This window comes from Akebia trifoliata, chromosome 5, assembly GCF_017979445.1.
Source record: "Akebia trifoliata isolate Shusen 1 chromosome 5, ASM1797944v1, whole genome shotgun sequence".
NCBI classification, from domain to species: Eukaryota; Viridiplantae; Streptophyta; class Magnoliopsida; order Ranunculales; family Lardizabalaceae; genus Akebia; species Akebia trifoliata.
The window spans coordinates 7,523,728-7,595,816 of NC_141379.1; the positions used below are offsets into that span (position 1 = coordinate 7,523,728).

General features: G+C 34.1%; 4 protein-coding genes across 12 annotated transcripts in view; 2 read left to right on the forward strand and 2 right to left on the reverse strand.

Annotated features, from left to right (window-relative positions):
• LOC147401356 (phosphoserine phosphatase, chloroplastic-like) overlaps positions 1 to 5,165 on the reverse strand; it is a 17,317-nt gene extending 12,152 nt beyond the window's left edge. Inside the window, exons 1-2 of one of the 2 annotated variants that reach the window (XM_086442621.1) lie at positions 5,011 to 5,029; positions 4,382 to 4,468 (exon numbers count right to left, since the gene is read on the reverse strand). The gene's annotated coding sequence lies outside the window, so the exon portion shown is untranslated. Of the gene's footprint in view, positions 1 to 4,381; positions 4,469 to 5,010 lie in introns of both variants that reach the window. The other variant, XM_086442623.1, reaches the window with a different exon arrangement.
• A 19,737-nt stretch (positions 5,166 to 24,902) lies between these two features.
• On the forward strand, positions 24,903 to 34,955 carry RIK (RS2-interacting KH protein). 2 transcript variants are annotated; one of them, XM_086442624.1, is made up of 12 exons: positions 24,905 to 25,095; positions 27,797 to 28,037; positions 28,411 to 28,509; positions 28,634 to 28,668; positions 28,754 to 28,829; positions 29,774 to 29,905; positions 29,994 to 30,080; positions 30,521 to 30,614; positions 30,717 to 30,834; positions 31,373 to 31,847; positions 33,419 to 33,659; positions 34,424 to 34,955. In XM_086442624.1, the coding sequence occupies exons 1-12, from the start codon at positions 25,025 to 25,027 to the stop codon at positions 34,561 to 34,563; spliced, it is 1,809 nt and encodes a 602-aa protein (XP_086298750.1). In that variant the 5' UTR covers positions 24,905 to 25,024; the 3' UTR covers positions 34,564 to 34,955. The 2 variants fall into 2 exon arrangements, with proteins under 2 accessions (XP_086298751.1, XP_086298750.1); XM_086442625.1 differs by lacking the exon at positions 34,424 to 34,955 and having other exon boundaries at positions 24,903 to 25,095; positions 32,765 to 33,524.
• Positions 34,956 to 44,968: 10,013 nt separating this feature from the next.
• Positions 44,969 to 54,815, forward strand: LOC147401358 (putative inactive purple acid phosphatase 1). Of its 6 annotated transcripts, none has more exons than XM_086442626.1 (13): positions 44,969 to 45,130; positions 45,691 to 45,873; positions 46,195 to 46,286; positions 46,465 to 46,531; positions 46,665 to 46,787; positions 48,029 to 48,121; positions 48,637 to 48,766; positions 48,930 to 49,011; positions 51,201 to 51,333; positions 52,680 to 52,885; positions 52,983 to 53,108; positions 53,758 to 54,067; positions 54,330 to 54,815. In XM_086442626.1, the coding sequence occupies exons 2-13, from the start codon at positions 45,700 to 45,702 to the stop codon at positions 54,633 to 54,635; spliced, it is 1,842 nt and encodes a 613-aa protein (XP_086298752.1). In that variant the 5' UTR covers positions 44,969 to 45,130; positions 45,691 to 45,699; the 3' UTR covers positions 54,636 to 54,815. The 6 variants fall into 6 exon arrangements, with proteins under 6 accessions (XP_086298752.1, XP_086298757.1, XP_086298754.1 ...); XM_086442631.1 differs by lacking the exon at positions 44,969 to 45,130 and adding an exon at positions 45,256 to 45,274; XM_086442628.1 differs by lacking the exon at positions 44,969 to 45,130 and adding an exon at positions 45,401 to 45,553.
• Positions 54,816 to 62,701: 7,886 nt separating this feature from the next.
• LOC147401359 (uncharacterized) lies at positions 62,702 to 67,215 on the reverse strand. 2 transcript variants are annotated; one of them, XM_086442633.1, is made up of 5 exons: positions 67,059 to 67,215; positions 65,272 to 65,416; positions 65,119 to 65,187; positions 64,157 to 64,263; positions 62,702 to 63,464 (listed from the first exon to the last, which is right to left on the reverse strand). In XM_086442633.1, the coding sequence occupies exons 2-5, from the start codon at positions 65,405 to 65,407 to the stop codon at positions 62,904 to 62,906; spliced, it is 873 nt and encodes a 290-aa protein (XP_086298759.1). In that variant the 5' UTR covers positions 65,408 to 65,416; positions 67,059 to 67,215; the 3' UTR covers positions 62,702 to 62,903. The 2 variants fall into 2 exon arrangements, with proteins under 2 accessions (XP_086298759.1, XP_086298760.1); XM_086442634.1 differs by having other exon boundaries at positions 66,980 to 67,116.
• Positions 67,216 to 72,089: the final 4,874 nt, after the last annotated feature.

A 72,089-nucleotide genomic window follows, 5' to 3' on the forward strand; every position in this document is an offset into this window, starting at 1 on the left:
AACACAAATTATTCGTCTTGTCTTTACCATTGCTCTTACAAAGCATTGGGCGCTTAAGCAATTGGATGTAATGAATACTTTTCTTCACGGCTTCTTACAGGAACATGTGTTTATGGAACAACCACACGGATTTTTTTTTTTAAGTTCACAATCTGGCCTATTTGATGCCTATAAAAATCCTTGAGAAGAATCTCAAGTAATGCTCTGCCATCTAGACCTACCTTTCTTTTTTTTGCTTTCGTTACCAATCTTCTTCACTTCCCAGACAATTTTTTTATGCGTAATCGATATGAGTCTTATAAGGTGGTATGAAGTTGACCTAGTCTAGATCCTTGAGAGCTCATATAAGCTAATTAGAATGTTATGTACATGGCCTTTGATATATGTTAAACTAGCCATATGGCCTAACAACGTTAGCATAAGACTTTTAATTTTCTTTAACTAGAATAAGTAGAAATACTCCATATTTACTCTGACATTGAAGCATATTTTTTTAGGTATTTTTCATACAATTTCTTGATATAGCTAGATGTGGATTCTTCTTGTGTTCTCATTCTATTCTTATTGATCAAGTAGTTATTATAATTTGGCATTACTAAAACAACTAAGTGCTTCTATCAATCTTTGAGATTAATTTTCATCTCACCACTCTCTCAAGATCTGCAATCAGGGAAACAAGAGAGAGCAGATGCCCACATTGATGCATAGAGCTTAACTTTATATTATGTTCAGATATCATACCACTTACTATCAGAAGTAATAAAACAAAATAGAATCTACAAAACCATTTGGATCACAGGCATTACAATAGAATTCCAAGCTATATTTGTTGTACAAACTGGCCAACTTTGGTGCACATCCCAAAGACATTCCTGTTTACAAACCCCACCAATCATTCAAGTCCATAAACCACATATTATTAACTGGAGAAAGTATCTACAACATATCAGTGATAACTAGTAGGAGCTTAGGTATCACTCTTCTATTTGCAACTCCTTCAGAAATCCTAACAAAAACTCAGATCAGTCTATAATTATAGATCTAAAACAGAACTGTAAATTGTTTGATTACTTACACCATTTCAACCTACAATTTTTCACATATAATCCATATAAATTCTTCTCTAAGGTAAACCTAAACCATGATTAACAAAGATGCATAGATGTGCTTTTGGGCATGCACTTGTTAAATGATCTAATATGTATCATTTCAAGACCAGCCCATGCTGTGTTGTACACACATCATGTGAATATACTTCCTTAAATTCTTGTAAAAAGATTCACTTAGGCTTATTTTGAACTATTTACAATGTGAATGCATAAACAACTAATGTGAATGGTTAGGATGTTACTCATCACATCTACAAACAAGATATTAAAATTATATATAACTAAAGGAGGAAATGAAGTGCGAAACCCTCTTCATGGAAATTCAGTTTTTATTTGTAATATTAATCGCTTGCTATACACGTACACATGTTGGATGATCCAACCACACAGTGATCATCAAATAACCATCTTTTTACTATGTCAATGTATATCCTTGTCAATCTCATACTTAGAATCTTTAACCATGCAACAAATTTATCTTTACCAGTGCTATTGTTGACATCCGATTGACATTGCCCATGTAATCTCAATCAACTATTTTATTGGAGCTAGGCCTAAATTTAAGGATTTAGACATTCCCAATGTTTTCCTTACCAGTCTTTCCAAACATCCATCCTTGCAACAACCACTCTTGGAAAATATTATTTCTTGTCTACCGAACAAAAACATATTAGGCTTACTATTTCCTTGTTAAAAATTTTCATTTTGTGCGATTGGCATGTGCTATCCATGTAGCCATTTTGAGGCACATATCCACTTTAGCCACCAAACTTTGGTCTTAATTTCTCCACATTATGGACAATAAAAATAATATGAATTCAATCATCTCAACAAATACATCACCAACAGTGGAGTTGGCTAATCGTATCCTATATTTCATCATTCTAACCAATCTGGAACTATCTCATGTTAAGGCATGTGTATATAGATATTTTTCTTACCATCTCAATACACAGTGTTTCCCATCTTGCATTAATTGCTCTTTTCATCAATATCTTACATAGTCTTCAATTCATTATAAATATATGAACCATCTCAATCAGTTTTCAGTTATTTTTTCCAGAGGGGGAGCGAGGATTTTGCCCACGTGGGGGCAAGCAACTAAGTAGGGAAAAAAAATTTGTGGAGACAACCAAGAGGGAAATTTTTTAGGGGACAATAACTCATAAATCGTTAAAGAGTTTGAAAATTCTGGTGGGGGCAAGTGCCCCCATTGCTCCCATTGTAAATCCACCCCTGATTTTGTCACATATTGGTGTTATTACTAAAACTCCTTGATTGTACTTGTTTCTAAGTTTTTATTTCTAAGTCTTCCACGCAACCAACTCAACGTTAGCATCTCTCGATTTAAGAATGTATGTCTCTTGACTACCAAACAGGGATGGATTTACAGTGGTGGTACTTGCCCCCACAAGAATTTTCAAAAAAAATCACTCTTAGTGCCCCCCAAGAACTTTTCCACTCTTAGTTTCTTCTACGCGGGCAAAATCCTGGCTCTGCCCCTGCTGCCCAACATTCAACAAACTGGTCTTATTGTCTTCTTGTAATGTTTACATGCAGCTTGATTAGTACTCGTTAGCTATGTAATACTCCAAAAGTGCTCCTCGACTTCACCTAACACTGATTCTATGAGTCACATCCTCACCGATCTTTATAGATAACTAAATAGAAATGAGAAAAGAGATATCTTCCAAATGAATGCCCTTAAAACCTTAGTTTCTAAAATATCCCTCTATAGCAGTAATTTTCCGTTGTCAACCAACCCTATATCATCAGCAAATAACATATATCAAAGGACCTTTCATCCAATATAAGTAGCTAATCCATCCATAACATATATAAAATAAAATAAAAAAGACACATATTTAAGATTGATCACTCATCAAACAATTGTATTTGAAAGCTCCCTTGTCACCCCACATACTATTCTCACTAGTTACATTACTAGACTGCCAGCATAAATGTCCTTAATAATTTCATACTACTGAGATTTGGGATTAACACTAACACCCACCAAAGACATTTGGGTTTGTACCCCATATTCAGATATGATCTCTCTAACACCCAAAACCCTATACAAGTATGATCTTTCTCTCTCTCACTCACACAATCGCTTTCTCTCGGTCAACAACACTAATTAATGGGATGGGTTTAGTGGGGAGTCATACCACAAGCATGAAAACAAGATCACATGAAATGCTACCATTATGAATCTATGAAAAAAAAAAAGTAACACATGGCCAAGCAACAACTTATGGATAAAAAAACTTGAATTATCTCAAGTTCAGTGAAATTGTTCTAAATAGTAAGATTGCAAAAGGGGTGGAATGAAGTAGCTATAAAATTTTCAAGGTTTTGTGCAAATTTTCCTAAGCTAAGTAATCAAATTACTGAATTGTAGGATGACTCAAAATAGCAGGAATTCAAATATTATGTGGAACTAGAGACCTTATCTACCTTATTAGCTCAGGTTTCTTCACTTGTACATTGTGAGCAATTCTAAGTCCTATCATCAAATGAAGACTGGGTTTTAGCTTATTCAATGAATTTTGAATGATTTAATGGATTCTTATGTGAAGCAAGCACAACTCTCCAAACCCTATTGATACAGCAAATCCATGATTTTAATTTGTTGATAAGGGACTTTTCTTGCATGATTTCACAGCCTTGGTTACCAAACCTTATTATAGGTGAACAATTACAATCACCAAAATTTGCTATTTTCACTCAAGGCGATCTCCTATCCTAAAGACATGATTAGGACAATACAACTCTGATTTTTATCCCACATCTTTCCAAATCCCTTCCAGAAATGTAGTAAAGTAAAATTCTCACAAAATGTTCAAGATAATCTAACAATAAAATGTATTATTATTAATGAAGCCTCGTTCCAAAGCTTATGTACTCGTTAATGAAGCCTCTTTCAACAGCCCTATTTTCTACAAATTGAACTACACAGAATTTTGTGCAAATCTTCAAATCGATCTACACAGAACCCATGAATCAATCATTAGAAACCCATGTCATTTGATCGTTAGAAACCCATGTCTAAAACAGAACTGTAAACTGTTTGATGACTTACACCATCTCATCCTACAATTTTTCACAAATAATCCATAAAAATACAATTTAAAAAAAACGATCATGGTTAATAAGAATAAATCTACCCTAAAAACTGAACCCATTTCACAATTTCAACATATTTACTCAATTTCAAATGATACTCTTCTGGTTTTTTGAAAAAAAAAAAAACAGAAGAATGAGAGAGAGACCTCAGGTCGTCTCCTACTCGAGTTCGCCTCCTTCGTTCCACATCTCTGGGGTTTGTTCTCCTCCTTCGTTCCACATATTTGGGGTTTCTGAAATTAGATTAAATGTGTTTGTTTACTTAGGGTATAACTAGTAATAGTTGGCCTGCTAATATTACTTATTTTTGGAAATTTTGAAAATAGTGAGGGACAAACTTGAAATGTAAAAGTTCTTTCTTTTGTCTTCCCTCCTCGTCTCTCCACTTTTAGAGAGAACCAAATTTGCCATTTTTTCCTTCTAGTTCTCTTCTCTTCTCTCCCCACTTAACAATCCAAACAGGAGAAATGGAGAGAAAATTGCATATTTTCTCTTCTCTTCTCTCAATCCAAACATACTATTATCATAAAATTCTTTAAATCAAAAGAAATTAAAACAAAAAAAATCACAATTAGCATACAACTTTAATATCCCATATTTTTAGACGAAATACGATAATCAGTTTTAAAGTAATGGTGGTGAATGTCGATGAAGCAATGGGTCTAGATATATTATGCAATAAAGGATTCAGACACAAGTAACAGACATGAATTCGCCTAAAAATGAAGATAAAAACATGTAAATTTTTGCAAAAAATATTGGAGAGAGAGGTTACCTGAAGATGCAGAGAGAGAATGAACTATGAAGACGGTTGTTGGGAAATGTTAGATGTGAAGTTTGTACTCCAGATGTTAGGTAAAGGTACCCAACAACATGTTTGGTAAAGGTACCCAACAAGTTTTTATTGCCTGACTGACTACCAGCCTTAATGGTGGACCCAACTCCAACATCACCATGATTCAAATGGCCCACACTTTGGGGGTGATTCTTTAATTCCAATTGTCATATTGGATGGTTATGGGTTATAATTTATATTACCATATATAGCATTTCTTTATTGTACCTCTAAACTAGGCTGGCAATGGATCGGTTTGGTACCAAATTTATACCAATCCAATATCTATCCGAAAATTTTTATCATACAATAGTAGGGTTTTCTAAAAAAGGCATGCTTTCATAGTTAATGCGCTTGAGAAAGAGAACTCAAAGAAAAATGATGGAAGCCCAACAACATCAACAACAAAATCATCACTACTTATTTGAATAAAATCAATTGAGAGAGTGCGTTGATTCTTGGGTTAAGTTGGAAGCGGATTCTCTTTTGTAGAGTTCCTTAACAAGATTTTCAACGATTTCTCAATGGATCCATGATTGGATCCCAGTCTCAATCAAGCTCTAACAGAGTGTTAATGGCGAATGTGTTGTATTTTAAGGAAGAGCTGCAATGAAACCCTCAAATCTCAATCATGAAAGAAGAGAGAGAGAGAAGAAGAATAATAAACCAGGAGGGGGGAGGTAGAGGATGATGGGTCTGGAGGAAAAAAGAAAAAAAAGTTTTAGGTGAACAATTTAAAAACAACAGCTTAAGGAAACACATGAGGGTTTTTTATAATGTCTTTGGATCAGCTTTTTATAGGATTGGATTAGGGCTTATCCGAATCCAATCCGAAAAATATTGGATCTAGTATTTCTAATCCAAATTTGATCCGAAAATCCTAGATTTGGATCCAAACTCGATTTTTCGGATTGAATCAGATATCGGATAAATATCAAATTATTGTCATCCTAATCTAAACTCTAAATTTGAATAGTATTTAAGAACGTGGGAATAATTATTTTATTTTCAATTTTTGTATTGGGTGTATGCAACTATACATTGAAATTTTTAGAAGGTCCTCGTAAATTTCATAAATCATTTGAAAACCCTTAAAATTCATTAACGAACTATTACATCCAAATTGGGATCATTAGTTGGGATAGGTCTTCTAAAACTTGGATGTTAGGTTTCGTAAATAAAACTCATAGTCCAATAGGTCTAAGTGATCCACATTAAGTATTGGGCCCATACACCAAACAAACGGGTTAGTTTATTAAGTCCAAAATTCATTGAAATAGGTCGGACCAATAACCAAATATCATTTAAACTAATATATAATATCCATTTTAGAAGCATAATTGGAAAATTTCCTCCTACCCATAGTCTATAAATATCAAAACTTATGTCATTTAGGAGGGATCTTGGATCATTTCTCTCTATATGACTTGGACTCTAACCTCTAAAGAAGATCAACCTCATACTCCCTTCAGAGACAAAACAACTTTAGAGAAAATTATATCAGAAGGCCTTTCTCCAAAAACCAATGATCAAGCACTTTCCCAATGAGAAAAAAATATATAACAAACCTCCATAGAAGATCAAGCCTAAAAGTCAAATCATTCTTAATGAATCCTATGTGAAGCCCATGAAAACAAATTAACAAAATGTCTATGTTGAAAATCAAACATCATGAGTAATAGTCTACAAATAATAAAAAAAGTACTTTCTTAGTCGATCAAGCGCGAAGCCCGAAGAGAAGAAACTACATTTTGTCATTTTATTGTATTTGATTGTTAATCATAGGAGAACACTTTGTTGATCAAGTGTACTGAAAATGTATCTCCATTTCATCATCAAAATAATACAATCTTTTGTCTTTATATTTTGCACATATCAATGCAAATTGTGAAATTTGTTGTCAACAATGACGCCTCATTTTTTTGTTTTTTGCTCCAATGAGAGACATAAGAAAAAAAAATAAATAAATAAAAAGATGAGAAAAGGTAAAGAGATAAAGGAGAAAAGGAAAGGTAACATGTAGAAGTAAAAAATGGAGTAAAAAATACCAAAAACAAGAAGAAGATAACATAATAAGAAGAAAGTTAAGGAGGAGGAAATAGGGGAACGAAAGGAAGACAAAGAAAAGAAGAAAAAGAATAGAAGGTGAAAGAGAGTACAACCAATACACACCAGTTAAAACCTTTATTGCAATGATTGTGGGATGAGGGAAGGTAAAGAGGTAGGGAAAGAATAAAAAAATGGCAAAAACATGCAGAAATAAGAATGGGGAGAAAAATACCAAGAACGAAAAAGGAATAAAGGAATAAAAAAGCGATATTGAGTTTTCAAACTAATGAAATAATAAAGATTTTCATTTTTATCCAATATAATTGTTTTCGTATGTATGAATTATAGGTGATTTTAATATGCCCTCTACCGATCAATGATTTTTAGAGATATGGTATTGAGTTTTCAAACTAATAACGACATACCTCTTGCCGTCCGTCTATTATAGGAGACTAAAAGAGAATGACCTAATCCTCATCTTTAACCCATGGCCAAAAAACCCTTGATTTTTCTCTTTAAGTAGGGTTGAGTGATCCATCTAACATAATGACCCTATCTCCAATTAGATGATGGCATAGTACTAAAGGGCCTTCAGAAACCCATTTAATGAAGTGTTTAGAGGTGGGCCCTATATCTCTCCTAGAATCCTATAATCCATAGATAAATTTCGAGATCTTTCTAAACAATCACCTATATTTTTTAAATTAGGTTTCATTATGCTCATAGTCTCCAATATTAAGCTCTATGATTTTGATTATCCTACAATTAAGAGAATTATCGTATAATGAGCTTGAAATAAATAATGTTTGGACTATTAACATGTGAAATCGCCTCGATTCTTTTTCACTAAATAGTTTAAAGGAATCCGATTGAGAAATGGGAGTCGCCACCTAGTTTAGGTCTAAGAATAAAAAATAACTCCAAATGGATCTAAATCGATCCACGAATAAAAGAAATGGGTAAGGGGTTAAATTATGGGTTTCGGGAGGTATTAGGCACCGAAGCCGCCCAATGAAGATGATCGGTCTCTGTTACGATCCAAAATTATCTTATGTTTAACATACAAAAATTTAAGTCAAATTAAGGTCCAATCATCATCAATCTATATCAGATTTGTTAAACGAATCTTATGGTTAAAATCCTCCAATTATTTAGAGTAGTTCTCAAATTTCACACAAAAATTGAGGATTTAGGAAAAAGCCTCCTATATCATATGATCTAAAGTCAATTATAAATTCACATGTAAATATTTTTCAAATCAATAACAATGGAAGTTTTCAAAAATTTTCTAAATTAAAAAATTAGAAATATGAAATTTCTAAATTTGTAACTTATGGGATTTCTAAATTAGAAATTTACAAATATAATTAGTTCTCAAATTAGAAATTTACAAAATAATTTTATTACATTGAAAATTGTGAAACTTCCACATTAGAAAGTTCTAAATACGAAATTTCCCAAAATAACAAATTTATGAATGGGAGTTTCCAAATTAGGAAATCATGAATTTATAACGAATCACCAAATTGAAAATTAACAAAATAGCAAGGAAAAATTCTGCATTATCACATTTACCAAATTGGATATTGACAAATACCAATGCATATACAATTTTCAAGTTTAAACAATAAAAACTCCATATTCATCCAATTATTAAATTAACCAAACGAGCATGTAAACATAACTTTCAATTTTCCAAAACAGTCATCATTTAACAACATACATACTTGTCAAGTTAATAAATGCATTATCACATGGAATAATCTTTAAATCATCACAAATTCATTATAGAAATCATATGAGACAATTACTCCTAACCACAAAAATCAAGTCATCACAAACTCACTACATAGATCAAATTAAACACGAGATTATGAAATCATCGTAAAAAAAAAAAAAAAAAACAGAAATACTTTCCAACTGTAATACAAAGAGCTTGAACTTCTATCATTACAAGTCATACAAATCTAATTCGAGCACAATGATTGTAAAGTCTATAAAAAAAAACTACTCCTCTTAACCTTGTTAATACGAAAAGAAGAAAGATAATGAAAGAATGAACCTCTCCGATCATAAATTAGTTCAAACGTGACAATCATGAGATCATCGTAAAAAATAACATGATACATATTTCGGCTAGTTGGAAAAGCATGAGAACAATAAAAATATAAAAAAATCACTATGATATATTGATAAAGGATGGAGACAACGTGAAAATGAAAAAAGAATTCGTCGCAAAAAAAATAACAAGAAAGAGAACAAAGAAAATACTAAAATTACATAAAACATGACTTACATATCGAACGAAGAAGTGTCTATTTTATTCCTTCAGAGGTGAGTTAAGAACTTGTGAGCACCATAGTAAACGAAGGAAGATGACAACGTTACTATTGCTACGAGTATATCGCTACTGTTGTGGTTGTAACTAAGAAGTGGATTGTTGAGTTAGTGGCTGGCCACTATTGTGGGTCGATTAAGAGAAGAAAAGCTTGATGAAGTTGTTCTTGAGGAAGGCGTTAGGGAAAAGAGAAAAAAAAAAAAAAAAAAAACACACAGTGGGGAGTTCAATTACAAAAAAATAAAGACCACAGAAAAGGAGTTACCAAGGCGTATTAATAGAAAAAAGAAATAGTTGCAAACGAGGCTGCTGGGTTTAGGACTTTTTGAGATAGAGAAAGGACTGTAACGACTGTTATGTTCAAGAAAAAAAAATATGTTTTTAGAGAGATAAAGCTGCGGTTGTTGTTAGAAGTTAAAAAAAAGATGGAATTGTTGGGCTGCTATTGAAAGCGCCCTCGATCCGCGGGGTACGCGGATCCGCTTTTAACCCTTGAGGTTTGGGAGTCGCCACCTAGTTATTACGGTCTATGAACCGATCAATGACTCTAATAGATAAAGAACTAATCTAAAACAGAAAAAACTGAATTCGGGGATCATGTTACGGGGTTGGAAGGTGTTAGGCACCAACCCCGCCCGACCAAAATCGGTCTCTACTAATTTTTCAAATAAGTTACATTGCTAACAAAAACCTAAATAATAAACAAAAAGTAAGAAGTTATACCTTTCCGATAGCAAAGACCTTGTTCCCTCAGATCCGACAAAAATTGTTCCTTTTACCGTACTCCTTGCTTCGTTTGTTTCCGGATTTGATTTCCGATCTTCGAGGCAAGATATCTCTTCTTTCTTCGATCTGAATTCTTCAAATTTGTTAATGGATTTTGGGGTGTTTTTAGAGGGCTTTTAGGTGTTTTTTAGGCAAAGATCGAAAAAGGGATGTTAGGTAAGGAGTTGGGGCTCCAAAACTAGGGTTTATGGGAGGCTAAGGGGGATTTTAAACCTACTTCTCTTAGGATTTATGATTTTTATGAAAATAGGGTGTGAGCACACCTATTTATAGATTTTTTAGGGGTTGATTTTGATAGAGTTAGTGTTTAATTAGAGTTCTTTTAATTAGAGTTGTGTTTTAGTTAGAATTGTTTTTAGGTAGATTGTGTTTTAATTAGAATTGTTTTAGGTGGAATTGTATTTTAATTAGAACTCTATTAGATAAAGTTATTATTTAATTAGAACTCTATTATGATTTTTGACTTTTGGTCTTATTTGTTTGACTTTTAATATTTTGACTTTAGTCTTAATTGATTGACTTTTAATATCTTGACTTTAATCTTGCTTAATTGACTTTAATTTTGACTTTAGTCTCACTTGATTGACTTTTAATATACGTTGACCTTAGTCTTGCTTGATTGACTTTAAATTTTTGGAGAACCCCCCTCTAAAATATCTTTAATTCTTTGGACCCCCAAATGGAGGGGTCCTTAAAGAAATATCTCACGAACCCTCAACAATTTTCATGAGAGTCCGATTGGTCGATTTTTTTAGTTCAAAATTTTAAATTAATTTCATTAATGTTTCACTTTAATTATTTAATATTTTATTTATTAATTTCGAAATTTTTAATTATGAAAATTGTGAAATTACCATTTTACCCCCGGAGAGGACTTTTCACGTTTTAAGTGGGTTTTTAATGTTCTAGGATGTTTTAGAATCAATTTTTCATAAGGAATTCAATGGAAATATTAGTTTGTGTTATCTATGAAATTTTTTATGTGAAATGGTCGTGAACTTTATGAGGGGCATTTTCGTAATTTTGTCAAATTTTGTGAAAATTGGCGAAATGATTTATTTGGTTTCGATTTGTTGTTTTATGTGTTCGAAAGGGTTTTCCTAATCGTAACGTAGGCTCTAAGGTTATTTTGATGTTAGGGGTATTTTGGTAATTTGGTCAATTTTAGTAATTTTTATCGTGAAACTTCTTTTTGGTTTGCAAGATGATGATTTCTATATTTTTGGGGTCGTATTTTCCTAGCGTAGCGTGATTTCTAAGATTTTGTCAATTCGAGATACCTCATCTGGATTTCTGAAACATTTCTGGTAACAAAATAAAGCAATGGAATAAACATCCATCATTGGGAATCATTGCGATCGAGTTGACGAGTTGATTAATCAGGCGAGTGCAAAAATGAGGTGTCTACAGATGCCCCTCTTTGGTAGAGGGTTGAAGCAAACTAGATAGCAAATCTATTTTGGTAGATAGTGCGATATCCGAATGCCAAAGCTAGTGACAGTTCATTTTGCAGCCTGATTTAGCAATTCGTTAAGGCATTCGAATCCTTGAGGGTAAAACTCTCCTCGAACTAAAAGGTTGTTAGGTCCTCGAGCTTGAACTCTCACTAACGATGTCAGATCCTCGAATTTTAGAAAATTCTCCCTGACTAATGCAAAAGTGTACGTGTGTGCAATGGTGTGATGCTTACTGAGTAAAAATGTGTCAGGTCCTTGAGATTTTCTCTCACTGACAATGATGATTCTAAATTGAATTGTGCATATGCAGCGAAAGCGATCATAGCAAGGTTGAACAATGAGGTAATTGGAGTCATAACATTGTAGGAACTTCGTTAAATCCTATTTAAAATTCTTTCTTAGAGTTCAAAAAAGTTTGAGTCTTGTTTATCAGACTCGAGCCTATTATAGCCACCCTTCTCGGGCTAAGGAACTTAAACAATCCTGTTAATTCAATATGATTCAAACAAAGTTGGAGTCTCGTTTTTCGGACTCTGGCTAAGGTTTACAGGAACTTAAACAATCCTATTAAAATTGGAGTCTTATTTCTCAAACTCGAACTAAGATTTATAGGCACTTCAAAAAGACTATTCATTCTATGATTCAAAAAGTTGGAATCTCCCTTCTCGGACTCGAACCTAGGTTTGTAGGCACTTCAAAAAATCTACTCATTCTATGTTTCAAAAAGTTGGAGTCTCGTTTCCTGGACTCGAACTTAGGTTTGTAGACACTTCAAAAAGCCTATTCATTCTATGATTCAAAAAGTTGGAGTCTCGTTTCTCGGACTCGAACTTAGGTTTATAGGCACTTCGAAAAGCCTATTCATTTTATGATTCAAAAAGTTGGAGTCTCGTTTCTCATACTCGAACTTAGGTTTGTAGGCACTTCAAAAAGCATATTCATTCTATGATTCAAAAAGTTGGAGTCTCGTTTCTCGGACTCGAACTTAAGTTTATAGGCACTTCGAAAAGCCTATTCATTCTATGATTCAAAAAGTTGGAGTCTCGTTTCTCGGACTCGAACTTAGGTTTGTAGGCACTTCAAAAAGCCTATTCATTCTATGATTCAAAAAGTTGGAGTCTCGTTTCTCGGACTCGAACTTACTAAGACACGCTTCTCGGACTTAGATTTATAGGAACTCAAACAATCCTATTAATTCTTTTTATGATTCAAAATCGAGCTCAAAGTTTGAAAGATTAGGCCTTTATTGGCTTATCATGCATCTGGATTCATAATCATCATTGGGCTTCGCCGGACTTTTAAGCTTTTATAAGATTTTCTTTTTATCATGTGATTAAGAACAAAAACTTTGGAATTAAATGACTTTCAAAAATGCCCATAGTTTCAAAGTTGGCTTTAACTGGAACTTAACTACGAGACTGATATAATGGATTACGCTTGAAAAATATAGACTGTGATGTATGACAGATAGAAGAACTGACATTCTCTTAAATTTAAGACTCTTAAGATTATCATATGTGCAATAAAGAATTGATCATTATTTTTGAGAAATACTTGAGCTGGACTTAAAAAATCTTGATAAATATTATAATAGAAGATCTTTCTCTTTAAAGTGGTTGATGATTCTACATCTTCCATTAGCGAACACTTGAACAAGTAAACATACTTTTGAAGATCCTACACTGTTCAAGGTGACTTCTAATTTTTTCGACTTGAACATTATCTTCATTGGATGTGAGCTCTTAGCTGAAAAATGAATATTGTGGCTTGAATGGTTCTGCATTTTTTAGTTTCTGCACAAGCTTCCTTCTGAATTTTCCTTCTTGATGAGACATTTCCTCCCATTTGATGATGTCCTAATTTTTGCTTAGATCGCCTCTTCAGGTTTTCAATCTAGCGGACTTTATTTTTCTTTTTCTGATGATGCCTTGATTTTTGCCTAGGTCGTCTTTTCAGGTTTTCAACCTAGCAGGCTTTCTTTTTCATGGTTATGCCCTAAGTTTTGCCTAAGTTACCTTTTCGAATTTTCGACTTAGCGGGCTTCCTTTTTTTTTTTGATCTTGAATAACCAACTCAACAACTTCTTGGTTCCCTGCACCTTAACCGAGTCAATTAACATTCAGGAGGACTTAATAGGTGGGCTTAGGATATGGTTTGGAAAGAAAAGATATAAGGCTCAACTTCCCAAAATGCCCCTAGTTTGATATTCTCTCTTTTCTGTCAATTATTTTGATTTTTTTTAAATGCCCCTAGTTTGGCATTCTTTTCTTTTTATCAATTATTTTGATTCTTTTTTCTAATGCCCTTAGTTTGGCACTCTTTTCTTTTAATCCTTTTAATAGGGGATTTTCCTTTTAGATAACACTTTTCTTAAGAGAATAATTTTTTTGTATGACCAGGCCTGAAGTTACTTCTCAGGTTGCCTACGTACCCCAAATATTTCTTTTTCTTTTAGGATCAAGTCAAAACGTAGTTCATACCAAGATTCCCACCCAAGGTTGGTAGGTGTGATTTAGAAAGAAAAGGCTATTTATTTTTTTTTTAAAAGGTTGCGAGAGGTTAAAGAAAGTTTTTTTCTTTTTTTTTTGGTAAGACAAAGAAATGGTTCGACCAAAGGAAGCCTCCTTTGGTGAATGCTACTTGATTTGGTCAAAGTTTCAAGAATTCGATATCTAGATTACTCTGTCGAGTAAGGTATTCTTTTGAAAATGAATATTCTTCAGTCTTCTTTTGTGAAATCGAGTATGATCGAGTTTTCCAACTATTCAATTTTTCTAAAACTTCGAGAAAATCTTTTATTTTCTTATGAATGAAAACTCTCCTCTTCTGAGTAAAAAATATGGTAGATCCACTTTAGCGTCTTTGTCGATGCTTTCAACTATATCATTTTTGACCGATAATCTTTGACTTTGAGATCACTCTTATCTTTATGTCTTGATCTATATTTTTATGCGATCCATCCATATATCCTTATGAGATCATGCAAGAAACATTGTTGAATTTCTCAAGTAAGTTTACTATTCTCTCATGTTCTCTTGAGGATAATGTATCACCAATTTGCATTTCTTGAGTGTACTCTTTAATTCCCATATTTATTAAGTTCAGTTAGTGAGCTTTAAGTCATTTCTCATGTTAAATCTTATATTCAAATCATTATTGCACACATGATAATCAAAAGCTTCTTTATTTATTGAAATTGAAAAGAACATAAACTGACAAACTCAACTAAAACTTAAAAATAAAAATGACTAACTGAATTCAAAGACTGACGCAACTGTAGCTAAAAAAAAATTAAGAAGATTTAAAAGACGACATCATTCTGAATGGAAGGACACAATTCTGGAGTCTATGCCACTTCAGTTATCTTCGATGGATGACTTGAACTTGCCTACTTTTACTATCTCTTCACATTCTGATTCAAGCCTGTCATATGCGGGACAACCCGTTGCTTCAATGATTTCTCTGTTCTTCAGTTCTGTCACTGACTTAGGATAGTTGAGCTCATTCTAGCATGGAGCGAATGCACTATTAAGACCAATTGGATGAATGAAGGAAACTGGGTCAATTGATTCGGGTTTGGATATGAATATTAGGTTCAGAGTAGGAGGAGGTTGATTTTGAAAAGTAGGCAAAGGGTTAGTCTTAACATTCGGAGTAGTAGGAGTGGGTATGGTAACCTTTCCTTGTTCAATCAAGTCTTGGATAGCATGACGGAGAGTAATACACCTGTCAAGAATATGACCAGGCATCTGATAGAATTCACAGAATTGCCCATTATCCATGTTTGGGGGAAGATGATTAGGCAAAAGCTTAGATTGTAAAGGCATCAGCAATCCTCTTTTCATCAATTTTTTATAAGCAACACTAAGGGACATTCCAAGATTGGCAAACTGTCTCCTAGGCTTAGTTTGTGAAGGCTGAGTAGCTTGAGGAGATAGTGTGAAGGAGGTGTTGGCCACTTATAAGGAATTGACATTAGGTTTGAAATGTTTGGGTTTTGACTCAGACGAGTTACCAAAAAATCCTGAAGAATAGGCATCCTCAACTTGATTTCCAGCCTCAAGAAGGGATTGAAAAGTGGGGAGGTACTGAGGCATCAAGTACTTGGCATAATTTGAAGTGAGATTCCTGAGGATGATCTTGACTTGCTCCTTCTCTTGAGGTCGGTCCCACAATTGAGTGGTTTTAGCTCTCCATTGAGCAATGAACTCAGTGAAAGTTTCCCTGGGTTTCTGTTTAGTAGTTTCTAGATTTCTTCTTGTGAGTTCAATATCCGTGTTGAATGAATATCGACCAATAAACTCTTTTATCAATTCATGCCATGTTCTTACCCGAGACGAGTCCAATGACATTAACCAGCGTAGGACAGGACCTGTAAGGGTTCTTTGAAAAAGTTGAGCCATCTGTTCTTCACTCAGACCCTGAGATTGCATTATGCCGACATAGACTTTTAAGTGAGTCCTAGGGTATCCAATACCGTCAAACTTCTCCATATCTGGCATTGTGAACTTCTCTGACAGACGGACCGTGGGAAACAAGGTCATTGCCCCTAATCCAAGAGTAAGATCATCGGGATCTTTAATATTCTTCAAAGTAGTTTCAACCTGAGTTATTCGATGAGCTAGGACAGGGTCAACGTGTAACTGATCATCTTCTTGGTTTTCAACGAGGTCAAATACATCCTGAGGTTCTATAGCTTTATCTTTTCGCTTTTCAATTTTCAAGGATTCGATTTGTGTTTGGACAGAAGTAATAATCTGTGCTTGAAAAGATTCTAAAATCTGACGGAGTGCAGCTTCATCCATGGTACTCGTTTCTTCTTGTGTCAAAGATTGACTACTTGGCAATGGTGCTCTAGAAAGACGGTTTTTTTCACGGACCTAAAGTGGTACAGGCGAAAGTTTAGAACGTTTGGGACCAATTATCACCTGATTGGAAGTAAACCAAGGTTAACCATTAACTCTAAAGGTTTGACTCTTAACCACATGATTAAAGTTTCGATATAGAATAGCCCAAGTCCAGTGGAAAATATTGAATCCAAATGTACTATAAGTCTATAATGACCAAGAAAGTGAGAAATGTTAGACACGGGTCTACCCTTGATTGGGATTGAACTTTTGATCAGACAAATTAATTTGGTCCTAAGATCGAATCTTTCTATACAACGTAGTCTGGATCTTTACAAGTGAAACCAATTAGTCCAACTGATTGGGTATTGATCAGTTTGATCCAATTGTCAATTGGGCCAACTGGTTTAAGTACTTTAAAATAATCGGTACATTTCACTGATTGGATCGGACCGATATTGCGGGTTTTGTTTGATTATTCTAGATCGGTCCACCCACTAACCTATTGGTTGGATTGAATAAAACAACCCGGGAACACCCATAGTTAGTTCGGGTCGTGACCTATAAGAAGGCTTCTAGACTCTAGGCTTACTACATGCAATGCATTTTATCTGGCCACCCTTGCCCAAATACACCTATATACCGTTCGATACGTTGTGACTTGGTTTGATATACCATATAAGTAATAATCTAAAACCTCAACTCACTTCTCTGAAGTCAAAAACAGCCAGTTCGATCTCCAGTTGAGAGGTGGCGCACAATGCTGAGCAAGGGCCTACTTAAATACCTCTCGTCTAGAATAGACGTAGTCTATCCCCCTCGTACAGTAGGGTACAGCGGGGCAAGATCTTGCTTAGGCACCAGTTTTGACCAAGAAGTGCAATTGATATACTTAGATTATCTTTTACACCTACGGGTACGAGTCAAGAGTTGTAGCTTTCATAAATGGTTTGGCATCCCACGAGGGGACCGACCACGTACTAGTACTACGTTGGCAATCGGAACATGTGACTGTGTGGCTCACAATAAGTAAAAGGCTCAGGTCGCTCCAGCCTGGGTGCATCAATATATCTCTCAGAATCACCTGATAGGACGATATTGATGCCCTAGTTTGATACACCCTAAGGTACGTGACTGGAGTTGTGGTTTTCATGAATGACGTCGCATCTCCGAGGAGACCGGGCCACGCACTAGTGCAACATTGGCTATATGGGACGTGTAAGTGTGCAAAATAATAGACGTGCATGTGGTGTGTGCAATACAGGGTGGGGTGCGCCCGGAACCTTTTTCAATTAAATAGGCCTGTGGGCCAAATCAGATCATATGGATATGGATTCCTCATATTCTAATCAAAATAATGCAAATTCCATCGCATCAAATTAAAATCAAGGTATGCGTATCATATGACAATCAAGATTACGATACATCAAGTAGGCAAACATTATGGTACGCAAAAATTAACAATCATAGGCCAATCGATGATCCAATCAATAAAAAGAATAAACAATCATAGGCAAACATTATGACACACAAAATTAAACAAGGCCCATGTTTTTTTTTTGTTTTGTTTTGTTTTGTTTTTTTTTTTAAATCGAACACATAATAACTCTTTCTCTATGGTCCAATCAAGGATTACTTTGGGCGATCCAAGACAATTCAGGATTTCCAAAAATTGATGGCAGAGTGATAGCTGTTGAGATGGAGAGATTTTTTCTCTTTTTTTTTTTTTAAATATTTCTCGAGGAAGATAGTTTTTATTATTGCCACATCAATTTCCATATTTGCGAATAAATAACAAACACCAATGATGTGTTATAGAGACAAATTGATGCAACCATAAAAAAAAAAATCTCTTTAGAGAAAGAGGGCTAGGTTCTTTACAACAATCGAGGTTAACCAACAATTATTAACACCCCACGTTTATTTACAACATACCAAGAAATAATTATTTAAATACAAACCGGTATATTGCAAATAGAAATTATCGGGTTAAGATTATCCCAAGATGGGATCAACCAAGTCGACCACAAAAATTAATCAAAAATATGTTTATTTAATTGTGATTTCTCATCTAACCTCCTAGTTTCAATCCCCAAAATTTCCAAGAAGAAACTCAGAATATTTTAAATCCCCACATTCAATTATCCATTATTCCACGTAAAAAGAACAGAAAAAACACACGTTTTTTAAGACAAGATTAGAGTCCTGGAATACCGATATGGGGCACTGATCTCTTCATTGAGAAGATGATTAAGAGAAAGAGCCACTAAATTATCTGCCTCATCCATACCAGATTGGACCCAACTCGGATCCTCCACCGCAGAAACTCGAAGCATGTTTCACCAGTGATGATGAAGACAGCAAGCAAGTTCTCTCACCATCAGTGTTTGAGGCGAAGGAGATAGAGTCTGCGGGTTCAAATTGAAAAAAAGAAAAACCACAGACCACATAGCCAAATCCCAACTTATTCTTGAAATTAATGATCATATAAGTTCAAAAATTCCCCAAACAACAAATCAAACCGTAGAAATCAATTTGTATCGGAGTTGAATATATGAAGTCAACCGATTTTGGAAAAGATATAAAGGAAATTTAGATCGATATTTACAATTTTTTAGAGATTCAAACAAATCTTGGAGAAAACGATGGATCTCTGACTCACAGAGGAAAACCTCGATTGCTCTTTCTCTCTCTCTCCCCTCTGAAACTCTCTTGCTATTAATGTGTAGTTGCTGCCTTCTCAGCCCATGTAAGAAGGAGATAGAAGAAGGAAAACAACGTTTTTGTTATCAGCACACCATGCTTAGCAGTGCAGGTTTTTGTTTGTTTTAAAAAAAAAACAACGCACGTTAATATAGCAAAATTCCTTCGATTGAAATCCTACCTTTCCATTTTGAATGAAATATTTTCCACCGATCAGAAACCCAGGAAGTTATTTGACAGACGAAGAACGATTTGCTGAAATCGTCAAACTCGGGTTGGTTTCGAACGGGGCTGATAATTCTAAAATTTATATAAGGAGAGATCGATGCTTTTATCAAAAGTTCCAAATTGATTGGACTGAGATTTTAGCCGATCTAGTCGAGAGATAAATTCGGTCTTCTAGTTGAAGACGATGAAACTGGGTATAAATTGATTTGAGAAGATGATGTGGTGAAAGAAAAACAACTGACTTTATTTATGACACACCAACACCTTGTAGCCATTAAAGGGGTGTGAAAAGATAAAATGGAAACTCTTATTCGTGGCACCCCAAATATATCAGCACACTATTGTCGTTGTCAACAGCAACCGAAATTCTACTTACGTATTTTCTTTAACAATTCCTCTTGTTGTGAATGGGCAGCACAGTCCCTTTATCAAAGTAAAACGATCACAATAATAATTAAAAAAAAAACAGTAAAAAAAAACTATAACACACCTACAAAAATTAATAAAAAGATTTTTTTTTTCTTTAAAAAAAAAAACGTCTAAGAATAACCAACGCATGCCTAATAAAAAAAACAGCGATCACCCCGCCTCAACTACCATTAATCCATTAATAACTTTTTCGGAATTTTGCATTATTTAAGATCACCCTAACACAACCCTCAATTAGATATAGAAATAATATATAATGCTTGATCGAATATGTCAAAATATCAACTATTCAAACTCCAAATGCATACTCAATAATCGAATTAAAATAACAACAAATGGATAAAATAAATAGCTAAACAAACTATAAAAAATAAAAATAAAAATAAAAAAAAAAACATTCTAGGTCACTTTTAACAATGCTCCATACTTGGGGTTTTTCAAGTTTGATCCTCAATGTCCCCAGTGGAGTCGCCACTGAAAGCGCCCTCGATCCGTGGGGTAGGCGGATCTGCTTTTGACCCTTGAGGTTTGGGAGTAGCCACCTAGTTATTACAGTCTATGAACCGATCAATGACTCTAATAGATAAAGAACTAATCTAAAACAGAAAAAACTGAATTCTGGGATCATGTTACAGGGTTGGAAGGTGTTAGGCACCAACCCCGCCCGGCCAAAATCGGTCTCTACTAATATCCCAAATAAGTTACATTGCTAACAAAAACCTAGATAATAAACAAAAAGTAAGAAGTTATACCTTTCCGATAGCAAAGACCTTGTTCCCTCAGATCCGACAAAAATTGTTCCTTGTACTGTACTCCTTGCTTCGTTCTATCTCCAGATTTGATTTTCGATCTTCAAGGCAAGGTATCTCTTCTTTCTTCGATCTGAATTCTTCAAGTTTGTTAATGGATTTTGGGGTGTTTTTGGAGGGCTTTTAGGTGTTTTTTAGGCAAAGATCGAAAAATGGATGTTAGGTAAGGAGTTGGGACTCCAAAACTAGGGTTTATGGGAGGCTAAGGGGGATTTTAGACCTACTTCTCTTAGGATTTATGATTTTATATGAAAATAGGGTGTGAGCACCCCTATTTATAGATTTTTTTAGGGGTTGATTTTAATAGAGTTAGTGTTTAATTAGAGTTCTTTTAATTAGAGTTGTGTTTTAGTTAGAATTGTTTTAGGTAGAATTGTGTTTTAATTAGAATTATTTTAGGTGGAATTGTGTTTTAATTAGAACTCTATTAGATAGAGTTATTATTTAATTAGAACTCTATTATGATTTTGACTTTTGGTCTTATTTGTTTGACTTTTAATATTTTGACTTTAGTCTTAATTGATTGACTTTTAATATCTTGACTTTAATCTTGCTTAATTGACTTTAATTTTGACTTTAGTCTCACTTGATTGACTTTAATACGTTGACCTTAGTCTTGTTTGATTGACTTTAAATTTTTGGAGAACCCCCCTCTAAAATATCTTTAATTCTTTGGACCCCCAAATGGAGGGGTCCTTAAAGAAATATCTCACGAACCCTCAACAATTTTTCATGAGAGCCCGATTGATCGATTTTTTTAGTTCAAAATTTTAAATTAATTTCATTAATGTTTCACTTTAATTATTTAATATTTTATTTATTAATTTCGAAATTTTTAATTATGAAAATTGTGAAATTACCATTTTACCCCCGGAGAGGACTTTTCACGTTTTAAGTGGGTTTTTAATGTTCTAGGATGTTTTAGAATCAATTTTTCGTAAGGAATTCAATGGAAATATTAGTTTGTGTTATTTATGAAATTTTTTATGTGAAATGGTCGTGAACTTTATGAAGGGCATTTTCGTAATTTTGTCAAATTTTGTGAAAATTGGCGAAATGATTTATTTGATTTCGATTTGTTGTTTTATGTGTTCGAAAGGGTTTTCCTAATCGTAACGTAGGCTCTAGGGTTATTTTGATGTTAGGGGTATTTTGGTAATTTGATCAATTTTAGTAATTTTTATCGTGAAGCTTCTTTTTGGTCTGCAAGATGATGATTTCTATGTTTTTTGGGTTGTATTTTCCTAGCGTAGCGTGATTTCTAAGATTTTGTCAGCTTGAGATACCTCATCCTGATTTCTGAAATATTTCTGGTAACAAAATAAAACAATGGAATAAACATCCATAATTGAGAATCATTGCGATCGAGTTGATGAGTTGATTAATCAGGCGAGTGCAAAAATGATGTGTCTACAACTATCAATGTGAGAGTCTAGCTAGAGAGAGAGAGAGAGAGAGAGAGAGAGAGAGAGATAGAGATGTGGATAGGGGGACTGTTGTTAGTAGTTGAAGAGAGGGGGATGAGTGCAGAGACATCTGGAAAATGAGAGGGGGGCTATGTGAAAGAGGAAAAGTTGGGGTCTTCTAAAACGTGGGGAGAGGGAGTTTGTGGAGAGAAGAAGTTGCAGAAGTGAGGGAGTCTGTGAAGTGAGCTGGGCAAAGAGAAGAGGTTAGAGAGAGTTGGAGAGTCTTCTTCTTCTCTCTGGAATGTGCCGCCTTTACTCTTTTATAGAAACCATGTTTCCATTATTGTTTCTCTTTTAATGTTTTTTTTTCTCTTTCTTTTTCTCACATTTCTTTTTAGGAGAATTGGAGTGGCAATCCCACGTTACTTACAACTTAATAATCCTCCCACAATTGATTGGATTTTCAGTTTTAATTTGATGTTAGCTTTAATTTTTATTTTCCTTTGATTGGCCAATTTTTGGTTTTGTCGATTGGATTTTAATTTGATTAATTGATTGAATTTTAAATCGATTGTCGGTTAGAATTTGATTTTAATTCGATTAGATTTGAATTTCAATTTGATTGGTCGATTAGATTTTAATTTTGAATTTATTGGTTGATTAATTTTTAATTTAATCAACTTTTAATTTATTTGTTGATCAACTCTTAATTTGTATTTTTAAGTGAATTTTGATGAAATTTTGATTTAATTTTTTAATTTAATTTTGAAATTTGATTGAATTTAGTTTTGATGATATTTTAATTTAAATTTGAATTTGATGTTTAATATAAATTTGATTTTGATTAGATTGGATTTTGAATTTGAATTTTTTAATTTTTTTATCATGTTTTCTTAAGAATCGGGGTTTCTAAGTCAAAGTCGGACATTGAGGGGCATTTTGGTCATTTTGTGATTTCTAGTAAATTTGTCTATTTTCTTCGATTTGAATCTCATTAGACTCGAAATCATATTTTGAATGCAATAGAAGTACTTTCGAGATTTTCCGGAGGTCAGAAATTCATGAGGGGTATTTTTGTAATTTTATTGATTTTTGCAAAATTTTACGAATTTTGACGTGATGTTTCTTTCAGTTTCAACGTGTTTATTTCTAATTCTCGAGGTCATATTTTCCTAGCATAATGAGGTCTTTAAGTTATCGAACTATGTAGCGAACGTACGTGTTTGTTAAATCAGGTGTAAGGTGTAGCGATCCTAAATGTGCGTAAAATTTTAAGTCAAGTCGTAACGAGTAATAGAGATGAAATGATTAGAAATAAGAGAAATCAAGGACAGTACTCACAAGCCTTCGAATTCTTTGTGCTCATCATTAGGAATTCATAATAACCGAGTGACGAATTATCGAATTAGGCAGATGCAAAAATGGGGTGCACATGATAATATTTATGATAATTATGTGAAAATAAGCAAGATTTGAGCATTATCAGGCTCTCACCATTTTGATGATTTGATCTTCAAACTATTAAGATTAATCCTAATAGTCTTACCAGTTTCTCAAACCTATCTATATAGGTTACCTCCACTATGAACCACTTGATCCGATTCAAAGTATCTCATATGACTGATTGCATTAGACAACACGAAATTAAACAATTAAAAGAATTAGAATAATAATAATAATAATAAAAATAAAAAACTAGTACTATTCGGTTGGTAAATACTAAATCCGTTTCAAAACATTTGGTACTGGGGTACCAAACAAACTCTGACAATATTTATAGTTTTGCTCAATACCCCTGCACCAAACTTTATATGGTGCACTTGGTACGACCCAAGTCTGATAAAGAACATTCGATATATACCTACTGATTGATTATCTAGTATTATTTGAATTTTATCAATCTATTCGACATGTACATACCAAACCTATTATTTTACTTTTGGCTTGAATCTATCGAACGACATCGAAAAAATTTCAAAACGATTATTTCCTTTTAACATTGTTTCAAATGCTAATAATACTTGAAAATGAAACAAATTTCACATGATTATGTTCGTTGATCATTCTATAAGAGTTAACACTATAAAAAAATCAAACAAAGAAAATCTATCGATAAACTTCGAAGATGGGAAAATACCTAAGTGTAATGACCATTATGCTTTTATCTACTCAAATAAATTTGCATTTAATATTTTTGGTAGAAATTTATAGATTTCAATCGGTGAGAGTGAAGGGTTGTTTCCAATCATAGTTTTAAAACTCGATTTCGAGTTTCGTCTTGTCCATGTCAGATATCGAGTCATCTCAGACGAGTTTTCTGATACATTTGAGATGTCTTGTATAAAAAATTTAAAAAATGCACGTGGAGTATTAAATCTCATTTGAAAATTTGATTTGTCCGTCCGTCTCATTCATGTCCGATACCGAGATGACTTGGATGATACGCCTCAGTGTTTGAACGAGTTTTAAAACTATGTTTCCAATTGGTGGGATTTTTGCAGACGGCGTTCACTAAAAGTGAAAGTGTGTACCATAAGCAATAAGGAAAGGGTAAGAATATAATTTTATATAGTGGGTGCAATTAACAAATAATTGGAAATATAGTCAAACAGACGATTTGACTTGTCTGAGTCAACTCAAAATATGTGGCAATGAGACGGAAATATAGTTTTAAAACTTGGTTTTGCGTCTCGTCGTCCATGCTATATACCGAGACGACTCGGGCGATGCGTCTCGGTCTCTTTCGTCACGGAATACCTGGTTTTAAGACAACGTTCCACAAACCACAATACGCAAAAACAACAACAATAAACAGAACTACAGAATTGCAGAAGACCTTTTCTTTCCTTTTATTTATTTATTTATAGCTAAATCTCCGCCTTCCGGAAAGAATCCTAAAAGCATGACAGAGGACAGTTGTTCGAAAGTTTCCGAAGGATCCACGGGGACTGCTGCATCCGCAGCAAGGCAGAGGTACCTATCCCAAACCCTAAATTTTAAAGATAGGATTTCGTACCTCGTAAATTATCGACATCTGTGTTGTAATTCGCTAGATCTAGGGTTTATGGGAATCGATTTTTGACTTGTATTTCGTTACTTCGTTGTTATTTTCTGTTTGCATTTGGGGTTCTTTTACTATGTTATTGATCTTATATGAATCGTGTTAGGTTTGGAGAAAGATATAGTAGTTTGTTAAAATCGAAGGGACGTTAGGGTTTTTATTTTATTTTAGGGTTTTATTGTTATAGGGTTATTTAGATTATATTTAGTTTATAGTTAGGTTCGGAGCAGTAACAATGATTAATTAATGTGTTTTGAGTACTTTAAATGTGGTTTTGGATTGTAGGTTTCAATTGGTTGGGGAGAGGATATTAATTTTGAGCACTTCTTAAAAAAATATATCTAGAGAGTTAATTTGGTGGATATTATAGCACAATTGTTGTAGCCTTGTTCAAAATTTTGGGTTCTGCAGTTAATTTTATAAGCGTGAACATTTAAAATAGGCTACGCATGTAATGCTCGAGCATTGCATGATAATTCGTATCTCATCTGAAATTTGTTGAGGCTTTGTTGATGACGAGCATTGCAAAATAATCCCTTTTATAGGTAACACATCATCAATAACAATAACAATAACAAAGCCTTATCTCAAACATTTGGGGTAAGTTAATTATAGGTAACACACGAAACTCCCAAGTAAAATTTATATCAGTATTTAATTCTGAAATAATGTTATTGGTTTACTAGAGTTTGCCCATGCAGTAGGCTCGAGCATCCTCTCTGGGGTTAAAGGGGTAAAAGAGGAAAGATTGTAAATTTAGAGTGGTATTATTGAAAAAGGGGTAAAAGATGATAGACAGTAGAATTGGAGGGATATTATTGAAATGGGGGAGAGGGTAGGTGAGAAAAGACAATAAAGTTTAAGGGGGAGTAGAGGAAAGGCAATAAAGTGGGATAGTGTGGACCACACTCCATTATATCTAGAGTTGGACATTTATACTCCACAACTGTAGCTGTAGTAGGAGTCTTATTAAACATATGGTTTAGGCTCACATGCCCATGGCGGGCTCGATATAGGTTGAGGCCTAAGGCAGAACCTCAGAATAAGGCCTTTTTCATATTTAATATATTACTATAAATAATAACAATTATCTATTTGAATAATAAAAAAAAGGTTCAAATATGATAACTTATGGAAAAAACACATGATCCAACCGTGTAAACGCAAAATCCAACAATTGAGATTTATCATCGAAATAAGTATCATCAAGATTTGTGCTATTTGGATACATATAAATCCTGACCATTGGATTACATGTTTACACGGTTGAGATCATGAGTTTTCTCATGACTCATTCTTCATTAGTCATCCCATCCCGATTCAATAAAAAGTTATTTAAATAGATATTTTTTTAGCTTTTTGTAATGCAATACCGATTATTTTTATTTTAAAATTTTTCACGTACAATGGTTTCAAGGATTTTTTAAGTCTGGATAAGGGTTCTTTTAAAAATTTTTGCTAGCTTAGCATTTTCTTTGGAAATCTCCAACATGGTAGTAAAAAAATTATCAAAATTTTCATATTTTTGCACAATTCTTCGAATAAGGACTAGACAATATCATTAATCTATTACAAAATTCACAAAAAAATTTCATATTTTTGTAAAATTCTCTGAATTAATAACTAAATGAAATCCATAATTTACTAATCAATTTTGGAATATTATAAAAAAATTTTCCTTCCCTCTAAATTTTAATTTCTTCAACATTTAAATCTCAAAAAACAATAGAGGGTTTTAGGAAGGTTGTAAATCATGTATTTTGATAAGAAACTTAACACATGATTTATATATTTTCTAATAATTTTCTGATTTTTTTTACGAAACATTACCGAATTTTATACAATAAATTTCAAATCCGAATTTTGTTACTATTAAGTGCTTGGATTTTGAGTTTTTAATTTTTTTAATTTTATTTTTTTCCCTTTAATTGAAAGGGGTTACACGTGTAGGAGAGAGACAAATATTTAAAGAGCTTAATTTTTTTTGGAATCTAGGAATTTATGTGAATCTAAAATTTTTTGGAGATCTTATCCATTTTTTTTTTGGAAACCCCTCAATTGGCTAATTTCAACATTTAAAGCAATAAGGGGGTCAAAAAATTTGCTTATTTTTTTAAGAATCCCCTCCGTTTAAATTTATTATTATTTTTTAAAAATAAATTTAATAACCCTCAGTTAAAGCCTATTTTTTGGGGGCCTTCTCTTATCTTGAGGCCTTAGGCAACCCACCTAAATGGCCTTATGCTTGAGCTGGCTCTGCACATGCCCTATCTCTATCAACACGGTCAACTTCGAACTCACACATTTCAGGTGACTTTGAATCCCATGCGCTTGTAGTACCTCTAGTGTACTACATGGAATATTTCTTTATCTACATTACTCATGACATCATATTGGGTAGTCATTTTTTTTCCTTGATTGGTAAATTGTAAAGGTGAGGGTTTTGATCGCAGGTCTAAGGTATTACAACAAATAGACTTTACCACCTCACCAAAATGTCACCTTCAAAATTAATAAGAATTGTACAGTAATATATATATTTTTTTCTCTCGTATGATATTGTAACCATGTAATAGCACTTCAAGGGGCTAAATTTTTGGCATCTGTCAACAGAAAAAAGAGAAAATGGGACCAACCTGCCGAGTCCTTGATATCAGCTGGATTAGCCGTGCCTGGAGTTCTCCCATTGGGTAACATGGGAACCCTTGTTGGGATCACGCTTCCAGGTGTGGCTTCGCTTTCTACTGCTCTTTCGACAAATCCTGTCCCAGCTTCATGTGCAATCATGCCTCAGGCTTTTCATGCACAATCAATCCAGCAGAACGCAGTTGCAGTGCTTCAAAAACTAAATCAAGTGAGATTTACTATCACAACTTTTCAGCACTTGTTTAATGAATTTTTTTCCTCACTGTTAATTTCTTGCAATAATTACGATGTAAATACTTTTTACTAGATTAATGCTAAGAAATGGTTGTTATCATAGCCTGCTTGCCACAAAATCAACTTAATGGGATAGTATTCCATTGTGTGGATCATCCTCATTAATGGATATGAGGATGCGAGTGGATTTACTTATCAATGGTTCTCTTGTTAAAGGTCAGTGGGGTTCTTGTCCAACCCCATGCTTATGTATGAAAAGAAAAACACAGTTTTCCTTCCTGTCTGGTTTGATTTGATATCCATTTGTGTACTGCTTAGTTCATTTTTGATGGCATTTGCTGTTTCAGCCGAAAATCCAAGATGAGCTTATAGCAAGAGAAATTGTCATAAATGACGCTGAGCCTACTGTTCGCTACAAGCTTACAAAGCGCCAGACACAAGAGGAGGTGGAATCTTATTTGGTTTGGTTTGCATAACCAAATGATTACTAAATTGTGGTTTTGTTATAAATGTTATGGCTATTTACATTTGATGTCTAAGGATTGATAGACAATTTTATTAACCTTACAGATTCAGAGAAGCACTGGTGCTGTGGTCATAACTAGGTGAGTAGGTTCTTACTAGAAATGGTATGACACATTCAGTGGTCTCTTTTTCATGTGTGATGTTTATTTTGAATCACCTTTATAGGGGTAAATACCGTCCTCCAAATGCAATCCCTGATAGTGAAAAGCCATTATATCTTCACATCTCTGCTGGGGCTCATGTAAGTTGTGATTTGTTGTATGAGGCATATAATTGAATTTTTTTGATGAGATCTCATGCATGTTGTGAGTGTTTATTAGCTTGATAGGAATGACTCAGTATGGTATACAATTTTGTACTCTACCGTGAGGATGTCAATGAATAGCTATCTTAAAGTGTGTAAATTTCTTCAAACAGGAGTTTTCATGCTTCATGACTTAGAATTTATCACTCAAAATGAGGGGGTAAGAATAGTCACTCTATGATCTAATGGAAATTATACTACATAATAAAAGTGATATTCATTAGCAAAAATATCTTCTTAGGCATGAGATTAGCAACAATAGATGAAGGTGCTAGCTTGCCAAGTTGGTTAAAGAATGTGAGTGTTGATACCGGCGTCGTCAAGGCGAGCGCATGTGAGGTGAGGCAGTGTAAATGAGGTGTATTGTAGGAACGTAATGATGTTATGCTTCTAAGTTTTGGACAGTTCATATAGTTGTGATATTAATTCTTTTTGAAGTATATAATGGATGTGGTATTAAATTTTGACATATTTCCTCAAAATATATTGGAATGTTTCCACTTCCATAGGGCTGAATAAAAATTCAATTGACAACATTTTGCATGTATTTTATTGGGGAGTACTGTTTATTTTGCAAAATATTTTTAACAGTATATTTCAACCGAAATAGTCAATTTTTCTTCAGGTATAAAAATGCAAGATTTTGGTGAATAGTAAATTGACCTAACTATTCTCTTTCTGAATTTGTGAAGTGTAACTTATTGGTAAATGCTTACAAAATAGAAAAAAATAGTCTTTTGTGGATATAGTACTTGATGGTATGTTCATTTAAGTAACTGGGTTACATATTAAGGCAACATGATTACTCTCATTTTCATGTATAATATAGTTGTTTTTGGCTGTCAGGCTCTCGTAAAATAACATATTGTTTGTCTCTGCAGTTGAAAGAGACAGCGGAACGGATTAAAGCAGTTGATCGTGCAGCTGTCATGGTTGAAGAAATGCTTAAACAAGGCCTTAATTTGAATCCAGATTCTACTACTTTTCATTCAGCTATTAACACTGGAGCGCAGGTATAGCTGCATTGCAGATCATACTTTATTAAGCTTCTTCAGTGGGAGGATTAACACAGTAAATTCTTTGTTTACTTAATTGTCACAGGCTCCTCAACCACTGAATACTTGTGTGTTTTTGGGCTTTGAGACTGATCCATCATTGAACATTGCAGCTCGTATTCGTGGACCAAATGTAAGCCTTTTTGTTCTTCTCCCTAGCTATACATCTTCTTGTCTTCGTTGTTCTTGTTCTGAGGGACACATTTAATTTTAATTGGTTAGTTGGCCTTATATCTATTGATTCACCTTCCTTCCTAAACATTGTAAATAAAATCTGATTTTGTTCATGAACTGTGAATATCTGGTAATATGTGCTATCTCCCTCATTTTGTCTTCTTCTAGCTTTGTTTGTTCCCTTCTTTCCCTTTTGACCATATACGTCCACCTGACAGTCCAGTGTCCATTTTGCCTCACATCTTTCCTGTTATAATTATGCTTAATGTTGAATTGAAAGTTTCCATTTGCATACAATGAAGATAAGGGATTCTAATGTTTTCAAGCTTTCTCTGACATCTCCATACGATTGGGAGAGATTGTTTTTGTGCTGGTGGTGGTTGGCATTTGTTCATGCAGGACCAGTATATAAATCACATTATGAATGAAACAGGAGCAACAGTCTTACTGAGAGGACGGGGTTCAGGAAATTTTGAAAATCCAAATGGTGAAGGTATTATTGTTTTGGATTCTATACGACTTAAAAAAATTTCCATTTTTGCAGCAGTTATGTTATCCTTTGATAATTTGATTAATGTTCCATCATACTCCGCAGAATCACAACAGGCACTGCATTTATATTTATCGAGTAATAATCCAAAAAGTCTTGAAGATGCGAAGCTCCTTGCTGAAAATCTTCTGGACACAATCAGTCTAGAGTGTGGCGCATCAAGGTATAACTAGCTTCAAATTTTGGAACTATCAGTGAATTAGTCTAGATTGGCCATATATCTTACTTCAGGAGTTTGGGTGAAGTCATATTCTTTTTTTTATTCTATTGTTTTATTTTATTTGTAGACTTCATTCCACCCCCCCCCCCCCCCCTCTAACTGGGTTAAACCTAAGTTCTACTTTATTGACCTTTATATGGAAATGTATCATTATATTTTAACGAGTTGTTATGCTTGTTCTACATCCCCTCGTCCAACTCATAATAGAATCCATTAGGTGAGCATTGTTGCCTATTGTGTGGATACTATATTTTCTAGATTATTAACACGTGCTGCTAATTAAAAAACTCGGATTTTCGTTGGAGTCCAACTTGCTACTTTAAGATGTAAATATTTCATAGGTTTGCCATATTTTCGTGCCCAAATATTCAAAGGGCGGTTGTTTGTCTAAATAGTTTGAATGTAGTATTTTGAAATTATCTGTGTTTCAGTACCATCGGGTTTAGCAGTTAACATTTGTGTTGTGTCTTTTGTGGTACAGAGTCTCATCATCTAAGGTTTATAATGCTGTTCCACCCCCGCAGCAATTGCTGGCCGGATTTCAAAGCGCTGGGAAGGAACAAAGAGTAAATGCTGGTCCAGTTGTTGGGTTGACATCCTCAACTGTTGGTTATGGTCCAGCACCACCAATGTCCTCAGCTACACTCCCTGGAGTCTCTGGTGTCTTTCCTCAACCAAACATGATTTCCTATCCACAGAATTCGGTATCTGGTGGAACAAGTTATAGTGGATATGGTGGGATATATCCCCAAGCAACGCCATTGCAACAAGTTGCCTTAGCCCTGAGACAGTCACCTTCTCTAGTTACTTCTGCTGTTGCTCCTGTAACATCAGCAGGAAACACATTGCCAAAGGCCAATTCAAGCTCCACTACCGGGACGGAAAAACATCCTCCTCAGAAGCGAAAGTTTCAGGAGCTACCAGGTGCTTTAAAGGGGCCTGCAAAACCCCACCAGGTACCAAAAGCAATTTCCATGTTATCAGTTGAGTGTTCGGTCACTTACGGCTGTTAATAAAGTTTTTCTTGGTTGTTTATGTCATTATGATTTGTCGTAAAACATTTTATATGCTCGGAGAAGGGAAAGATCTTTATTTTTTGAAGCTTTGTTACTGGTTTTTCAAGTGTAACTTCACTTGGGAACAAAATAAATAAATTAAAAGATGAGGTTTTCGTAGTGTTTGCAGTAAATATTTTTGGGGATAGGGAACAATAAATGCATTCTAAGAAAATAAGTTCCATCTTTTCGAGAAAACTTTGTATATAATTGCATTTTCCATTTAATGAGTTTTTATTGAATAATTATTAGCTCTTTCAAGAATATTTCATAGTTTCACCTTGTTGCTGATAATCTTTTTTGTTTTTCTTCAAAAAATAGGATTTTTCGGTGGCAGGTAGAGATATTTTTGGGTGTTTCCATAATTTATTAAGGGAGCTTCAATTGCCGCACCAACTTTTACTAATGCTTCCTCAAGATGTGTGTTAATTCTTCCGTGATTACATATGAATTGGGGTGGCATTAGCAAAAGTTGGTGGGGGCAATAGAATCTCTCTTTATTAATCTGCCTATCAAAAAATAAACCTACACTGGCTAAATAGTAAAGCCATACAAATATGGATAGATATAATCATTGCACTACTACCCCATGCTGAGCTTGCAAATCTACATTAGGCACTAACTAGGTTCTAGTTTGGTTTGTACATGATCATTTATCTTAAATAATAGCATTTAGTGTGTCTCATTTAAGTATTATCTTTAAGAAAAAGCATGAATGTCTTGGTTCATACTTGCTTTAGCTTAATTCTGTTTCTATCCCTTTTCTTCTTGATATTTAATTTTTAGCATGCTGACCTTTGCTACTTATAATATTCCAGGTATTTTCTCTGACCTTCTTTGAAGCTGACAGGCAATTTCCAGACCTGTGAATTGGCCCCTTGGTTTGTATGTTTCACAGGGTTCTCAATTCTGGAGGCATAATGAGAAAGGCTTGTTCTTTGGTTGAAGCATTTTGGCTTAAGGGCCTCTATGAGATTTATTTTCTTCGTTTTCAGTGGCCGGTCCATATATCTTCTGTTTTGTGCCCCCTGCCCTCATCCCCACCCTTGATTTTGAGAGTCCAGCTACTTTTTAAATGCAGATCCCTGAAGTTTACTCTTTTTATTTTTTTTTCCTGATAATTAAAGAGCTTTTATTAAGAAACAGGTGTGGTCGAGAAGACCAGACCAATACAAGGAAGTGAGAAAAAGAACTGAGCTCATACAAGCCAAAAACGAAGTTAGGATTACATCGAAATACTACAAACCTATTCCTGTTTCCCTATAAAATCTTCAGAGAAAACTCCTTTTGACTCTTTAAGTATCAGGGTCTCTTCATGTTCTTTTTTCTCCCAGATCAGGAGTTCAGCTTTTTTGCTCTTGTAGAGTTAGACTGGTCCAGAATCTGTATCTGGGCATTGGTTATCATATTTTATTTTACCCCTTTAATTAACTGTTATTGAGATTTTGTGGATATTGGATTTGGTTTTTCAGAACTCACTGCAGGGATCGAAATTTCTTAAGCCAGGTCCACCTTCAGAGGACTCTAATTTGAGAAATACTTCAACCATGCCACCTCCAAAGAAGTTGGTCCACCAATCATCAAATGGGATGTCTCCGCCTCCTCGAAGAGCCATGCCCCCACCACCACCAAAGTTTGAGTCACCGGCAACGCTCTCAAAAGTAAAGGACAAGAATTCAATGCCAATCAAATCAACATCTGACACTGTTCCTGGTAATGAAAAACATCATGTTTAGATGTCTTTTAACCTTTTTAGACACTGAAATCGGCTAATCCATTATGAGAACTAGTTGTACTATAAACTAGAAAGGAAAAACAAATGGGGAAAACCTATTCTCCCTTCATTCCTGTCAACATGGGGCATAGTCCAAGGATTGGAACCAGATCAAAATTTTATAAACAATCCATCTATAGGGTTCTTTTAAAAAATGTTTGCCATAACTTTCTGTCCATCCATGATTTTCAATCTCGTCTGAGACCGAGATGACTCGCCCAAGTCATCTCGGTATTGTTAAGCAACAAGATGAATATATGTGGTGTTTCAACCTCCACACCATCTTGCGAGATAAAACGAGATGACTCAGAAGATATTTTGAAAATCTCGGCCAAGTCAATTGGGATTTTGTAGATTTTGATTAAAATTATTAACTCTTTTAGAATTTAAGTATTTATTATTATATAAATAAAACATGAATTCATGAGTAAACATCTTCTAATCTACCTTATTTTATTTAAAAAATTATAATTATTGCCATTTTACTATATGTATAAATAAATCATTGTAAACCGAGTTAAATGGTTTTTCTTGTCCGAGACAACTTGGTCTTGTTCATGGACAAGATTAGATGTCAAACCGTGTTTTGAAATCATGGTGGTATAGATAGGATAGGTTATTTTTTGGAATGTGTTTTCTCTTCCTAGTGTTAAGACACAACATGCAAGCCCAGGAGTATTAACAGAAAATGTTCTTCTTCCAGATACTTTGATCAAGCTCATGGAATACGGGGATGGGGATGATGATGATGATGATGACGGCCCAGAAGGAACTGGTGAAGAAGAAAACTGTGAAAATAATTCTAATCCAATGACAGCTCGGAAGCCATTCTGGGCTGTATGAATCTCCAAAGGTGCTTCAATTGGTTGCTTGTGGCCATGAATGATAACATCAGGATGACGGGTTCATGTGACATTTGCTGGTGATGTGCAACTTCTCAATGCAGTTGGTGTGAATTATGGGGGTGGAGAGCTCTTAGAAGGCATGCGAAGTAACGCAGCTGGCCAAGCCAGGTGGCGAAATTTATCCTTTATGGATGATAGCTTGAAATTTATCTTCACCAACACCAGTGCGGTGGGGAAGGAGAATGGAATTGGTCAAAGGTTTGGGTAATTTGGAGAGGACTGATGTACATAAATTTTTGGGGGTGAAATTGATAGTCGTGGACATAAGAGTACTAAATGTAGTAGTAATATTTCTTCATCTATTGATCTTAATAAGCTTTGTTGATGAAATTGGCCTTTCTACTACTGAAATTAATGCTGATAACGATTTCTCTCATTTTCGTCTATAGAAGCAAAGATGTCAGCCATGTAGGTATTTACATACATGTGTACATGGTTTTTAAATTCGGTATAACGTCTCGTCTCGTCTAGTTCAGCTCGGATACCGAGTTGACTTGGATGATATGTCTCGTTTCGTTCGAGTTGTGTCGTTCGACATTGAGATAATGGTTTTTAACCATTTAAAAAATTTGAAAAAAATTCACAAATGATTCCTATTAAAAAATGAACCCCAACAAATATATAATTAAAAAAAATCGATTTGGGTGAGATTTTTGGGGGTGGAAGAATAGAGGGTTGAGGTTTTAACTTATTTGTTTCTGTTAATTCAGACGAGATTCGTCCGAAACGTCCCGTTTAATTCGTAAGTTAATAATGTTTTGCGTTATCTTATTTGTATCGCCCGAGATATAGGAAAATATCGTTTAAGACGATTTGTTTATATCACAATATGCGATCATCTCAAAATACTTTATGAGTTAGTCTTGTTTAGTTTCGATACCAAATTATCTCCGGCTATACGTTTCGATTCCAGACGAATTTAAAAAGCATGCGTGTGTATCCATGAACCAAGAGTCGACATGAATATCCAAAATTGTGGTTATTTTATATCTATATTTTCATATATAGCCAAAGAGGAAGAAAATAGTAAATAAATTTGGCTAAAATCCATTATATTCAAACCCTTACTTACCAAATTCGTCCTCCCTCTTCAAACCATATTTAGAGGGTAATCACGTATGAAAAAAAATTTCCCTTTGATTTGAAAAGAGGGAACAACAAAGAAAAATCTATAATTAATCAAAGAGTTGAGTTGGAATCTCTAGATATATATACAATCCCAATCATTAAAACACAAAATCCAACAATCAAAATTTATTTTATTTTATTTTAGGGACATGTGACATAATAGGATTGCATATTTGTTCCAAGACTTTATTTTATTTTCATGAATCTACTGATTCAGAATTTTGATTTGGACAAGAGGTCAAAAATGGAGGCACGTTGATTTTTTTTTTCTGGGTTAATTTATACAAATGTTCAATGGGCGTGTTAATAGATTTCAAATTACCACCATTCCAACAAAAGGAGTTGGTTGGGTGGTATTCAATGAAGGAAGTACATATTTGTCTTTAATCAAAATAGAGTGTCTAAATAATTATGAATATAAAAATTACATTTTATATTATTATTAATTAAGAAAATTTATTAAAAAAAATACTTTTTTAAAGAGTCGTGATAATATAACTTGTCAATCGGCATAATTATTTGACTATGCCGTCTGACGAGTCATGTTATCACGAATCTTTTTAAAATATAATTTTTTTTTTTTTTTACTTTTCAATGTTCTATTTAGTTGTGGGGAGCGGTTCAGTAGTCCCGAAATTTGTCAAATATTTTTTAAAATATGGGTCAAAAGCTTTGGAATGAGTTGATTTTTTGTGTGCATGATCTTTACGGTGAATAGATCATCCTCTCCAAAAATTAGTTCATTTTAAAATTTCTAACCTTAATTTACAAATTGAAGAATTGTAAACCGTTCAATTTTTATAAATCACAAAAAATCAACTCATTCCAAAACGTCTAACCCATATTTTGAAAAATGTTTGCCACAATGTTTTGCGAACTTTAGGGCTGCTGAGCCGCTCCCCTACTTGTGATCTTTACAGCAAGAGAATGTGCATGGCACGTGTTGCTGAAAATAATAATTGCACCTACTACGTTGATGTGATCTATGATTGATTGTGGGCCCACCATTTTTTAGGTTTGTCATCTTAGTTGGCTACCACATGTTGAAGATCAATCAAGCTCGACCGCTGACCTCATCGATGATGTATGAAACTTTTCTTCATCATACGTTAGATGGTTGTCTCAACATATATGCTGTTATTGGCACCTCTACTCTTACTTAATACACTCCAATTTTCTAAATTATTTATCACACCCCTAATTAAATATTAAAAAAAATACTCCTCATACATTACAATTATGACGCTCATATAAAATCTAAAATAAAAAAAATAAAGATAAAAAATTGATAGAATTTCTATTGGCACCCCAACTTTTACTTATTATCAACCATTCATTAATTTTCTTTCTATTTTTTCAATTGGGGTGTACTAAGTAAAAGTCAGGGTGCCAATAACAATTCTCTTGTATTAGCTATCACCTTTAAAGACCTAATTACCCAAAAATTCTTCATACGAATTAAAATTTTGCATGGGTACATTTTGCCTTTTTAACATTTTTAATTTTTAATTGAATCGTGTTGGAGTGACCTTGAGATTCTACGTCACATCGCACATCCTGACATAAAAGTGTGTAGGAATCATAGATACTTTTTCACTCGTATCTCGATGAAAATCATCTATGGTTCTTACATACTTTCTTATCAGGATGTGTAATATGAGATACAATCTTGAGGTCACTTCAACATAATTCTTTTTAATTTTATATATTTCGCAGAATTTCAATCCCTTAGGATTTTGCTGTCGGATTGAATTTGTAATATTTTATTATCTATCACACTTGAAAGACGTAATTACCCCTAAATACTTCCTTGAATTAAAATTTTGTATTTATTTTTTTAACATTTTTAAGTTTTAATTTTTAATTTTTAATTTACACATTTTGCATAATTTCAATCCCGTAGGATTTTGCTATTGGATTGAAGCCAAAAGTAGTGTTATTAATTTGTTATTTGTTACATCTGAAAGACATAATTAACCCTAAACAATTCTAATGAACTAAAATTTTGGGGTCCCGTTGAGCAACAAACATTTTGACAAAACATTTTTCAAAACATGGGTTAGAGGTTTTGGAATGGGCTGATTTTTGGCGAGGATGATCTCTACTGTAGAGATCATCCTCGCCAAAAATCAGCCATTCCAAAACTTCTAGTCCCAGTTTACAAGTTGAAAATTTGTGGACCGTCCATTTTTTGTAAATCATTTTTGATGGGGTTAGAAGTTTTGGAATGGGCTGATTTTTGGTAATGATGATTTCCTCGCCGTAGAGATCATCATCACCAAAAATCAGCCCATTCCAAAACCTCTAACCCATGTTTTGAAAAATGTTTTGCCAAAATGTTTGTTGCTGAACATTTCCCAAATTTTTGTGAGGGTACATTTTGTCTTTTTAACAAATTTTTTTGAAAAGACACGTCAGTGCAGTGTTGCCACATTGTCCAACGAAGTGTATTTTAGTCTTTTTAAATTTTTTTTTTTAACTTTTACTGTTACACTCTTGTCAGAATTTAAAACGTTTGGATTTTGATGTCAGATTCAATGAATCGGTGGTGTTTATTATTTTAGAGAGCTGCTATTGGCACCCCAACTTTTAATAATTATACCCTAATAAAAATTAATAAGACACAAACATTTCCCAAAAGATGCACAATTTATGTCAAAATTCCAATTTCAGGATTCTGTTTCATTTTAATTCCCAAAATATGTTTTTCTAGTGATTTTGTCACTTTTATAGGCAATGAATTCATAGATAAATTATCAATGAGATCGCTAATATGACAAAATCATCAATGATTTCGTAGATTATAAAAACGACAAAATCACTAAAAAAACATATTTTGGGAATTAAAATCAGTAGTGCATCAGACTCGGAATTCTGTCATACATTCAATGCACAAAATGAAAATTCACCCAAGAAAATAAGTAAATAATTGGTAATAAGTAAAAGTTGGGGTGCCAATGGAAATCTTTTGAGTATAAGATTTTATATGAGCCTAATCATAATTGTAAACGAGTACTGAAATTGTTTGATAGAGTGTTAGAATGTTTTGTAATGTTGAGGTTATAATTTGAGGTAAACCTTTATAATGTTTGAAGAGTGTACTTTAGGGGTACAACTTGGTCCGGTTCAAATCGAGAATCGAACCAAATTGATAGTTTTGGGGTGGTTTGGTTCGATTTGGAACAAGATGCAGTTCGGTTTCAAATTACGAAAATAGAGAACCGATCAATTTGATTCAATTCTCGAATCAAACTTGTATAGAACCGAACCAAATTGAGAATCGAACCCCAATGCAATAATTATTATGAATTATTTTAGGAGTTAGGATATAGATTAGTGATCTTTTATAAATAAACTAATAACTTTTTATAGATAGATTTATGATTTATTGTATGAAATTTTATATTTATTTTTTCATTAAAATAAATTACTTATAATTTATAGAATATTGGCATTTTGTATTGATTTGATTTTGATTTTGGTTGGTTTGATTCCAATGGAATTTGATTCAATTCTGATTCTTATTTAGTGGAATAAAAAATCAACCTACGTTGGTTCGATTCCAATTTGACCTCAACCGAATCAAGTTGCACCCCTAGTGTACTTTAGATTTCAATTGGAGTGTGATAAACATTTAAGAAACTGGGGTGTAATAAGTAAAAGGGAAAATTTTAGTGACACCCTAATATCTTCAATTATATGTTAAATCCTAATTAAAAATCAAAAATTAAAATGCATAATTCAGAATGACAAAAAAATTGGGTTCAAGTTATTAATTCAACATTTCAAAGGATTATAACACATTCAAACGACTTCAACAACTATTTACGATTAGGATTAGACTCATATAAAATTCTAAACCTAACAAATAGAAATCTAATGCGGAGAGAGATTCTATTGATACCTCAACTTTTTTACTTACTATCAATCATTAATTAATTAATTAATTAATAATATTATTATTATTATTTTTTAATACTTTTAATAGGGATGTAATAAGTAAATGTTGGGAGTGCTAATAGCAAATCTAAAGATGGAGCCACGCTAAAACTAAAATAAATAAATACATTCAACTCACGTGGAATGTGCATAAAACCATGGATTTTTTTGAATAAGGAAAGAATTAATGATTTTGTGGGTATTCCACGTCAGTTGAGTGTGTTTGAGTATTTTTTTAGTCAGCTTAGTATTATTAAAAAAATATTACGATCCTCTTAAAAAAAAATTACAGATGAAAAATAGATAAAAGAAGATTTACCTGAAAAAATATAATTTTTTAGACACATTTGATTACATATTTTGTGCAGTTGTCCTTTATGTGTAGTCTCCTTAACCTACGTGGCATGGGTTAGAATCATAGATTTTTTTCTCCTTGTGATACAGAATTGTGCATCCCCATAATTATACACAGTTGTGTATCCCGAGAAAATCTATAATTCTAATATATGCGGCCATGCGAGGGGCCATGTGTCAGCTGGGGGGCGTACTAAAATCATGGGTCTTTCACCAAGGGTATTTATGTCTTAATATATGAAAAAATTCGAATACCGTCACTTGGATTGCTGGTTTACAAAATCTGCGCTCTAATCGCCGTATCTTCACTTTTTTTTTGATAAATTTTAAAAAATTATTATTTTTTAAATAATTAATAATTTTCCCTAAGTAAAATTTGGGTGCCAATAGCAGTTCTCATAGTCATTATCTGCCACATTTGAAAAACATAATTAAAATTCCGAAGGGGCATTTTTTGTCCTTTCTACATTTTTAATTTTACACGTTTTTCATAATTTCAATCTCTTAGGCTTTTAGTATTAGGCTCATATAAAATTCTAAACCCCAAAAGTAGAAATCTACCTAAAGAAAATTTGAGAGTATTATTGGCACTCCAATTTTTATTTATTCTCAATCATTCACTTGTTTTTTTACTGTAAATTTTCATTTGTTCAATTTAATTTTCAAAATATACATTCATCATTTTTATAACTTATGAACTCGCGAGTTTGTCTCTTTTAATATTTATGAATTCGTAGGTATATCAACGAATTCATTGATTATAAAAATGACGGATTCACTCGAAATGCTTGTTTTGGGAATTATAATGAACAGTGTACCGAAATCGGAATTTAGCCATAAGTTGCGCACATTTTGTTATTGTAATGGGGTATAATATGTAAAAGTTGGGCTGCCAATAACAACTCTCAAAATTTACCAACTTACATGTCTAATATTTTTCCAAAATCATGGGATAAAATATATATTCTAGTGTTGCCTACTTGAAGTCCAAACAATGAACAAATTATATTCTTTATGTTTGATTTAAAATCGAAATAACTACACCAGGGGGGGGATTGCCCACCTTGATTTTTATTTTATTTTACACTAAGAGTTCCGAAAATTCTAATCCCATCAAAATTGGTTTACAAAAAAATAGACGATTTACGGGTCTTGAACTTGTTATGATAAGGTTAGAAGTTTCTGACGGGACTGATTTTTTGAAAGGATGATCTCTCATCATAGAAATCATCCTCGCCAAAAATCAGCTAATTTTGACACTTTTAAACTATATAAGACAAAATAATTCGGCTATGGTGTGAGTTGCCCTTATTAATTTGTCGGATGCTTTTATAATTACCCTTTTTCTAAGGGTTTGTAATTTGCATCAAAGATGACAACTTAGAAGGATTGGAACCAAGCTATTAAGCAATTACTTCCTTGGGCTAGGACCAGTCATTTAATTACTTCTCTTCGGGTAGACAGCAGGGACCAAAAGGCAGTTAGTTGGCTAACGCCCAACAGCCAGCGAGCTTCCCTCTGGTGGCCGGGAGTGACTGAACCAATTGCCTTTGCTCCAATCCGACCGACCCCTTGATGGAATAGAATGACTTGGTGGGCAGAAGCACCGAATGGACGGAGGGACAGAGAAGATATAATGATTGGTATACTCGACCCCGGGACTGGAAGATTGGATTCGCTAGCTCCGCCCCCGCTCTAGGTAGGGGAAAGAATGGATGCTAGCTGCTTGGTTGCTTGGGCTTGGAAGCGCGGAACGGGTCGTTTGAGTCAGCAGGAGAGGTGCCAAGGCATTAGATTTTGAATAGTTCCGTTCCGTCAGGGCCAGTGATATATCAGAATACTTTTTATGCCACGAAATTGAATGATGTCATATCTCTGGTACGTAAAGTATATATTCCTCTAAATCCTAATGTTGTTTTCACAGAAAATACTTGTTATTGCAAAAATTAAGCATGTCAGTATTAAAATTTTACTCACTTGTCTTTTGATTTTTTATTTTTTCCCCCAAAACCAGTAGGATCCACATCAAGTTTTGCTATTTGTTGGGTTATGCTTCTAACTATTTAGAGAAATACTTGATTAGATGGTCACGAGTTAGACCTTTTACGTCTGACGCTTGGGCTTTAGGCGTTTATTAAAGGCCTCTTAAACAAGCTAATACATTGACCAGATTAAAGGTTCAAATAAGCTACCTCACTTACTAAAATTCATTAGAATGTTGAAAATTTTGGGGCCACTTCACCTCTTGGTAAACATAAACTCTAAGATAATAAGAGATATTATTTTCACCAAGTTCTTAGGAATTACAATTGGACGGGTTAGCTCTCTAACTCAACTTGCCTAGCCTAAAAAACAAGGGTTAAGGCGTTGAACTTGATTAGGATTTAATCATCTATCATCTTATTTTCAATTGTTCTCTGATTTTATGACCCATATAAATATCATGCAAGATAATAAAATGGTTCAATTTTTGTTTATAACTACGAAAACTATGCTAGAAAAAATCATTTTTTTTTTTACATTTATAAAGTTTGAAGTTAAAATTTGGCTTAATCAATTATTTTTAGTCAGATTTTATATGTATATTGATAGATAGAATTGGTTTTTAAATAATGATCACCGTGATGTGTTTGTGTCAACTAACTTAGTAAAGTTTTGGTTGACGATATCAGAGACTTTGGTACAATTCCTGTTGGCACCAAGTTACTAGACTCATTAAAAACAGACTTACCAATAATATAAAAATTCCATGATGTGAATGATTGAACATATTGTTAGATCGTCAGAAATATTATCCACATGACGGTATAACCACACAATAAGAAAATTAAGTAATAATAATAATAATAATAGTTAACTTCACCTAGCATAAAATAATTTCCTAACAAAGGCTTCACTCATAAGGATTGTATTAGGGTTTTGTCAATTGAAACACAACAAGGATTTAGGGATTAACTTGGGCTGACATGAAGAATAGGTTTAGTTGGGTAAGAAATGACTTGATGCTAATCGAGTCTCAAAATCTTAGCAAAGCCTAACCCCTCTAATGGTTGGATTTTGCCAAATAAAAACTCACATATGTCAAGCCCGACTCCACCCCCCCGACCCTCGTGCGTGCGCGTGCGCACGCGCGCACACACACACACAATAAGTAACACAAATGTGACAACTTTGATCCCCTTCTTACTCACATGAACGTGATCATGTACGACCATTTAATCAATTTCACACAATGCATTTCAAAATGTTCAATTGACAACCAAATTTTTAAATAATAGTGCTCACCACATGCTTACCCTAAAAAATAAAACAACATATTTTTAAAATAAATGATTTTATAGTTTCAAATCTAGGTTTGATGTCTAGTCTCCTTCGTGGAGGAGAACCAAGTATCTTGGACTAGTCATCCCGAACAATATAAATTATTTAACTTGATCTATATATGTTTATTTATATGTAAATAGTAGTATTTTTATTTTTTATTTTTTATAAACACGATAGATCAGGAGATGCTTAATCAGAATTTCATATTTTTATTTAGATAAAAAATATTTAAATTATAAAAAATAATTATTTTAATAAAAAAATACATCATAAGATCATATGTTTAGAGAGATGCTATTGGCACCCCTACTTTTACTTATTACACCTCAATTTCTTAAATTATTTCGCACCCAAATTAAAGATTAAATCACACCATTCTTCAAGTTATTACCTCAACATCTTACAATTATGATTCAGCTCAAGTAAAATACTAAATCTAACAAGTAGAGATCTAAACAAAAAGAGAGTTACTATTTGCACCCCAACTTTTACAGTTTCTCTACCATTGATTTTTTTAAAAATTGAGACGTAACAAGTAAAAGTTGGAGTGACAATAGCAATTCTCAATTTTTATTTAGAAAATAAATATTTAAAGAGAAATACTATTGCCACACCAGATTTTTTACTAATGGGTGATTTACATAGAAATTGGTGTGGCATTATTAAAATTTGGCGTGGCAATAGCAGCTCTCTATTTAAATTATAAAAGACATTATCCAGTTGCACGCCACCTTTTAGTGTTTCTCAACGAGTGACTTTTTAAAAAATTTGGGGTGTAACAAGTAAAAGTTGCCAATAACAGTTCTCTCCTTTATATATATATATCGATAATAAATATTTAAATAGTAAAAAAATAATTATTTCATTAAAAAATCATTATCCCAGTTGACTCGGCTGAATTTTGTTGATTCAAGCGCATCATCTCGGTCTACTAGGGGTGCAACTTGGTCTGGTTCAAATCGATAACCGAACCAAATTGAGAGTTTTGAATTTGTTTGATTCGATTTTTAATGATTTTCGATTCGGTTATGGCAAAATAGAGAATCGACCCATTTGATTCGATTCTCAATTCATACCTTATAAGAACCGAACCAAATCAAATCGGGAATCGAATCCTTATATTAATAAAATTATAAATAAATATTATTAATCTATTTAATAAATTATACTCATTTTTTTATAGATAGATTAATGACATTTTTTTGGATGGATGGGATTAATGACTTTATGAAAAAATTACTAATTTTTTTTTCTTTTTTTTTGAATAGATATGTTAATGATGTTTTTAAATTATTGATTGATAGATTAATGACTCATTATATGAGATTTCATAGTCATATTCATTTTTTCTTTATTAAAAATATGTTAATTCAATTAAAATTTGAACATATTGGCATTCCACATAGAATCTAATCGAACCAACGCGATCTTAATTCGATTCGGGTTGATTTGGTTTTATGGTAATTTGGTTCGATTTCGGTTCTCATTTAATGGAACCGACCAAGGTCGGTTTGATTCGAGTTTGACCTCAAACCGAACCAAGTTGCACCCCTACGGTCTACCACGAGATTTGAAACCATAATGCGCTGTAGATGGTAGACTTACTGATAAATTCTTCATCACCCGAATCTTCAATGTTCTCTTCAAGAACCTCTTATTGAAGTTAAAGACCCACAAGTCTCACTCAAGTATTTCTACCACTCTTGGTCTTCACAGTCAATTAGTATTGGTTCTCCTTTGAGCTCAGTTCTTCTCAACAGGTAGTTTTCATTCATCCATTCTCCCCTCTCTGGCAAATACTCAGTTGTCTATTTCCATTATTTTGGATACCCATTTTCTTATTTCTATTTTTATGGATACCCAATTACTATTTTTGTAGTAAGATCAGTATATCAAGATTCAAGGTAGTTTTATGGGTATTTTTTTTCTTTTTTTGGTGTAATTTTGATCATGGTTTATAGTAAATTTGAATTATTTTTCTATTTAAAGGAATTGATTTTTTTTACTTCTTTGTTTGTTAGTTTTTCATTTTTGTGTGTGTGTGTGTGTGGTGGCAACTCTGCGAGTTTATCTTTCCATGATTTCTTTGATCTAATTCCTTTTAATATGTACTTTAATGGGGAAATAGCAAGATTTAATCTTGGAATGTTTTTAAGCTTGATTATTGGGTTTGTTTATCTGGTGTAGGTGACAAAGTAGTGGTGCTTGCTTATACTGATGTGAAGTTAATTTTGCATTTTTATTGAATTTGATGATGTTGGGTTTTGACCCTTTAAGTGATTCTCTCTCTCACTCTGATTTTTGGGTTGATTAACTGCAGATATTATCAATGATGAGGTTTTGTGGATTAATTTTGATGCTAATTCTGCTCGGCTTCACGAGATCTGGAGGAGCAAGGCCACACGATGAGAACCCACTCTCGAAAATTGCCATTCATAAGGCAGAATTTTCTCTTAATGACTTGGCTTATGTCAAAGCATCTCCAGTCCTTCTTGGATTGAAGGTTACCTTTCATTGATGTGTGTTTGCAATTTATAGTCTCTTTTTCTCTTCCATTGCATCTTGTTCTCTTTCATTGATACATTTGTCGACGAGATTTAAAACCATGTTCATAACTGAGAACTTTATGCCAATTTTGACCTCATTAGTCCTTGTAATGGGTCCATAATTTCTACCAAAATGAGTTCAATCCCCAGTTCAAACACTTGAATATAGAGGGCATCAAATAGAACTGTGGGCTTGAACATAGATGGATACCGTATTTATAATACTACCTCAACGCAATATATTTTTGAACTGATGAAGAATTTCATTTTTATTTCAGGGCCGAAATTCTGAATTGGTGACTGTGGAGTATAGCTCTCCAACCCCATCAAATGATGATTGGATTGGAGTATTTTCTCCTTCTAATTTCAGGTAATCTTAGACCAACATTTCTTAATAGATTTGTTTGTCTTCTAAGAAAAAGATCAACCACTAGTGTAAAATGATTTGGCTCTGATTAGAATTTTTCAAAGACTTAAGACGATTATTCTTGTTTTAGTTTCTTATTGATCTTGATCTAATAGAAAGTATCCCTATTCAAAAATTTCAGTGCTTCCATATGCGAAGCTGAATATAGGAGAGTTAATCCACCACTACTATGTACCGCACCTATTAAGGTTTGTGTTTATCTAGCCTTCTCTGCCTCTTATTTGATTTTCTGATATTAAACTATCTATTGGGATGTTTTTCTATGAAGTGTTGAAAGAGCTTAAGAGTGTTACTGATTGAATCATTGTACTTCTCTTGCAGTATCAATTTGCAAATTACTCCAATCCGAACTACAAAGACATGGGGAATGGATTGCTGAAGCTTCAATTAATCAACCAGAGAGCGGACTTCTCTTTTGCATTATTTTCTGGTGGCCTCGGCAATGTAAGGCCATAAGTCACATACAATAGCCCCTTTAATCCGCAGAAATCGTATAATATTCAGTAAATTTACAGTGGTTTACATGTAAAATTACATTACAAGTTTAAGCTTAGTTTCCTTATTTTAGATTTATATCAGATGCTAGTATGTTTTCTTAACTTCAACTCAATGATATTCATGTTCTACGAAGACACTCATGAAGATGGAATTTTCTAAATGGTGCTTGAAGAAGATTGGTTAATAGTATTCGTACTCTTTAGTATCAATTTGTTGTCCTGTCTTCTTCTTCTTCTTGTTTTTTTTTTTTTTTTTTGGACTAATTCACTAATCTGTTTTACTAATAATTTAATAGACATGTCATGGGCTCCATTAGTTCTATCGACAGGCCCATTTGCCGGCTAGTGATACTAAGTTATCAAAAACTAGGATTGCTTTAGAAAAAATTCAGTTCTATATTATTTGTGAGACAAGTTTTTGTGACTAAACAAGTTTGTAGGCTTATTTTTGTGGGCATTCAGAGTGGAAGTTTAGTGTCTCGTTCTGCCGAGTAGGGTAAACAGTTTGAGATTCTTGGTGCAACTTGACACTTGGTTGAATCTCAGGAATAGAGTAACTAACTCCATACTGAGAGGATTTGAGTATCTTCACAAATTTCTTAAACGGTACAGAGATCCAAACCTATCTTGAAGTTTCATTCGAAATTGTAACTGACTAAACTTTATTTTCAACCATTTTATTGTGCAAATAAAACATTTTCCATGGTAGAAATTATGGGCCTAGTAATGCGTGTGACAGTCTTGTTCTATTAAGGGGTGCTTGGTCATAGCTTTAAATGGGAGTGGATTGCTTCTCCTCTAAGAGGCTTATTTGTCGTGTTTAGTTTGAAATTTGAACAACTTCCTTCACAATACAAGTTGGTTTACACTTATTTGACTTCAGTGTTGAGTAGAGTTTTTGTTTCACCTTTTTCAGTGGTGTCACCTATTAGAGACAATACAAATGAAAAATTGTCACATAATTCTTAATTTCTGACAATATCTGAACTACAATCATTTGCTGTTCAAGTGCTATTGTTCACGAGAAATATTTAGTCTCTTTCACCTTCATATAGTATTTCTACCTTTTTTTCTCTTGATCATGATTTTCACATCTAGTTAAAAGCCCATGAATGGAATACTCATGCTTTTTCTTTTTTATACTTTGATTAACACTAATGGGAATTGTAAATGTTTTTGAAATAACAGCCAAAGCTGATTGCAATCTCAAATACAGTTACTTTTCTGAATCCAAAGGCACCTGTTTACCCTCGGTTGGCACTAGGGAAAGCGTGGAACGAAGTAAGTCTAATTCACTCTTATTTTAATCTCAATTTATTAGTACTGAATCATTGGCCATGATTTAAAGAATTCGTCTGATACAGCCCGTAAAGAATTCTAATGGGGTTTTTTTTGGGTGTGGAAGACTGACTTCTGTATTTTATTGGAAACTTTTCTTCAGGTTGTTAAAGCACTGTGGTTTATTTTAAGTGAAATAAGTACATCAGTTAACTAACTTTCTGATACCAATTATGTCTTTTTATATTAATCTTTTACAATGTACAACTAGTTGAAATTTCTATGTTATCTAAAGCACAATATATTATCCACATAATATTTTGTGCTTAAATTCCTTTTTATTAATATTATGGTGGTTGGTCAATTTTTTTTTTCCATAGTTCATGAAGTAGAGCCTTTCAATCATACAATAGAGCTTCTTAGATGCTACTTCATATGTCCACGTGCTTTGATCTGGGCAAATTGATTCTTTGAGGATGCTGGTCTTCTGATGATAAATTTGTTTACTTGACACTCAGATGACTGTAACTTGGACAAGTGGATATGGGATTGATGAAGCTGAACCTTTTGTTGAATGGGGTCGATCGGGAGGAGATCGAATGCATTCTCCTGCTGGAACTTTGACTTTTACTCGTAACACCATGTGCGGTGTGTATCTGTTTTTCTTTTTTCTCTTTAAATATCTTGTTTATGTAATATGCAAGAAATTAAAAAAATTAGACTACAAAGAACAATCGTAAGAGTTCGTAATTTGGTTTATCATTTAACTTTCTATCATAAACAGTTTGCTTCCTTTGATCTCCATATGCAGGTGCACCAGCAAGAACAGTAGGTTGGCGTGATCCTGGTTTCATACACACTAGTTTTCTGAAGGATTTGTGGCCTAACTCAATGTATGTACCTGTAAAGCCATTCCCAAATGTTAAATTTTATTTTTAGATTAATATATTCTTAATATTTTTTCTTTTTAATTGTATGATTCGACAATATTATTAGATTTTTCAATATTAAGCTATGAAATGCCTGAAAATACAGAAGTCACTATATCGATCATACTATAATGATCTTTATTGAATTTTAATTGATTTATATCCCATGTCATCTCTATGTGAATGTTATAATGCGATTATACCTAAAACAACTCAAAAATAAGTGCCATCTTCTAGATAGGAGGTTAGGGCATGAAATCTTTTAGAGCCCCAAGGAAACTATAACTCAATAGGAAATTGGTTTCTGGAAAGTCAAGCCCCACGCACTTATGAGCTTGATAAAGACACCCAATACCTATTTATTGGATTGAAATAAGCCAAACTTACATTTATTGGATTGGATGGATGTAGTCTTTAATTATGGGGCTTCATATGGTTGTAGATTTTAAGGCCTGTATGCCCATCTTCACTAGGCCCCCTCCCTGTAGTTTTGAAGAAATCATCTTCAATGATTTGAAGGCTTGGTATTGTTCATACCAGTCTTGGTTGTTTTGTGGGAAATGTTCAATAATAAATGGGACATCCTTGAAAGAGCAATCTTACTGTTCACAAAGAACTTTGGAAATCATTCATGTCTAGTAGAAACAAGTTGGTCTTCTTTTACTTCTCAAGAAAAAAAAAGTTGGTCTTCAAGAATCCTTGATCTGATCTCTTAGTTGACACATGGAATTTTGACAGTGTGTTCCTTGATCTTAACTCTTTATGGTCATAATTTGTTTTACTATAACAAAACATACACAAACACAAATTTTCTAATGAAGGGCGTACCTCTTACACGGCTTCATGATGGTACTCGGAGCGTTTTAAGAATGAATCGCATACCCAAATCATATACGTAGTCATTTGCCTGTACAAAGTCTCCATTCTTTCTAGGTTAGTTGTGAAGTTGACAGTACCCACTTTGCAAAACAATCTATGAAAAAATAATAGAACCTGCCATGATGTCTACCATGTCATGTTGTTTGAAATAGGAATGCAGTTTTTCAGTATGATCTTGTTGATTGCATGGTTACAATGCCCATCCACCTACCTACATCCTTCTTAGGCGTAAGTAGTGCTAGGATAACACATCCTTCTAAGGCGTAAGTAGTGTTAGGATAACACATCAACTGAAACTTTAGCTCTTTAACTTGGCTGTGATGGTCCACATGTCTTGTTGGGCTTCATGTAACATGCAAGCAAATTTGGCAAGTTGGTGATGAAAGATGGCTGACAGGACGTTATAGCCTGGAGCCTTAGGAAGACCTATAGTTAAACACGAATGTGGTTTGAAGTTTCATACTGTCTGGAAATATTCAGCTGAGATATTTTGGTTTTGGCAGAGACTGGAACAAAAATTGACTCTAAAACGTTGAATGTTTCAAGAATGTTTTGGATTGACGTGGATTTTTTGGTCGAGACAGTCTTGGTTTTTTTTCTCCTGATTGAATCATTTCCTAAAGACAAGATTTTAAACCTTTAAGACAACATCTATCAAACCCAATAAATTTGGATTTGGGCTTTTTCATTCGGCTCATGAGTAGGCCTAATTATTTTTCCAACCACTAATTTCTAATAGAGTTTTAGTTTTTCAAGTATTATTGAAAATTTAATAAGATTCAAGTCCTAACATCTTATCTAGAAAATTAAGTTTGAGTTATTTTTATACTATTAAAGGAATGTGAAAGTTGAAGGATCTAAAAGAGCAACAGGAGGATAAAAAAGAATGTGGATTGAGGTAGGGAGAGTGGACATGAGCACACTTGAATTTATGAAAGACTTGACTTCAGACATAATTGAATGGAGGAACAAGATTTGTTCATCTAAAATAATTCTTTTGGGACAATGCTTTTTAAATGATGACGATGATGGTATGGCCAAGTTGATGTTTGAGACATGTTATTCATGCATATATACATAATATTGCATGCATGCTCTAGAGGTGCTTTGAGCTCGAGCGGTTGTCGGGACAATTTACAATTTAAATTGTGAATCTTTGTATATTTTAACTGATCTTATGATTTGATAACTAAATCATTGGATAAACATCCAATTTGTAATTTTTAATCATTTGCAAATTACTTGCATCTTAAAATTAAATTTTGATAATGCAGGTATACATATAGGTTGGGACATAGGTTGTTCAATGGTACATATATTTGGAGTCAGGCATACCATTTCAGGGCTTCTCCTTATCCTGGTCAAGATTCCTTACAACGTGTGGTCATTTTTGGCGATATGGGGAAGGTTTGAACTCCCTTGGCTAACTTTAGGATGCATATTTGGGTGTAAATCTGATTGGCTTCTTTTCCCTGCTTTTGGTTGACCATGGATCCGTCAGATTTCATATGGTTACTGTTTCCCTAGTATAATTATATGCAGAAGTAAAAAAATTTCTCTAGGTATTTTTGTTATAATATCAAGTTATCGACAACTATAACTATGTTAATTATTTTTCTAGCTCAGCCACAATAATTTCATGTAAACGTAATACCCATCCTTTAAAATTATTTTTTCATTTCTTATATTATATTTCCAAAAATTCCCTCGAAAAAGATTTATTATTTTGTCTTTTAAGCAAGGGTGTCTTGGTCATTGTGCATTGACTTTTTTTAGATATCAAAAATGTTATTTACAATAATGCCATTGTACTATGATCAGGGCACCCATTCCTTTTGGACTAAAAGATATAATAATAGATGCTTTTCAATGGCATTTTTGAAAAGTCCAAGGATTTGAATGTTGGTAATGTCGTAATGAACCCTATATATATGGGTCAGGATCCCTTGACTCCTAAGAATGACTCATGAAAAAAACACATGATCCCAACCCTTTAAATGCAAAATCCAATGGTTGGGATTTACCCTTGGGATAAGTATCTCAGAGATTTGTGTTATCAAGATACTCATAAATCTCAACCGTTGGATTTTGTGTTTAGATGGTTGGGATCATGTGTTTTTTTCATGTGTAATTTTTAGGAGTCAACGGATCCCAACCCTATATATATAGTTGCGTTCTGGGGACATCTACAAGTGGCAACTATTTTACATTGCTCGGTGCCATCCATTTGACAAGATTCAATGGCATCTGGTGGTGTAGTAGAAAACATTGTAAAAATGGACAGCATCCAGGTGGTTGTGTAAAAATAGTTGTCAGTTTTAGTTGTTCCCCAAACACGTCCCATATGTATACTCGTGAAAATGAACTTAAATGTTCACTCACAATCCCAACCGTGTAATTGCAAAGTCCAACGGTCGGGATAAAAGATGTATCTGGAGAATATATCACAGATCTCTAAGATTTCAATTACATGGTCGGGATTGTAAGTGAACATTTAAGTTCATTTTCACGAGTTCACATCTCCTATGTATATAGGTGTGTGCCTGCTTGCTAGTGCATGTGAGTGGGTGGTTGGGTGTGTATTAGATGGTTTGAATTGATTTTTTGAGTAGCTACTGCATACTTCACCATCAATCATACTTTGTGATAATTGATGGATTGTCTTGTAGTACATTTGACGAGCCTAATCTCAAACATCATAGGAAATGCACTTCTGAAGCTACTTTTTTTTTTTTTTGTTAAACTTTTTTCAGGCTGAAGATGATGGCTCAAACGAATATAATAACTACCAGCCTGGCTCACTTAATACCACCAAGCGGCTTATTGAGGACTTGAAGAATATTGATTTAGTCATCCATAATGGGGATCTCTCTTATGCAAATGGATACCTCGCACAATGGGATCAATTTACTTCACAGGTTGAACCCATTACCTCAACCGTGCCTTACATGGTTTCGAGGTTGGTCTTCCTCAATTTAATTGTTTTACCATTTAAGGGAAATATATAGTCCTATTATAGGACATATTATAAGGTTATTTGTGATTTTTCATTACAGTGGTAACCACGAGCGAGATTGGCCTGGAACGGGATCCTTCTATGGGAATACAGATTCAGGTGGAGAATGTGGTGTGCTAGCCCAAACCATGTTTTATGTCCCCGCTGAGAACAGGGCTAAGTTCTGGTAGGTAACATCTCTAAACAATTTGATACGTTTGATTTTTAGAGTGCTTACATCATCCCTCCCACCAACTTTTTTAACACCAATTAACAATGGGTTTTGTTAACATGTGGCCTAGGGCACACATTAAAATGCATTAAATGCATCTCCAAACTTTATTTTCCTACCAAAAATGCCCTAAAAAAATTCTACCAATGCTCATTCCCAAGGTGTATTCAAGGCATCTTAACATTTTCCCTTAGGGCACTAATATAACACCAAATAAAGATATAGACACAAAAAAGAGCTTTTTCACTTTAATAAAAATCCAAATCAAAGAGTTTCTTCTGAGAAGCAGAGATGGAACAGTGCGGATGGATAAAAATGGTCATCTGCTCCTCCGACACCATATTTAATTTCTCTGTCTGGTGTGTTAAAAGTTGGTGTGGAAATATAAGCTCTCGTAATTTATGGTCTGCTATGCATTGGGGTATGCATGTGTACATGTCTAACCTCCATTATAGCCCCACTTGCTTGTTCTGTAATCGAGGAAAAGTGCAAATTTTCATGAGTCCCAATAGTTTTGATAGGACCCAACTTGGAGTCTTAGCCATCGTATCAAGACATTTATCACAACAAACCATCAAACATTATTTGCCTTTTCTTTCTTCAGGTACGCCACAGATTATGGCATGTTCCACTTCTGCATAGCCGACACTGAACATGATTGGAGAGAGGGCTCAGAGCAATATAAGTTCATCGAGCAATGCTTAGCATCTGCCGATAGAGAAAAGCAGCCATGGCTGATCTTCCTTGCACATCGGGTCTTGGGTTATTCCTCCAATAGCTTTTACGCCGAACAAGGATCTTTTGAGGAACCTATGGGAAGAGAAAGCCTTCAAAAGCTTTGGCAAAAGTACAAGGTCGACATAGCTGTCTATGGCCACGTCCACAACTACGAAAGGACATGTCCAATCTATCAGGTATTTCTACAACTTATTTAACAAATCAAGCTTTTCCTTATCAATATTTTATTTGACGTCTTTCGGTGTTTCAAAATTCATGAAGTCTACTCGAAACTCAACCTAGTTAATTCGAGAGTGGGTCACTTCTTGTTAATTGGTTCTCTCTCCATTAATTTGCTTGAAAGATACAACCCCATGGTAAAATGCATCAAGTATCGTCAACAAACCAAACTTCAATTATGAAAATTATGATTAAATGATTGTCAATCTTTTGTTACAGAATGTTTGCACCAACGAAGAGAAGTATTACTACCAGGGACCCTTGAACGGGACAATTCATATAGTCGCTGGGGGTGGTGGAGCCAGCCTTGCAGAGTTCACAACCCTCCAAACCAAGTGGAGTCTCTTTAAAGATCACGATTTTGGCTTCATAAAACTTACAGCATTCGACCATTCAAATCTGTTAGTAGAGTACAAGAAGAGCAGTGATGGGAAGGTTTACGACTCGTTCAGAATTTCACGGGACTACCGCGACATCTTGGCTTGCTCTGTTGACAATTGTCCACGGACAACACTAGCTTCTTGATATAGGGATAGGTCGAAAATGTAGTTGATTAATACTCCGTTGAATTTCTATTTATGGGGATGTTGATCTGTGTTCTATCCAGTAGAAAAACTAAAAAATAAAATATGATATAACAAGTCTTTATGTAATCACTGATGAGTTCGCGGGGATCACTTTTAACGATTTTATTTTTAGATGGAACTCTTTATGTAATCACTGATGCTGTAGTTTTCCTTTTCCTTTTCTTTTGCTTCAATCTGTGAGGCTTTTTTCTCGGCCTCCTTATACATTTCTTTGCCCTGATTAGAAAAAGAAAGTCTCTTAACATGATAAAAATAAATAAACAGAATGAAGGGGTCATTTAGGGACAAATCTAAAACATTTAGGGTGTGTTTGAAAATCACGAGTTGGGTATGAGAGTAGCTCAACATTTTGCGTTTTAACGGATCAACATAAGCTCCAACCCCTCAACTCTTGTTTTTAAGGTTATTTCAAAACATTCACACTAGAAAGAAAGAAGAAAGAGATTTTTCCCTAAGAGCTTGTCCAGTACCACTGATACCAAAATTGCATCTCTAGTGATTAAGCGGGGACATGATTCAAACCTACAGCCTTCAGATCATGAGCCTGTGAGTCAACCAATTCCTGTACCCTACTCCCCCCTCCCATGGCCTTTTGCCTCTGATACCAAATACATAAAGATGAAGTTATTAAGAGAACGAGTCTTACATTCTTAAACAAACAATAGAAACGTATATGAGGATCTGCAAGTGGTTAAAGATATGAATTATACCCTTGGAGAACTCTCTCTCTCTCTTGAGTAGTAGGTACCCAAAATTCGAAATTGTTTTGGAAAGTTGTAATTGAAGGGAGTAGATCCTCTGTAACGCGATTCTTCTATAGCGCTCTGTAGCTCTTATTCACGTTTGAGGGTGTGCCACATCATCAAAATGGTTGCATCTAATCGTTTAAATTTAGGACTTCAATGACCATCCACTGTCAAACACTTATTAAAAAAAAATTTAAAAGTTTTTTTTGATAATTCAAATATGGGGACAGTTCAGCATTGTGCCAAACATTTTTCAAAACATGGGTTAGAAGCTTTGAAATGAGCTGATTTTTTGTGGGGATGATCTCTATGATGAGGTGATCATCCTCACCAAAAATCAGCCTATTCCAGAACTTTTAACCCCATCAAAAGTGATTTACAAAAATTGAACGGTCCACGATTCTTCAATTTGTAAACTAGGGTTAGAAGTTTCAAAATGAGCTGATTTTTGGTGAGGATGATCTCTTCACCATAGAGATCATTCTCACAAAAAATCAGCCTATTCCAAAACTTCAAACCCCATCAAAAGTGATTTACAAAAAATGTTTGGCAATATATTTGGCAAACTTTAGGGCTGTCGAACCGCTCCCTTCAAATATATATATATATATATATATGGGGACGGTTCAACAGTCCTAAAGTTTGCCAAGTTTGGTGCCAAACATTTTTCAAAATATGGGTTAGAAGCTTTGGAAAGAGCTGATTTTTTGTGAGAATGATCTTTATGATGAGGAGATCTTCCTCACAAAAAATCAGCCTATTCTAAAACTTCTAACCCCATCAAAAGTGATTTACAAAAATTGGACGGTCCTCAATTCTTCAACTTGTAAACTAGGGTTAGAAGTTTCAAAATGAGCTAATTTTTTGTGAGGATGATCTCTTCACCGTAGATATCATCCTCACAAAAAATCAGCATATTCCAAAACTTCTAACCCCATCAAAAGTGATTTACAAAAAATGTTTGGCACCAAACTTGACAAACTTTAGGACTGTGGAACCGTTCCTTTTATATATATATATATATAGGGAAATGTTCAGCACCCTAAGTTTTACCACACACTTTAACAAATGTTTTTTGTCCTACATGGGTTAGAAGTTTTGGAATGGGCTGATTTTTGGTGAGGATGATCTCTATGATTAGAAGATCATCCTCCCCAAAAATCAGCCCATTCCGAAATGTTTAGCCCCATGTTTACAAGTTGAAAAATCGTGGACCGTCCATTTTTTGTAGATCAATTTTGATGGGGTTAGAAGTTTTGGAATGAGCTGATTTTTGGTGAGGATGATCTCCTCACCATAGAGATCATCCTCACCAAAAATCAGCTCATTCCGAAACTTCTAACCCATGTAGGACAAAACGCGTTTGTTAAAGTGTGTGGTAAAACTTAGGGTGCCGAACGGGACCCTATATATATATATATATATATATATATATAGGGTCCCGTTCGGCACCCTAAGTTTTACCACACACTTTAACAAACGCGTTTTGTCCTACATGGGTTAGAAGTTTCGGAATGAGCTGATTTTTGGTGAGGATGATCTCTATGGTGAGGAGATCATCCTCACCAAAAATCAGCTCATTCCAAAACTTCTAACCCCATCAAAAATGATCTACAAAAAATGGACGGTCCACGATTTTTCAACTTGTAAACATGGGGCTAAACATTTCGGAATGGGCTGATTTTTGGGGAGGATGATCTTCTAATCATAGAGATCATCCTCACCAAAAATCAGCCCATTCCAAAACTTCTAACCCATGTAAGACAAAAAACGTTTGTTAAAGTGTGTGGTAAAACTTAGGGTGCTGAACATTTCCCATATATATATATATATATATATATATTATATATATATATGGGAAATGTTCAGCAACAAACATTTTGGCAAAACATTTTTCAAAACATGGGTTAGAGGTTTTGGAATGGGCTGATTTTTGGTGTGGATGATCTCTACGGTGAGGAGATCATCATCATCAAAAATCAGCTCATTCCAAAACTTCTAACCCCATAAAAAATGGTTTACAAAAAATGGACGGTCCACAATTTTTCAACTTGTAAACTGGGGCTAGAAGTTTTGGAATGGGCTGATTTTTGGTGAGGATGATCTCCTCACCATAGAGATCATCCTCACCAAAAATCAACCCATTCCAAGACCTCTAACCCATGTTTTGAAAAATGTGTTTGCCAAAATGTTTGTTGCTGAACGGGACCCCATATATATACATATGGGGTGGGTTCAAGGGCCATATGTAAAAACATGAAAAAACAATGGTTTTTCAAAATATGGGTTAGAGGATTTGGATTGAGCTGATTTTTTGCAAGGATGGTCACTATGATGAGAAGATCATCCTCACAAAAAATCAGCTCAATCAAAAACTTCTAAATCCATCAAAAGTGATTTACAAATTAGTCACAAAAATTGACAAAAAATCGATAGTCCACATTCTAAATCACTTTTAATGGGGTTAGAAGTTTTAGATTGGACTGATTTTTTTTTTCCGGATGATCTTCCCATCACAGAGATCATCCTGACAAAAAATCAGCTCAATCCGAAATTTCTAATCCATATTTTAAAATTTTATTAATGTTACATTGTTTTTACATATGTTTTCTCATATGTCCCTTGAACCTGCCCTATATATATATATATAGAGTGGTTCGGCAACCCTAACATTTGCCAAACATTTTTCAAAACATGGGTTAGAAGCTTTGGAATGAGCTGATTTTTGTGAGGATGATTTCTATGATGAGGAGATCATCCTCACCAAAAATCAGCCTATTCCAAAACTTCTAACCTCATCAAAAGTGATTTACAAAATTTTTGGTGAGGATAATCTTTTCACTATAGAGATCATCTTCACAAAAAATCAACCTATTCCAAAACTTCTAACCCCATCAAAAGTGATTTACAAAAAATGTTTGGATGTTTGGCAAACTTTAGGGCTGTTGAACCGCTCCCATATATATATAGGGAAATGTTCAACACCCTACACCCTACGTTTTACCAAACATGTTTTGTCCTACATGGGTCAGAAGTTTTGGAATGGGCTGATATTTGGTGAGGAGGACCTTCATCCTCACCAAAAACCAGCCCATTCCGAAATTTTTAACCCCATGTTTACAAGTTGAAAAATCATGGATTGTCCATTTTTTGTAAATAATTTTTTATGGGGTTAGTTTTGGAATGGGCTGATTTTTGGTGAGGATGATCTCCATGGTGAGGAGATCATCCTCACCAAAAATCAGCCTATTCCAAAACTTCTAACCCATGTAGGACAAAACACGTTTGTTAAGGTGTAGAGTAAAGCTTAGGGTGGTGAATGGGACCCATATATATATAGGGTCCCGTTCAGCACCAAACATTTTGGCCAACATTTTTGCCAACCATTTTTTTCCTACATGGGTTAGAAGTTTTGGAATGGGCTAATTTTTGGTGAGGATGATCTCTACGATGAAGAGATCATCCTCACCAAAAATAGCCCATTCCAAAACTTCTAGCCCCATGTTTACTAGTTGAAAAATCATGGACTGTCCATTTTTTGTAAACCATTTTTGATGGGTTAGAAGTTTTGTAATGGGCTGATTTTTGGTGATGATGATCTCCTCATCGTAGAGATCATCCTCACCAAAAATCAGCCCATTCCAAAACTTCTAACCCATGTTTTGAAAAATGTTTTGCCAAAATGTTTGGTGTTGAACATTTCCTATATATATATATGGTCAGGTTCAAGGGACATATGAGAAAACATACGTAAAAACAATGTAATATTAATAAATTTTCAAAATATGGGTTAGAAATTTTGGATTGAGTTAATTTTTTGTGAGGATGATCTCTATGATGGGAAGATCATCTGGAAAAAAAAAATCAGTCAAATCTGAAACTTCTAACCCCATCCAAAAGAGGGGCACTGGTGGATGCAACTTGGAAATGATTATATGCTAGGGTACTGGCCTGCCTTCCTCTTCTCATGCTTAGATGATAGTGCTTCTACGATTGAGTGGGGAGGAGAGATGGAAACTCACAACCAGATGGAGAGCACACCTCAACTCAAATGGGTCCAATAATCTAAGGGTTCCTAAAGAAATTGGTACCTTTAGTGAGCAATCCAACTGCCATGATGTTTAAAATGGCAATGATGGAGATTGGGGCATTTTCTTCTTAACATCCTTTTAAGGATTAAAATAGTCTATTTTTAGAAGTTTCGACTATTTATTTTTGATGTACTTTCTAAATAAAAAGTTGGAGAGAAGGTCAAGTTTCTTAAGTCAATTGAAACAGGTCTTTATTAGCACCCCTTTTATATGTATTTATTTGTTTGCTCCCATTTTTGGAGTGGTTGGTTCAGCTATCAATGGGTGAAAGAGGGTTTTATATTGGGTATTTAAGCAGACCTTTCATATAAAAAAATTATGATGTATTCTAAACAAAGAGAGCCTTCTATTTTTTCTTTATTGTTTCCTAAAGAATGACTGTATTACTCATGAACGATGAAGCTTATTAATAAAATAGTTATATATGTTTACTTAATCCATTCTATTATCTCACATTGACACTCACGAGTTTATTTTCTCTCTAGTGAGACACTTGTAATAGTCCATGAGCAAGAAAAATGAAAGCCCTTTCTAGTACTTGGGTTGCAGACAACAATATAAAAAGCATAGTATACCTTTTGGATTACCCATTAGATGTTGGTTAGGATAAATAGATCATGGATTGCATTAGCTTCTGATTACCAAATAATATAGGGGACAGGACTTTTGCAGATGTGAGTGGATGATAATATGTTTAAATGTATGATCTGTTTTATGAAACAAGAGTGATATCCACCAATGTTTCGCTGTAAATCTAGGTTCATTTTATTCAATTTCCATTATCTGTAAGATTATTTGTTTTCAAAAGGTGGTCTTTATATGGAAAAAAAAGGTTAAAAAAATGGTTTTAGACACAGATCGAAAAAAAAATGGTAGCCATCAAGTTGATGGTAATTACTCTCTAAACGCCGAACGAAACTCATTGACCAGAATACATGATTTAATTCCTTTATTTCATCTATCTTTCTTCTTGGAAATTCCATTTGCATGTCATAAAGTACCTGGTACCCAATCAAGCTCTTATTCCAAGTTCTAGAAGTCATGTATTAATTCCCTTATTTCATCCATCTTTCTTCCTGTATTCATCTCCTTAAACAAGAGACCCATTTACGAAGAAATCAAAATGATGTTTCCATTATTAATCAGAACATTCATGGAATACTATGTGCTTATGAGTACACATCAGCTCAGATCAGAAGCTATAGAAATAGCGACATTTGTGATTATAAGAGGGTATGTATGATCCAATCAAAATTGAGCAAACACTACTTAAAAATATAAATCCATGTTTGTTCGAAGTAATGGTTGTGGAGCCCCTTACATTCGCTGTCGCCCACTACGACCACTACTACCACTGGCTTCTTGAGTTTCTTAGCTCTCACCGCCAACACTAGGAAGTGCAGTTATTCTCTTCCTCACCATGATGTCAAGTTGTCAATTGCCCAAATGCATTAAAAAAAAAAAAGCAATAAAAAACATGAGGAAAGTATACAATGCAAGAAAATAGAAAGAAAAAAGCCAAGTCCAATTTTTTCGACTAAATCCAAATGTCAAATGTGCAACAAATTAGCTGCCATTGAATATCATTTTCACATTTATCATTGGTTAAGTCCTGGGATGGATAAGTATTGAAATTAATAGTGCTCCTTCTCATTCTTGAGGGGCCTCATCTTAGATTGATGAGTACCAGCACCTAGATTTACATCATACAATTTTTTTTTTTTTTTTTTTTTAAATCTCATTACAAAGGAATTATAACCATTTAAAACAACATAAAAAAAACGTTGTAATTCTCCAATGGTATAATGAAATTAAAAAACAAACAAAAGAAAAAACTTTTTAAAAAAAATCTTAAAGTTGAGACAGAAGATTTGGGGTTTAGAGAGAGAGAGAGAGGAGTATGTTTCTGTCGTCGATAAACAATGCGAGAAAGAGAGATCGAACGATAGGGGCTTGAGACATCCTTTGTGCTGCCTCATTTGCTAAGAAAGCTTATTTTACCATGGTCTTAACAAAAGAAAGCTGAGGTTTAGAGATAAGGAGAGTTAGGGTTAGGGTGTTTCGAGAGAGAGAGAGTACGAGAGAAAGAGATAGCGCAGAGAGAAAGATATGGTATTTTTGCTATTGCTGCCAATCAATAGTTCAAGAGAGATGCTTTCGCCGAAGACATCGCCTTCGTTTGAGAGGGATCTTCGCCTGATATGGTTGTTCGAGAATTTGGAGAGAGATAGAGAGAAGGAAATGTGGTGAGGAGTTAAAAGTAAAACTATAGAGGGGCTTGGGTTTAATTTCTAGGGGTTTACTTATAAATTTAAAATTTTCTGTACGCAAAAGTAAGTTTACACTTTACAGCTGGTTTATTCAATCTCGACCGTCCTATCTCACAATATCAGATGACTCAAAAAACTTGGCACAAACCTGGGCAGACTTTATGTCTGCCGAACCGCTCCCATATATATATATTCCTTCAATGTCATGTTCGGGGCTATAGAGCAAGAACTATAAGAGAAACGGGCTATAGCATCTGTTACCTGTTTCGAAACCCTTTGTAGGAGAAACAAGCAGTAGTATCCATTCCCCGTTTTGAAACCCTTCACTCTTAACCACTGTGATCCAAAACCATAGATTACCTCACATATTTGGCTGCTCGAGATATAGCCTCCCCTCCCTGTTTCAACCTTCAATCTTAACCACTGTGATCCAAACCATAGATTACCTAATAAACATATTTGGTTGTCCTAAAACAAAGAGGCTTTTCTGATACACAAATGACCTTATTTTCAAAAAATTCTTATTCCTCAAAAGATAAAAATCCCTGAAATCCAAACTCAGCTCCTAACCATCTTGAATCCTTGGTTTCAATCTACACAAGTTACAAAGATTTTTTTTAATGAAAACATAGTTAGGATTTTTTTTTTTTTGGAATTGTTTGGAAAAAAGATAAATCTAATTACAATTTGGCAGAGAAACATTGGATAAAACTTTTAACTCTCACAACCACCAAATGCTAAAGTTCATTTAAGAAATAACTCTCGAAAGTTCAACTATCACACTGAACTTTCCCTTTGAGATGTCTCCATTGAAACATTCTTAAATGATACAAAATTTTAAACCACTCCTAAAGGTCTGTTCATTGCAATCTGAGCTTTAATTACGAGACATCTTCAGATATCAAATCCATGTTCGGAGAAAAATAATATATCAGGTAACTCTTAACAGCATTAAAATATTTGTAGAACCATTAAAAGATAGAAGAGAGAAATAAAGATGAGTCTAAATTATAACCAAAGGTCCAATCCTAAAACATGACTGGTGCCATCACTAATCTCTTCTTTGGCAAATGTCTTCCTCCATGGGAGGAGATTTCAATCAACCCCTTTTGTCAGCATAGTCGTTGGGTTCTTTGTCATCCTTGAAGTTTCCTTCCAAGGGATCATCTTGACCAAACCCTGCAGAACCAGCACTACTGCCATACGAAGTTCCGGGGTTCCCACCATAGCCCCCACTGCTTCCATAGCTGCCGCTGTCACCACCAGTACCGCCACTAACATTGTTATCACTGCAACCAACACCACCAGCAACACCAAAATTTCCACCACTGCTGTCACCATAGCCACCACTGCTTCCACCATAGCCTCCACTGTTGTAGCTACCACCACCACCTCCTCCACTTCCGTAACTATCACCACCATAACCACCACTTCTGGGTCCACCACCATAGCTACCCCCTCCACTTCCAAAGCTATCACCACCTCCTCCATAACTGCCACCACCTCCACCATAACTACCACCACCACCGCCATAGCCACCACCACCTCCATAACCACCACCACCGCCATAACCACCACCACCGAAACCACCACCACCACTACGGAATCCTCCTGCCCGATCCGCTGCATAATTAACCCTTACCATTCTTCCATGAAGATCCTGGTGAAGTTTAAAAAAAAAAAATCTGTAGTCAGTCATGCCTGTTAATAAATGAAGCGATAGAAATAAACTATAATTTCCCCATTTTCAATCTTCAAATACTAACTATAAGAAAGTTTTGGACTACATGTCAGGCGTTTTTTATCTATACCAGGTTAGAATCGCATACGAACTGTACTTCACACTAGGTAGATGGGGCTATCTACACCGATTTAAATTAAAAAAAATATATGGGTAAACCATTTTCTCAGGCTTCATCTCAAAACTTGGTTCCATTTCCATTCCCTTAAAGATATCTGTCTACTTTATATCTATCTACTTTATAACAAGTATGACCTATCTTTAGAGTCATCTAACATTTTGTTCAGAATTACTAGTATGATTCAATCAAAGGGCAATTCATCTCTTTATTCTTCATAAAACCAAAACCACTCCTTTATCAAAATTTATAAATCGACCAAATGTCACTTTATTTGACTTTCAATGGCAAAGCCCATGTATCTTTCTTTTGCCTCTGTTTAGAACTAATTTTTTTGGTCAAAATTTTCAAAAATATCTTAATTTCAAATCAGTAAGTCACTTTAGGGCAAGAATAGTATAGTAAAAACCTCTAACCAAGACATTTCCAATGATAAATGTGAAATCTGTTGGAGCTGAACAACGGTTAGGTTAAACAGTCTTAGATGTAGTACCTTTCCATCCATAGCCTGCATGGCACTAGAGGCCTCCTCACTAGATGTGAAAGTAATAAAACCAAAGCCTCTGGATCTACCCGTCTCACGATCCATGATAACTCTTGCTGACACAAACATCATGATGTTCAAATTAATCGTTAGCTATCACGAACATAATAAGAGAACTTTCTCAAACTGCATTTCTTCAACAGGTATTCAACAGATGGGACACATTTCTCAAACCAAAATCATAGTTTCTCATTCCTTTCTGGCTTTAAGCTAATTATACAGGGAAAAACATACAACGTGGTTACTATCGTTCATATAAGGGCAAGGGAATTTGTAGTCCATACTCCATACCAAATTGAAGATGATGCATGCCAACTGATCAGAAGTTAGCATGCTATGCATTCTAGCACGGAGACAATAAAAGAGTAGTTAAAGTTGTTCTCAAGTAATTTAAAGAAGAAAACTAGATACAAAAACGAGTGAATGGAATTTATAAATTATAAAGAATTGAAGCAGAAGAAAACTAAATACAAACACCAAGATAGATGCAGAAAATTGAACAATCAAAGAATTTTAAAAGGGGAAGACAACATTAAATAAGGCCAGATTATTTTCAGAAATTATTAATGGAAATCGCATGAGGAACTGAAAACAGTTTTAACAAACTGTATTTGACAACTAGGCTTGCATTCCTAGTCTCAAGCCCGGATAGAGGAGGACTACAATAGGTTGGTGGTCATTTTTTCATAATCTCCTACCATAAATATGGCTTTTTACAGCATTATCAAATAACATAGTTTTAGACAGAATTGGGTGGAGGGACATGATTCGATAAATTGTACTCAGATATTTGAAATGCAAACTTGATGGAGATGATATAATGATGATGGCATGCAAATTATCATAATACAAGTAGCAAAGATGGTAATCAACTTGAAGGGAAAAAATGAAGGATAAATAATGACAAATACCTTCAATAACTTCCCCATAGGAAGTAAAAGCTTCTCTTAAACTTGTGTCGTCCGTTGCATATGAAAGACCTGAATTTACGAACGTTGAAGATATTGTGACAAAATAAAATCATAAAAATGTTTCATATTGTACCAAATGGAGATCGAACACACCTCCAACAAAGAGTTTGGAAGATGACATGCATCTGATTGCTTGGAATATTGATGGATTGGATGCAGACAATTTGGAATTGATGTGCTTGCTAGCACTCTGTCTAAGCAGATTCCCAACTTTACCAAGGAAAGCCATTGTTATAATCTAAAATAACAAAACCACAAGAAAAGAGGACTTGTCATGTCTCCGCAATTTTTGCAAGTCTAACAAGGAATAAAGATGACGAAGCAATTACATCTCAATACTATTACTTTTTCGAAATCATATTCTAAAAATACGTGAAAAAGTCTAGATATTCATTCACTACAAAATTTGTAACATACGGAGAAGTTGGAAGGACAATATCACTTTGAATACGGACTTAAAAACTGTGGGAACTTCAAACTAATACCCAAGCACCACCAGGCAATAGAACAAGTATAGGGTTCTTTTTAAAATAAAATAAAAAATTAGGAACAGGTGGCAAGCTCATCAGGTACAAAAACAAAAACAGATGACTACAACAAAGTGCAGACAGATCTCAAATTAAGAACCGAAAATCCATAAATAAATAAATAAACAAAATTGAGGGACTAAACAATCAAATCAATTGACAACACCAGTTTCCCCCTCCTAATTTTACCAACAGCTTAAGTGGGCAACCTTATAACGGAAAAGTCCAGTACCCATTCCAGGGGGATGGCGGCATTCCTTAATTGGGTCATCTTACCGTTCACAGCCTTTGTACACAAATAACGCTATTAAGACATTCTGTAACACATATTGATTGTTAACTAAAATAAAGAAAAGTTAAAGATTATCTGGGTTGGGGCCACCGTTACATAATACCATTTATTTACCAGTCTCAACCCATTATACAATCGAATAACATTATATAAACTTTGGGCATAGTGAAATAAGATGCAGTGGGACTCCCATTGAGCACCTAACAAAGAAAGAAGATGTTCAAGGAGCTCAAAGAAATGGTTTCAAAACCAAAGGTCTTTCACTTTTTCTTTGCTGACAAGTTTCGCCTTTTATACAGTTTCTGCTCATAGTTACTTAATGATTTCTTCCTTTTTTACTGATTAAACATAAGCATGCTTGCCAAAAAAGAAATTCAAACAACAATTTCACCAAGCTCGTTAACCATGATCTATCAACAACTTGGGATATTCCCAAACAGGGAATTAAGGCTTGAGCAACACAATGTAAAGGCGCCACAATTGAAATAATTAAAAATTAAATCAAACCAAGTCCCACATGATATCTGTTTGTTTCTGAAAACATAAACATACAGATCGAAGGAACTAAAACATCATATTCAACTACCAAACACAACTAAATGGGAAACTAATATACAGATAAGACATTTAAGTTTCTCTTACTGTTAAAATCAAGTTGAAAAAAAATTATAATTACATTAGCCAAAAAAAAAAAAAACAAGCTTTGTTGCAGAAGAAAAACCCTAAAGCAACATCATAATCATTTAATACTGGTTCTTAGATCAAGAAGAAAGAACATAAAATCTATAAAATAATAAATAAAAGAAAAAAAAAATCTAAAAATCGCAGAAACAAAATTTCCAAAACAACTCTGAAACAAACACAACAAAATAACATTAGATGATCGATTATTAACCAGATCAAACCCTAGAAACCGTGATCGACTCTTGACAAACAAAACTAAGCAGAGCTAAGAATAGAAATGAAGAGAATGAATCCGCACCAGAAACCCTAGGAAATGAAATCAAGGGTTTAGGGTTCGATCTTTCTGCTAAATACAGGAAGAAAGAAGAAAACCGTACCTTCTCTCTCTTCTTCTCTCACTATGAGACTAAAACCCTTATTGATGAGAGGGTTTTGAGAATGACGAGTGTGGTTTATATAGGAACCCTATAGGCGAATCTGGTCCGTCTAAATTTCTATTGAAGCATTTGGTCCATTGGATGAAAGAACCGAAATGAAGATGTTACCAAGCCATTTTCTGCCACTGTTCAGGCGTGTTTTACCTCAAACCTCACTTTACTGACGTGGAAGTGCGTACAGTCCACATACTTTCTCTCGTATCTCGAGGAAAAGTTTCTATGATTCTTATATACTTCCACGTCAGGAAAGTGAGATATGAGGTACAATCTTGAGGTCACTTAAGCATTGTTCTATTCAATTTGTAATGCTCCCCTAAATGGTAAGAAAATTCTTTATGATATCCAAATTATCAAAATACCCTCTTAACTATATTTTTAGAGAGATTTTATTGACACACCAATTTTATACAATCAAAACTTTCTTGTGCCAGTTGAATCTCTCTATCTTGGCCTCAACTTTTACTTATTACACTCTAATTTTTAAAATTAATTATCACACCTAATTAAAGAGTAAAGCACACTATCAAACATTACAAACCCTCCATAGAATTGACATTCAAACAATTTCAAAGATTATTTTCAATTAGGAATAGGTTCATGTAAAATTCTAAATCTAACAAATAGAAATAGTGAGTGAGTGAGACAGAGAGAGAGATGGTTTCTATTGGCACCCAAACTTTTACATATTATCGATATGCAGTTAATAGTAGCTCTTTTATATACGAGGAAGTCCATAAACTTCCAATTACCCTCTATTTTTTGTTCATTTAAAAAAGTGTCATTATAAAGCCACAAGATTGCGCTCAACACTGGGCTGACGTGGTTGTGTGCAAATAACCATAGTTCTTTCGCTTTGAGATATAAGAGTTTCGCAGGAAGTCATTTTAAGTTTTTCCTTTAAAAAAAAAATACACTCAAATTTGAATGGGTCATTCGCAAAAATACCTAAAATTGGAATGAGTCCCAAGGCCTAAACCTTAAATAAATAAAAAAAACTTGTCTATTTTTCAAATAAATGGCTTAGGACCCCTTTTACTTGGCCTATGGGCTAAGAATCTCCCCCATTCTCCCATTGTTAACACCTAAGCCCATTAGATCCAAAGCTCAACCCGAAACCCTTATTTTAAGTCTCAACCTAAGTCTAATAATCACCACCAATCACCACAATGATCCAATGATCATCCCAATGAGACACATGTCATCAGCTCAACTCACCTTCCTAATTCATCTACCAACCCCATTATAACTTATGCACATCTCAACACATACCTATGTCATAATCTACCTTCAACAATCTCTCTGAATCTGTCATCACAAGCCATTCTCATACCCTTTCTCTCTAATCAACTTACCTAACACACACCCCCACACTTCTTTGACATGTCACCATTCCCTCAACCCTTCCAAAATATCAACAATCACCCTCTTACACACTCATTCTTTTAACAAAACCCACTTCATTTAACTCACCTAACACTCAATAATAAATAATTGAAAGATCTAACTCATTTGGATCACAAACAACCTATTTACACCCCTTTTCACAAATAATCTTTCACCACCCTTAATTTACACATATTACATTTATAAACCTCACATCATTCTACCCATTTTCACATTTTTAACTCATTTTACCCCTAAAATTCATGTACACCCTTTTCTCACCACAAAGGCCTCCAAGACTTGAATTCTCTATCATACCTCACTTTTCCTCAACTCACTTTCAACCTCAGCTTTTTCTCTACTTACAACTCTCTCTCTCTCTCTCTCACTCTCATAACCTCTACAGTTATACTCTTTAACCATTAATAAATCTCACACATCTAACATATTAAGATTAAGATTAATGCTCATCACTTGAAGATCAAAAAGAAGAAGAACAAGATAGGGTGTGGATAATAAAAACATATAAAAAACCTCTTCTCTCCCCTCCATAATTCCCCCTTCTACTTTTCCCATATTTTTATTTTATTTTTATTTTTTTATTGACCCTAAGATGTGATGCATATCCTCATTTACTTTCGATTGATTGGGTTTTGATTTAGTCGAAAGGGTAGAAGTTGAAAATCCTTTTTCGAAAATATTTCTTAAAAAATCCTTACATTAGTGCACAAACTACAAAAGATTTTGACACTAAGGCCTTGGGCCCTTGACCAAAAAATCTACATTTTTTCAAGATTTACTAAAAGTATGGACCATAAAAAAGTCTCTTCCTCAATAAGAAAGTCCTTAAAGGTTTAAATCGAAATTAAAGTCCTTCGCACTCAATAGTACTGAAAGCGCCCTCGATCCGCGGTGTGCGTGGATCCGCTTTTGACCCTTGAGGTTTGGGAGTCGCCACCTAGTTATTGTGGTCTAGGAACCAAACTGACTCTAACATGGATAAAAAGAACTAATCTACCACAAAAAATCTGAATTCGGGGATCATGTTACGGGGTTGGAAGGTGTTAGGCACCAACCCCGCCCGACCAAAGTCGGTCTCTACTAACTTCTCAAATATATCACATTGCTAAAAACCTAGATAAAAATAAAAAAATTACATACCTTTCCGATAGCAAGGATTTTGTTCCCTCAGATCTGACAAAAAGAGCTCCTTGTACTGTACTCCCTTGCTTCGTTCTGTCTCCGGATTTGACTTCGGATCTCCTAGATCAAGGTATCTCCTTATTTTTGGATCTGAACTCTTCAAGTTTGTTGCGGATTTGGGAGTGTTTTTGGAGGGATTTTAGGTGTTTTCTAGACTAAAATTGAAGGAGGGATGTTAGGTAAGGAGTTGGGGCTCCAAAACTAGGTTTATGGGGGGTTAGGGGAGCTTCTAGACCTACTTCTCTTAGGGTTTATGATTTGATACGAAAATAGGGTGTGAGCACCTCTATTTATAGATTTTTTTAGGGTTGATTTAGATAGAATTAGTATTCAATTAGAGTTCTTTTGATTAGAGTTGTGTTTTAGTTAAAATTGTTTTAGGTAGAATTGTGTTTTAATTAGAATTGTTTTAGATAGAATTGTTTTTAAGTTAGAACTCTATTAGATAGAGTTATTATTTAATTAGAACTCTATTATGACTTTTGGTCTTATTTGATTGACTTTTAATGTTTTGACTTTAGTCTTAATTGATTGACTTTTAATATTTTGACTTCAGTCTTGCTTAATTAACTTTAATTTTGACTTTAGTCTCACTTGATTGACTTTAATACTTTGACTACAGTCTTGCTTGATTGACTTTAAATTTTGGAGAACCCCCTTCCATTATTTCTTTAATTCTTTGAACCCCCAAATGTAGGGGTCCTTAAAGAAATATCCCACGAACCCTCAACAATTTTACCCGAAAGTCCGATTGATCGATTTTTTAATTTCAAAATTTTAAATTAATTTCATCAATGTTTCACTTTAATTATTTAATATTTTATTTATTAATTTTGAATTTTTTAATTATGAAAATTGTGAAATTACCGTTTTACTCCCGGAGAGGACTTTTCACGTTTCAAGTCGGTTTTTAATGTTCTAGGATGTTTTAGAATCGGTTTTTTCGTAAGGAATTCAATGAGAATGTTGGTTTGTGTCATTTATGAAAATTTTTATGTGAAATGATTGTGAACTTTATGAGGGGCATTTTCGTAATTTTGTCAAATTTTGTTAAAATTGGTGAAATGATTTATTTGGTTTCGATTTGTTATTTTATGTGTTCAAGAGAGTTTTCCTAAGCGTAACGTAGGCTCTAGGATTGTTTTGAGGTTAGGGGTATTTTGGTAATTTGGTAATTTTTTAGTGATTTTTATCGTGAAGTTTCTTTTTGATCTGTAAGATGATGATTTCTATGTTTCTGGAGTCGTATTTTCCTAGCGTAGTGTGGTTTCTAAGGTTTTGTCAGTTCGAGATACCTCATCCGGATTTCTGAAATACATCTGGTAACAAAATAAAGCAACGGAATACACATCCATCATTGGGAATCATTGCAATCGGATTGACGAGTTGATTAATCAGGCGAGTGCAAAAATGGGGTGTCTACAAGTACGGATTGAATTTTTTTGATTTTTTAGTTATTTTCCAAAATTAATCGAATCTGAGGTAACCACCAATGATGAAGGGAGTAGGGTGCCTAGCACCTTCCCTATTCCTTAATATAGACCCCTTAACCTAGATTTTAGATGACTAATATCTTTTATCTATATAAGAGTCACTACAAATAAAATGATTTTTTAAAACTACTTTCAGGATGTCCATTCACACATTTTTCTAAAAAAAAAGAATGGCGACGACTCTAAATCCAAGTAGTAGAGATCTTCAAGCTCAAAAATCTCGTGTCTACAAATACTCATTATTTATTTTGCCTATTTTTTGGTTAAAAAAGATCAAAATGTCATGAAAAAGTTAATTTAGATGAGAAATAAAATTATTTTCCATAACGGCTAGTCTTTATTGCTTGTATCCCTTGAAAGTTAGTATTATTAATGGATTGAATTAGGTTGGAAAAGAGCCGATCCTATTTTGACCTCAAAATCATAGCCCAAGTTGACTTCATCCGCAAGTATTTAGACTTATTAATGAGTCGGGTTGAACCCAATAGGTCATGATCAAAAGGCAACTATTTGGTCAACATGTCTTTTCTTATATAGGTTAAAAATTTCGGAATGGGCTAGTTTTTGTGATGATAATTTTTATGTTGAAGAGATCATTGTCACAAAAAATTAATATATTATGAAACTTATAACCCCAATTTACAAGTTGAAGAATCGTGGATCGTCCATTTCTTTGTAAACCATTTTTGATGGGGTTATCAGTTTTAGAATGAGCTAATTTTTGGTGAGATTGATCTCCTCACTATATCATCATGTGGTCTAGTTTTTATTTTATTTGATTATTATTATGGAGAATTGTCTTTGAGTAAGGTTTCTCAGGTTATTTTTGATTGTTGACACCATAAATTAGGGTTTTTAGATCCACTCGTGGCGTTAGGAGAGAGAGAGAGAG

What these genes read in the sequence shown, in the direction of transcription:
- LOC147401359 (XM_086442633.1), bottom strand. Translation starts at nt 65,407, where the DNA reads ATGGCTTTCCTTGGTAAAGTTGGGAATCTGCTTAGACAGAGTGCTAGC. An exon ending in TTCCAAACTCTTTGTTGGAG is followed by an intron (nt 65,188 to 65,271) that starts GTGTGTTCGATC and finishes TCGTAAATTCAG; the next exon opens with GTCTTTCATATGCAACGGAC. An exon ending in CTATGGGGAAGTTATTGAAG is followed by an intron (nt 64,264 to 65,118) that starts GTATTTGTCATT and finishes TGTTTGTGTCAG; the next exon opens with CAAGAGTTATCATGGATCGT.
- RIK (XM_086442624.1), top strand. Translation starts at nt 25,025, where the DNA reads ATGACAGAGGACAGTTGTTCGAAAGTTTCCGAAGGATCCACGGGGACT. An exon ending in GCATCCGCAGCAAGGCAGAG is followed by an intron (nt 25,096 to 27,796) that starts GTACCTATCCCA and finishes ATCTGTCAACAG; the next exon opens with AAAAAAGAGAAAATGGGACC. An exon ending in AGCGCCAGACACAAGAGGAG is followed by an intron (nt 28,510 to 28,633) that starts GTGGAATCTTAT and finishes TTAACCTTACAG; the next exon opens with ATTCAGAGAAGCACTGGTGC.
- LOC147401358 (XM_086442626.1), top strand. Translation starts at nt 45,700, where the DNA reads ATGATGAGGTTTTGTGGATTAATTTTGATGCTAATTCTGCTCGGCTTC. An exon ending in GATTTGTGGCCTAACTCAAT is followed by an intron (nt 49,012 to 51,200) that starts GTATGTACCTGT and finishes TTGATAATGCAG; the next exon opens with GTATACATATAGGTTGGGAC. An exon ending in TTTTTGGCGATATGGGGAAG is followed by an intron (nt 51,334 to 52,679) that starts GTTTGAACTCCC and finishes AACTTTTTTCAG; the next exon opens with GCTGAAGATGATGGCTCAAA.